A 72,089-nucleotide genomic window follows, 5' to 3' on the forward strand; every position below is an offset into this window, starting at 1 on the left:
CAGTAAGCAACATTGCACTTACAGCAAGCCAGTACTATGGGCTTTGTCAATGGTTGTTAGTTGCATTAGATAAATCAGCAACAACCATGTCTTCGTAGTAAAGCATATTGAAAATGCTTCAGTTCTGTTTGTAAACTGGGGAATGTGGTTTCCTTCTCAGCTAATGTCTGCCGGTAAAATTAATCTACCAAGGTCTCTTGTTCAAGAATGGGAACAGGGACACGTGTGACCCAGAGTGCTGATCTTCGGACAAAGATAAAGTAAAGTGTGTCTGGGATACCTGCTCGCCCCAGTGTTCCGAAACAGAGTCGGTTGCAGAGATGCTAGCAACATAGGTATGTCTATCCTTCAATTAGGCATTACAGCGCAGCTGTAAGGCAGTGGGGCATAGCTGCCAAACTGCGAGGCAGTGCCACACTGTCCAAAATGCGTGAGTGTGAGTAGCTGAGAGTGGGTCCATGCATGAGTTCAGAGCTGTACGAAACCGGAGGCTGTCACCGATGAATGGCTCCATCAGTGTTAGGTCCTTCTTTCAGGCACAACCACAGGGAATGGAGGGACATGGGTCGATATACATACAGACCCAAGAGACAAAGGAGATGCTTCTTGAATGAAAGATGGGGGAGGAGGGGGCTTAGTGAAAAATATGGGCTGTGTCCTTCGTCACTGGGTTTTGGCAAACTGGAGTATGGGTTATAATACGCAGGCAGCTCCTCTCGGTTCCGGTATAAAGTACATACAAGCTATCTTGTGCCTGGAACAAAACTACGGTCTTGGTACATAGGAATTAATATACTTTCGGCCGTTCGAATATGTAATTAATATAATGCGTTATATAAGTGCATGTTACCTTTTTCAGCTCCTTATCTATCGGAGCCCCCATAGGGAGCCTTGTACCGGTTAATTCAAAGAACGATAGCTCCCATCGGACACACAACTGGCTGCTGTGTACCTCTACTGCGACATGCACGCAACATTATGTCTTACGTCATATAAGTTAGTTGCAACGTTAAAAGGAAGCGTCTACTCATAAGAGAAATAACCCTCCGCAACAAGATTTCTTTGCTGTTCGTCGTGTGATTCCCTGAGATGCCTGAATTGTGAAACGTGAGAAAAACTTCAGGGGCATAACCAAGGCCTCTGCAGTGCAGCGTGGGTCCCATACACAGCCTAAGGAATTCAAAGCACTGAATTCCCATTAGTGCTCGCGGCGCCCCTGGCTCGTTTTGATGGCGCACCAGGGTGCCACGGCGCACAGATTGGGAACCGTAGTGCTAAAGGTAAAAGACATTTACATGTTCCCTCTAAGGCTCACTCAACTTGCACAGTAGGAGCTACTGTGACATTCCTAGGGAACATACCCATTGCTGACATTTCCAAAGCAGCAACATGGCCCACACCACACACTTTCACAAAGCATTACTGTGTGGATGTATTAGCACATCAACAATCCTTTGCTGGACAAGCAGTGCTATGTACTCGTTTTTAAGCAACTGCTACCCCCACAGGCTTGCCGCCGCTTTGGGAGAAAGACTGTATTACAGTCAATGCTAAGCATGTGTATAGCTACAGCTACACATGCCTCGAACGGATTATGTTACTTATCCTGTAAGCATCTGTTCTTGGCATGTAGTGCTGTAGATTCACATTCACCTATCCTCCTCCCCGGACACCTGTGCAGGTCTCCGTTTACTTTTATATTTACTTTCATTCACCTTACTTGCATGGACATCACATTACTAACACTTTCTCTAACTCCATTCCCTCCCACCTGTGGCAAAACAATCTAACGATGGAGTCGATGTCCATGCGCAAGATCACCAGGGGGAGGAGTCACACAGCCTTGTGACTCGAAAAAACGTATTAGAACAAAAACAACTTACAATCATCCGAGCCAAGACTCGATGGTGGACTTATGCTAAGCATGTGAATCTACAGCACTACATGCCAAGAAGAGATGCTTACAGGGTAAGTAACTTAATCCTTATTCACAAGTAAGTGTCCCCAGCGGCGGAGTGCGAACCACCCAGAGGAGCAGCTGACCTCCAACTGACTGAGGCTCTAAAGAAAAGCAATTCTACAATATGACTTTGTGGAAAAGACACGAGGCATAACAGAAACAGGAGGAAAAGATTGACTAAAAACACTGCTACTATACTTATACAGCAAACACAAGTATGGGCAATACGTTTGCAGAACTATAGTAATACACATGAAACTCTGAAAATACAACACAGTGATGCCCTCTACTGAACAGAATAGAACATTAGCAGTCTGAGGTTAGCTACACATGCAAAGTTTCTATAATACATGACTAAACTGCCCAGTTATTACATAATTGAAATCAACAATAATTGCATTAAATCTTCTACATAAAGGTTGAATCGGAAAAGTTAGTAGGTACTATACTACCCAACACACAATACGATAGGTCTAAGTTATTTGGTGGACGAAGGCACCATAACCATGAGTCTAGTTGTGAAACACACCTAGTTGATAAGGTACGACCTTATGATTTCCTCAAAGACCTGGAATTATGTGTGTTCACGGTGTGTGATCTTCATAAGATTCATGTTTATTAAAACTTGCAGTTCACCACCTGTCAAAATTAAATAACAAAGCCTTTTTTGTATTATCAAAATATAATCAAAGGGATAAAGTAACCCCTACCGTATATTATAAGGTTATTGCAAGTCACAGAGAAGTTACTTAACCATATAGAGGAACGAAGCAGAAGGCGGAGTTCCTTTATAATGTTATGGAATACAGAGGTGACTGCAATATCCTTATCGTGTACGCCACGGGGTACTTTATCTCGTATAATGCAAGGTCACACCATCACTTTTCCCATAAACCACTGAAAACCTTGATGCGTAGCTCCTTCGCAAGAAAGAGCGAGCATGTGTGCAAACATAAAGAATACAAATAAAACCTCTTGTGCGCGATTAAACACATCAAAAACCTGTTAGAAATTTGTTGTAAACAGATATTAGAAACAGTTCAATACCAGTGAGTTTCTTAAAACAAAAAAGCTGCAGTAGCTCGGAATGTGTAGAAACATTCAGAAAGATTCTAGTTTTTCTCTAGCTAAGGAGTGCAAAAAAATGTTCTCACTGCTTGTCAATGTAAACTATTAAAATAGAGCAGAAGAAAGAAAAGCAAAGTTCTGTTTTTGCTGCTTTAAACTGCTGCTTCAGTTATGTACTTGACCTGTCTTTCACCTAACTGCTGATTATGGCAACAGGCATTGTGACGCCAGAACTCAATTGTAATAACTTCTAATAGTCGAGTTCTGGAATCTTTTCTTTATAATCGGCAACTGGGTACTTCATAAGTCGCTGATTATAAAGAAATTCAAGACTGCTGTTTATACAGAATATTACATGATTCCATGTATTATAGAACCATCACCCAATTATCTATTCTAAAATTGAAATATATTGGCAATTTAAGAAACAGGTCCCACCACAGCGCTATAATTATTGTTTTTAACACATGCAAACTGACCTTTTGTTACAGAAATTGCACAAAGAATGATAAATATTACGCCCAATTTACTAGTGCTAACGTACTCATTCTCAATGTCAGCAAAATGTTAGCCCCTCAAGTGTATGGGTGCCATACGGAATGCCACATGCTTGGCTGGCGTGTGGCACGGAACCTGCCAGTCTGTCATGCCACAACGGTTTGATGCTGTCTGAAATGCCAGAAGGAAGTCAATACAGCAGCTGCGTGTGAAACGAACCAGTGTAAGGGAAGAAAAGAATACCCAGCGCCAGTAAACGTTAGAAATGCCTCATGCCTTCAAAAAATGCCTGCCCCTTTGCGCTCCGTATGCCAGAAGCGCTTGAAGTTGCACCACCAAACCTGCAGGCAGTTGGTAAAGATAGCAAGGACTTTCAGTTTTTTCGCAGCATTAGACAAGCACTGGTTCGAAGTGATATAGGGGGCTAGTGGGCGGTCTGTGCCTAAATCCCCTATATCACTTCGAACCAGTGCTTGAAATGGAAAAATAGAAGTGCCGGTACTCTCCAATTAAAGGTATAGCAATTCTCTACAGAAGTGCCGAGACTTTCCCACTCAGGATAAAACAGTGCCGGTACTCCGTACCGGACAGTACCGGCCCATTTAAAGCACTGCTTCGAACTTCTCACAATCCAAGCCCGGCGAGCCAGACTGGATGGAAGGCAGCTATGGCTGACCGAGTCTGAGGGAGAACTGACGAAACAGAGGCAAGAGCACACTTCACAGCCAATCGGCACCTTTAGAATGTTGTGCTGCGCGCTTCTATTGGCTGACGTGTCCGCCGTTCTCCATCTAGCTCATGCATGTAAAGCAGCACTTCCGATAACTCAGCAAGTGCTTGGGTGAAGACTAGTTGTTATTTGACCCGGAAGAGATAACAATACGGCCCAATGACGTACGTTTAAAGAGCAATAACTGGCTATTAACATCAGTCTGCATTCACGGTCGGTGGATTGAGTATTGAATAGGTGTCCAATTTAGCGTTGACTGGTCTGTATATAAATCTATTGGCTTTAAGACGAAATGCTGAAGTGGAGCTAGCCGGCGTTTCACAGATCGGATCATATTAAGCAGGTTTGATTTGCTAGTATTAGGTGTTTGCTTTTCCTTTATCCCGGGGCTTTCATTATAAGCGTAATGGAATCAGTTTATGTTTACAGGCCTCGGAAGTTAGTCTGCGATTGATAAGCTCTACAAAGTATTATGCAATATATTAAAACATGACTTCGATATCCTCCTTGTTTCACATGCTTCCTTTGCGTTTTTTTGTTTACATTGTCACTGTCTGGAGTATTTTTCCTTAATTTGATCATATATCTGGCAGGTTAATTTCAAGACATTCTAATATCACATCCTAGGTGCAAAAAGGTCGAACGCTTTTTAGATTAATACAACACGAGCAGTGTTTTGCTTTATTGGGGGGCGGGGCGGGTTTACGTATATTGACCTTCTAGTGTATGTAGATGTGATCTGCATTTCTTTGTTTTGGAAGAAGCACCCCTTGGCTTCTTTGTAAAGACTTCCTGTATGATGAAAGTCTGTATGCTTTCATTTTCAGAATGTTTCAGAAAAGCTTCTGTTTTACGCTTCCAGCCATATCTCACATAGGGAATTTTATTACACCGATACCACCCTATCTCACATAGGGAATTTTATTACACCGATACCATCCTTCTTTAATGGCTCAACATTGCATGTAAAGTACCAGGTAAAAGAAGTCCAAGGCAAACTTGTAGTATGTAAGGTCTTTATTTTGAATTAATATTTTCAGATAATAATAACTTCAGCTCCCCCAACCCGTTTCGTTCTCCTCGGAGAACTTCATCAGGGCTAAATTAAGACTTGGTGAAACCTCAATGACACCAAGTAGGTAGGATTCCGAAGTAAGTGCTCCAGTATGTAGTGCTGGACACAAATGGGCTAAGCAGTGCCCAAAGCCAAGGGTCTTGGGTAAAGAAAAAGAGTCCTCAACAGAATATTTCTGTAAGGTCCAGAGTAATCGCTCCAGTGTATTGCGCCTGAGACAAGAGGGAATTCCCTGGGCCAGGTAATGCCAAGAAATATGGGACCGAGGATACGGATCTTGTCTTTCTTGGCATAACCTGGCTCTGGGAATTCCCTCATGTCTCCGGCGCAATACACTGGAGCGATTACTTTGGACCTTACAGACGTGTTCTGTTGAGGACTCTTTTTCTTCACCCAAGACCCTTGGCTTTGGGCACTTCTTAGCCCATTTGTGTCCAGCACTACATACTGGAGCACTTACTTCGGAAACCTACCTACTTACTGTCATCGAGGTATTGTCAAGTCTTAATTTAGCCCTGATGAATTTCTCAGAGGAGAACGAAATGCATTGGTTGAGCTGAAGTTATTATTATTATTATTATTATTTGGAGTTTTGTACCGCGCACGGTTACCCTTGGGCATCCCAGCGCTGTCAATAGATCGGAGCATCGCCCCGCGCACATCATCTCAAACCGGAAACAGGTGAGTTTTTAAAATAAAGACCTTACATACTACAAGATTGCCTTGGACTTCTTTTACCTGCTGCACGCCCACTCGTAATCACACTTTCAGGATCTGTTACACAGAGGTACCACGAAACGGCTGGTGCCGGACTCCAGTGCACAGGACTCCTAATTTGGTGAAACAGGCACGAGGTGCGAAACCAGCAGTCCGCAGTTGAAGCTTTTGTTCCTTAGATTGCATGTAAAGTAGGTCTGTCTTCATTTTGTAAAACCTGACTAAATAGCTTTTCTTATACTGTTTGTAACTGTGTAATGTTATAACACCTCATATAAGACCTCATTACAACCGGACAGCAAATCCGCACGAAATCCTGTTTGTGCCATGTTCAGGGATCGTAGTTTAACAGTAATGAGCATGTATCAGAATTGATGTACTTTTAACAGTGACTTGTTTTGGGTTGTGCCATTTATCTTGGTTCTCACTCCAAATCACAGTATTGATTTAGTGCTTTGCTATGTCCCTTACTCTTATGGTTCAGCTGTTGCATAACCTCGCCAATGTCATTTTTAGAGATGCAATCAGACAATTTTGAAGGAGGGCAATGTCAGCATCTCTCTCTTTCTTACATTTTTTAGCTACCCCTCCCCACACCAAGGGCTGTGTTCTTTGTATACTCTTGTGTTCCTTTATCTTTCCAACGGTTTGGCGCTGTCACCCTCCCTCCTTTCTGTAACTGCATTTTCATTAAAATGCTCTGTCACCAACATTCCTCACCAGAGTTTGCTATATGTTCAGTTGAGTACGTAGTGGTTGGTGGTGCCAGTTTTCCCAATCTTGAATAAGCATATTGGAAATACCGATTCATGTTTATATAGTGGTATCAGGGTGTTGTTTGGTGATATTTGCCAAAAGATTGGTTATGACTTGAAAGTAAAATATCCAGTCATTTGAATTCTTTAAGTCCGATCTTGTCTTTCAGTCACCAAAGAGCAACCCTACTGCATTAATTAACTAAATATGACATGAAGTTTACCTCATTTTACACATTTTCTATTTAATGTGGTTTCTGTATGACTGATTGAGGCTTGGGGAAATTCCACTTGGTGAAATGTTATCGAATTGCAAGAATTTGTTTCCTTTTTTTTTTCTCCAGACTAGGGGTATCTTAGCAGCGACAGTCGTTTACTTCTTTTTGTTCTGTCTTCGTTATGATAAAGTAAGGAAACACTGTCTCTTCTATTAAGTGGTCCCAGTGGAAGAAGAGTCTGTGATAAAGTTCATCTAGGCTCCGTGACTGATAGCTTCGTTGGTATGTTTGTCATGGCCAATTGTCTGCAGAGAACGCTCATTCATAGTGATTTAGATCAAGATAGCGTTGTAGATTGCTCATTCTTCGAATCGATAAAACAACTTGGGCGTAAACTCCTATTTTTATTTATTTGATTATTTTCCTTGAAGATGTTTTATTATTTGAGCATGGATTATCTTTTTTACCAGATTATTTTTAATCAAATTATGGTTCTGTATTTTACTTTGGTCAAGAATTTATCCTGCCTTTTTGTAGAGTATTAGATTTGCACGATTTTGAAATAAGTTAATGTTGGATTTTCTAATTTTCAACCATTGTAGATCCTTTGTTTCACTTAGATTTACTAGTGTGTCAGGCAATGTTTGGTCTAATTTTCTGTGAATTTTTAAAATGTTTTAAATTATCACCAACAGCAGTTCGACCGTTTGCCGATGTTGGAGCCGCATGTCTGTTTTTTCCAGGGCATATTTTTGCCCTTATTGTTTCCGTTTGGCCATCAAGCTTTTTCAAGGTGTCAATACTGAACGCTGTTTTAGGTTACACCGATTGTATTTCTTTGAGAAACCCCTAATATTGTGTAGTAATTTGAATTCTAAGTTTAAAATGGAGAACAAGTTTAGTTTTCTTTGCTGTTGCATTTTAAGTCATTGTGTTAGTGATTTACCTAATATAGGTTTCCGTATCTCTGTTTTGTTTTTAATGGTGCAGTCGACCATTTAGAACAAATCCGTTTATTCAAGTCTCTGTGTCTCTCCTCTTTGGAGTATTCTTGTTGTTAGCTGTACGCTTCTTGTTTATTGGTAAGTTTACTTTCCCAATAGCGACAGTAAATTAATTTTAGGGGTGCGAATGGAAATGGAATGATATCAGCTCTAATGGGAGTGTAGCAAGGGTACGTTTCTTCAGGCCGGAATTTACACTTCTTAGATTCCCATTTGCAGAAATGAATACCATGTGCGAGTACTTTGTGACTATGCAACCATCACAGCTTCCCAGACGTACTTATAGAAATCTTTCCGAATTCCACCAAAGTCAAAGAGTTATTTTAAATGGAAGTGTAAGCTTATGTGAGTACGTTTTGTGAATCAGACCAGAGGGGCTAAGTGGTCCAACTTATTTCTCTGTAAGTACAGCACAGTTTATTTGGGATCATAAAGGTGTTTCTGAGATCTGACAATGAATCTTTTGTCCATGGGTGTCAGATACAATCAATCATTCTTCTCTGAATTGGACTCTTAAATACAAAGTTCCCGCAACAACTCCCTTCTCATCTGAAAATTAAACTTGATAGGCCCAGTGTTTTGAGATATATATATAGCTTTTTTGTGGTTATTGTTTTCTGTCTTATGCCATGGTTTTGTGGGCAGGTATTGTTTTCCTGCATGCGCCTATATGCTTATTTAGGGATGAAGTTAGGCTTTGGTAGTTCTTGTGTTTTAAACTCGCACGCATGAATATATTCTACTTTTATAAGGCAAGAGCTTCATATTCTATTATTTGGACAGTGTTTTGATCACAATGTGAATGTATGTGTGTTTGGGATATAGAAGTTTCATCAATTGATATTTTTGTGGTTATAGTGCTTTAGCGTATAGAGTGACTTGTTGGCAAGTACTGTTTTCCCTTATGTGCTCACATGCATATTTTGGATGAATATTGTATTTGGCAGTTAGCACATTTATGCTGCCACAAATTAGAATATTTCCCATTGATACAACCAGGAGAATTTCCTGCTCTGGTATGTGGAAGGTCTATTGACTATAAAGTGGATGTATATGTGTATGTTTTTTTTATACTCTCAACTATGTACCCTTTGGCGCAGTTGTTTTTTCTTTCAGATTTCGAAACCGTAGACGGCTTGCAACTATTTTAATTGATATTTAGTTAGTTTCTCTCTGAGATTCTGCCGGGGTTCCGTTTCTCAGAGTCTTTCCTTTGAATTTTCTGTGTGTCCAGCTAATGGTTCGTGGGTCTATTCCTGCTTCATAAATGCTACTGTTGTCTTCATTTTATATAGTAGAACAAATAAATACATTATCAGAAGTTGTTTTATTTTTCCACAAACAATTGATGTATACTTTGTGAGTGGCTTGAACCACTAATTGAGGGTGGCAGGAGTGGTTAGGCTTTCCTTGAATTAATAAGCGTGAAATACTGCCGGAGCACTCAGACGGTGTTTTCAGATCACTACATGGACAACCAAACTTGAAGGCGTCAATCAATAGAATTAATATCATAATAAAGACTAACATTTAATATCACAGTAAAGACGTACAAACAAAAATGCATCAATACCATACCCTAGCAACTCTAATAAATGATATACGCAACTGTAGCAGTAAATACAAAACATTACTGTCTGCATCCTAGTGTTTCTGCATTTTCCTTAATGTGTTGAGTATATCGTGGGAGCAGCTGAGGGCATTCTGTTAAACCTTCCATACTGAACAGGGGTGTGGAATTTAACAAAATATCTACTTCTCCATGGGGCAGGTTGCTTCGTAAATCTACTTGTCCAGTAACAAAATCCACTTGTCCCTTTTGTGCCATGTAATGCGGTGACAAATTGTGGCAGCAATCTCATTATCCAAGAGCCCTGAAATGGCCTCTCTGATTATGCCAGGGCTCCTTCCATAGTAGGATTTGAATACTAGCAATTCCCATATGTTGCCATGTTTCCGCAAATCTACATAATGGCACTAAAGGTAATGGTATGCAAAAGTTCCAGGGTTGGATGCCTTTTGAGTCTGTGCAAACCTATTAACTTGAATGTTTTAAGGGTTTTTCGCCAAATCTTCTCTAATCTTTTCCCATACTCAGAAAGGTTGCACATTTACTCCTGACAATGGCAGACATAACACTTCTTCCAGGGTTGGGAAAAAAAGTGGTTGGAGGGAAAGTGAACTTGCAAACACTCAGATTTTTGCATGAGAAAATCTACACCTGCATATTTGCTCATGCTAAAATGCAGTTCACAAATATTTTCTAGGAGTACTATTTCTTGGCCTATTTCTGTAAAGTCTTGTGAATTCATGAAAGTCGTATATCTCCACTTAATGCAAGGACATGAGTGCACTTTTGAGACATTGTTTAATAATTTGGCCCCTAATTAGGTCTGGTGTTAACCATGACCTTTTGTGTTTATTAAAATTCTGTCTTTAGGCTAGCTTCTGTGAGTGACAGCATTCTGTTCTTTCACAAGGAGCATAATCGACACACAGTCGTTTTGTTCAGTGCCAGGAACTCCTGTGAAAATGTGTGCTTTTCAAGTCCAAAACAATTTTTGCTTTTGCCAATGTTTGTTATAATGATGAGGGCCCCACATCTCCCACACCAAAAGGTTTTACAAAAACACATGCCAAAACAAGTCACGCATTGACAAAACCAAAAGGCTGACCAACAGTTTCAGACCTATTGGCTTTACCAATGCTTGTTTATTTTTCTGTTTCCCATAATCTTATTAAAACTGGTTACACTGATTTTCCGTTATGGATATTTTTGGGAAATACTAGCATACATCAACAAATTTTAATAAATGATGCTGCAAAAAAAGAGTACCAAAATGTAACAGTGGTTTAGCAAAATGTTTTTGCATTTTTTTTTGTGAACATTTTATTTTGAAAGCAAAGAATTATCAATTTTGCTTTCAAGTTTCTGCATATATTTGCATCTAATCAGAGAGCATCCTGGGAGCAGTACACATAGCCTCATATTGCTACACATTAAACATGTGTACACAGTTTTATCCTGGAACCACTGTCAATAGTACAGTCTGAGCTTACAATATGTTCTTTTTTCTCTCACCCTAATAATAAAGGTTTTGCATTAATGAACCATAAATACAAGTTTGAACAGCATTAACACATGGACACAAATATTACCTTAACTGCAGGATATGCCTTTCCCCGGTCAATAACGTGATACTGTAAACTGGCAGCCAAAGGGTTTGTGATGTAGGGGGTTGGGCCTACTTGTTCCGAGGACAAAATACACATGAAAACTTGTTGCCCTTGACCCCAAACAATATGTCCCGAGCATAGGGCTATAGGAATTCCACATCCCTGCTGAAATTGGTGCCTTTTCTTATTCCATCTCAACTATATGGTCCGAAACATCTCCACTGCCGGATCTAAAAGAATGGCTTTGGATTGTAAACTGTTTTAGTTTCACTGTGGGCTCCTCAGAAAATGATGAGCAGGAGGTTGTTCTCCTGCAAGCAGGCTGCTTTCCTGTATATTAGATACATTATAATCCCTTTAAGATTAAATCTAGAGGGTTTCAAAATAGGGTTGGTATCTCTAGCTCCTAGTATTAGAATAGAGTGGGATATTGAATGCACCTGATAGATAATTCCAGATGCTGTAAATATTTCCTGTAATTTGCTTCGGGCCTGAAAGTAAGGCATAACATTTAGTTAATTATTATCCCACTAAAATTCACATGTTTTTCCTTCCCCTGGCAAATATTACCCAGTTTTATGTGGAGAAATCTGTTTGGGCAAAACAATATATTATGATAAATATCACACAACTCTAAAGTTGGATCCCTGTGCGAACTCCTATTTGCGTAGAGATCGGAATGTAATTTCCCAGTCATAATCCAGTCTATGCACATGTGGCTATAAACCACTGGATGATCAGCCTTTTTCCCCCTTTCACTTTTTTTGCACAGGTGCATCTTGAGGTGTGAGGGGTGCAATGGCTGTGGACATTTTTAGAAGATAATGGTTGGCCACTAAAGAAACTTGCAACACCGCCTCCTATTGGTAAAGGGTTTGGCCATGCCTGTCTGCTGGATGGATGCTTGGAAGCTCACGCGGAAGACTACGCGGTCTCAAGGCTTTGGGGTTCTTCCCTACTTCTTCTGGTGTACAGTGTTCATCGTGTCCATTTTTGGTGTGAGGTAAGGCAGAAAAACAATTTTCAATAGGACCTCTCATGTTGACTGATTTCCTACAGGCAGTATTCAATAGCTGCAAGAAAGAAAGTTTTAACTTTCAAGGGGTGTGGAAAGGAGGTCTCTCCCCTGTGAGAGGTGGGATTTGCAGCGTTTCGCCTGGGCCATGAACGTAATTGTGTGCAACGTTGATTCTAATGTTAGACGTTCAGAAATGCAGGGGCTCTGCTAATGTTTCAGCAATTTGCTAGCTGTCAAGAAATTGCCAGCTTGTCCTCGTTCAGCCACTGCAGCATAGCTTAACTCATGAATTGCCAGTATGCCCCACATATGTTTAGATGGGGATTTGCTACTACCTCACTTACTAATAAGAAATTGCTTAATAGCAGCATGTGCAGATCACGGCAGCAGGCATTTTAAAGACTCGATATCAACTAAGAAAGCTTGTATTTTATTTGGAATCTTCGTGCTCTGGTAGGATGATTTTTGATGGTGTTAATAGTTTAAGTGTGACGAGCAAAGGTTGTGTGGCACATTTAATTGTCTTGTCATTGGACTCTCCCTTTTATGCAGACTTTACAAAACGTTTTTGTTCTTTTTCATTGAAATGTGAAAGGAACACCACCGTAGAATTATATTTATATTTGCTTAGCCAAAACAACGGATGCTGTGATCGTTACAAGTGCCAATCTGTCATATATTCCATCTCTTTACCTCTATCCCAATTTTCCCTATACTTTCCCACTCTTTTCTCCCATGTCCCCCATTTATATTCCCACTCATTCACCTTTTCTCTTCTCCCACTCTTCCCATTATTATTCTTGTGCTGCCTTCTGTTGGAACTTGAAAATAACCTTCTCCTCTACCTTGTGACCCCCTCATTACGTCTTCATCCTTCTCTACTTCACTCTTCCGGGTCTCCAAGTTCTGAAGTGCTTGGAAAATAACATGTTGGAGTTGCATACAATACATGAATGTTGAATCCATGATGATGGGTGCCAAGTGCCAAGTTGGCCTTTCTTTTCTGTTTGGCTCATTTGGCACAAGCTGCCAACCTGTGAAAGATGATCAAATACAAAAGATTGGGCCATGAAACACCCTGCCGCATCACAGCTTCCTCCCCCAACAGATATATGTGAGAGCAAAGCAATTAATCTAAATGTGGAAAGGACTGGAAGGGGTTCCTGGGAAGTGACGAAAGCTAGGATTTGCAACCGGCAAAGGCAAATAAGGGGTCGGTACAGAGAAATATATACGTACATAAATATAACACAAAATATAAGAAAACATTCTAACACAGCATATTCCCGGCACTGACCTAAAGTGAAGTCTGTATAATGTACTCATTATTATCCAGAGGGGGCCATTGTTTATCCCACTTTTGAGGCGCTAATGGGAACCCTGAGCCCACCAGAGATTTCCCTTTTTCAAAGGTCCATTTATTTCTGCAAGTCTGAGGAAGTGCATCTTACCCTTGCATCCTGTTTGTGTTTGCTCTTTTGCAAGTGAAAGTCTTAATTTAGACGGGTTACGTTGATTGGATTGAAATGGGTGCAGACACTGCACGCTAACACCAGCAACACAAGAAAAGGTGGGAGTTTCACTTGATCGGAGTGGGTACCTATTCCCCAACGGAGAGGGGAGGAACCATCCAACATCCCGCAGGTAACTCCAATTAAGCGCGGCATCCCATAAAAGGAAAGGAGCAGGCTGTCCTCTCCATGTGGACAGGAGCATCCCACAGGGTGAGCACCATGGATGAATGTCTTTTATATAGCGCACAGCTACTCGGAGAGTGTCCCGGCGCTCAGCATAGAAGAACAGGTGAAAAGGGGCTGAGCCCTTAAAAGTTTACCAAATCCCAAAGCTTAAAAAGATGTGTCTTCAGGACCTTCTTAATAAAGGCTTCCTTGGGTATTAATCTCACATGATCAGGCAGCTGGTTCCACATACTTGCTGCTCTGACCACAAAGGAGGACCCCCCCTCTTCAATCTTTTCAGAAATGGGGGGGTTGTTAGGAGGCCAGCGCTACTAGATCGTAGCAGTCTTCCTGGTCTGCACTCCTTGATCCTGTCATTTAAGTAAGCAGGACCTCTATTCTAGAGGGCTTGGTGGACCATAGTCATAGTTTGGAACATTATACGCTTGTGCACTGGAAGCCAATGAAGTTTCTCACAGAAATGAGATACCAAGGCATATTTGAGTAGCCTGAAAATAAGGTGTATTGCCATATTCTGTATTACCTGTAGACGCATGACTAAATAGTCAGGAAGACCCAGATGCTGAACGTTGACATAATCCAATCGGGACAAGATCAACGTCCTACCCGCAGTAATTTGAAATTCGTGAGGGAGAAGATACAGAAATGTCCTGAGCATGGGTAGAGCCTTCCTAGTGCAGTCATGCTTACATTCTCTCCAATGGACATCACACACTTTACACATACATACTACAAATTAGGATGAGTAAGGGCTCCGGTTATGTGGCTCTGGGCAGTGCGATATGTTTCAGCGCTCCTCTTAGTTCGCAGGACCCCTCCTTCTGTTCTGAGTGTACAACTGCATACAGGCCAGACAGCCTGTTAAAGTGATAAAAGCATTAAACATTTAGAATAGGATTCAGTAGGTGGTGGGGTGACTGTTAGGAGTAGTATGGAATAAGTTACAGGGGTGAGAAATTAATTGTGTCACTGAAAGAGAAGAGGGCAGCGTTGGATAATGTTGCCCTGTCAACATTTTAAGGTTGTGATGGAAGTGGTTGCAGGGAAGATTTTTGTTAACCATGCTTTGGAAGAGTGGCAGTATCAAAATGGAGCTGGTGGGTGACGTAATTGGTTGGATGAAAGAGTCTTGGCAAATTATATCTTAGAAAGGAAAGTGTTCTGGAGTGTTGCATTGCAGTAGTGCCTGGAGTGGGAAGCTGTACATCTGAGGAAGGTATTGTAGGCGAGTTCAGTTATTGTGGATGAGGAGTCTCTTGTTGGTGGGAGGGCAGGGTTGGTAAGCCCTAGGTGTGATTGTAAGTGCACCCATAGGAGTCTAATGATTTAATGAAGACTTGTTTTTTACAATACCATTTTTATTGTGACACTGAACAGGAACAATCCTTTCGTATTGTAGTCAGTATCCATGGCTGAATCAGTCTCCTTTACATCAAAATGTGTGATGATTTAATATAATGTTTTGGGCTTATTGCGCATTTTTCCCTTCTAATTCTCTTGCAGATCAGCAGATGGCTTTATTTCCAAGGCCGAGAAGTATCCCGGTAAGTATGTGATCAGACTGGGGGTTCACATGAGACTGGTAGGGCATGATGCTATGCATGAGGCCACCATTCCCTCGTGGTCTCCAATATCTTGTTTTGTTGAATCTGCCTGGTGTGAGCCAGCTTTTTATGCCTACGGAGCCTGAGAGTGGGGTGATCACATCCCAGTAAAGGTTATTGTGAAACATCCATAACAATGTTAGCAACCATGGTCTGGCTAGAGTAAGGCGTTGTATCACATTTAAAGGGCCCTGGGAATGACCAATACCATTTACTATGTAATATTCACTTTAAAAGTGTTGCCACAGTAAATATATGGGAACCAGGACGTTTTATTTAACGCGTAGTCACTTTTGGTAGTATGCCTTTTCTAGTATCTCCCATTAGATGAAGTAGAGTTTTGCTCACAGAGAAATTATTTCCTGTGCATAACTTTGGGATTTGGATGACCCGAATATTTGCTGGTGTAGTGCATTAGGAAAACCTCCATTAGTCTCTTTTCCCAGAGAAGATTATTTTGATTAATATTGGCCACTTCACTTCTTTGAAGTAGGAACGTTTTTTTTTTTGCTCTGCCGTAGTTTAAGAATTCATTTTACTTGGGGTTTCTGGAACAGCTAGATGTAGTGAGTTAGAGTAGAGAGCCTGAGTGGTTGGTTCTTAAAGTGTGTTTATTTTCAGTAACATTTAATTTTCAGCTGTCCAAGGCCTACACCAGAGTGCTTTTCATAAGAGTAACATTATTTATACGAATCCAAATAGTTGTGATCAACAACAAGGAATGGAGAGAGAGAAAAGAGGTGTTCTTTAGGAAAGACATAGGAGGGAGCTTAAAGTAAGAAAGTTGCAAATGGATTAGATCTCATCATACCAACGTTTTGGGTCTAAGAATAGAAAAAACAGAAAGAGGATTGAGCCACAGGAAAGCGAAAGAGGACATGGGGCTAGGAATGCAATCAAAAGTAAAGATGGTAGCTAGCATGTGGCCGACCCGTTGGTACAGATATAGCAAACTACAGAGAAAGCAGGATTTCATTTTGGTTAGAAAGGTAGCTAGTCAGAGCACACTTTATTCGGCCATTAGGTCACAAAAGTAATTAAATATACATACATAAAACGTCTTGGATATTAAGCATTTAAATCCTTTACAAATTGCTAAAAAAAAAACTAGAAAAAACAGACTGAGTCTTGTATTGCACCAACTAATACATTTTCTGGTATTACCTAAAACACAATCGCGTAAAACGTAAAGAAAAAGGGGCACATTAGCAGAGATGCGCCAAGTTCAAAAGATTCTTGAGTACAGTATAATCATAGTGCAAACATTTCAAATCTTTTCCTTAGTTCAAAAGCCTTACTGATCAGGTTTAGTAAGGCATTGCCTATCTCTGGGGTAGCTAGTCATGTAGATTTTGTTTAGTTTTACATTTTTTATATTATTAAAAACATATTGTTTATTTTTTTTCCTGTTGAAAAAATTAACAAAAATGTATAACCTAAAGCTATGTTTTCATTGGCTATTATGTTGCTCAAGACAATGCTGTTCTAAGTGTATTAAAACCAAACCACTATGATGAACGTCTTACACTTTATGAAGACAACAACTAACACATTAATTGCACTTCATGGCAGATTTGAGTAAATCTAAATGTGCTCTCAGTTGTAGTAGATAGGAGAGCTCAAGTGCAAGATGGCGTTATTTGCCCAGTAGCAAACCTAGTGGTAAAGTGCCTTAACTGAGACATAGCCTACATTGGCTGGATTTGTATTTGACAATCATTAGACTAAGTTTCTCCCACAAAGGTTTACTAGAGCCACTGCGATAAAGAGTCCCTCTCTGAAAACTACGTGCAGGCACAACCGCTTGCACACTTATAACGTTGTAGCATGCCTTTGAACAGGGCAGATCCGGTTATCTTAATAATGCGTTACTGTTTTAGACCCTATCAAATGCTTCAAAGTTCTGTCGGATAGAGGGAAGGAAGCCTAGAGCTCTGAAATAATTCGCTCAATATCACACAGTGCGTCAAGTGCAGCAGCATTTCAACCCAATGCTCCCAAATCACCAGTTCGTAATTCGCCCTCCCGTATTGGGTGTCGCTAACATACCTTTTCCGTTTCTCTGATATACGCACTTTGGAAGCTATAATCGAACAAAGCCAGAAACTTTGGCATCCAGGAGTACAGCTGGAGAACTAGCTAAGAAAAAGAACTGGCTAAGCCAATAGGTTCAGCCTAGGCAAGCTGGTGCAGTTGTTATTTTTTTAAAGTGTTCTTTTTGTAGTACACATATATGCCAAATGAAAATAATTATAAAAAAAAAAGCAAAAATGCTGCCACATGAAAATAGCAACCATATGCTTAAAATAAATATTTTACATTAAATAATTAGGCACTGCATTTAATTTTGATAGGACAACAGGGTACTTCTTGCCTGGCAGGTGAATCTTAACAGGCATAGAAGCACTTTTTAGTTCTACTTAAGAAAATATAATTCATAGAGGAACTAAGGAAATGTACTACTGGCTTTGAATTGCAGTATCTTGAAGATCTATTCTAACCACAATGCTTAATAGAATAAATTAAAATAGAAATGGAAAGAAACAAAAGCATTGCTAAAGTATAGTATTGGCTTACCAGCCCTTGCACTGCAGGACACTTCTGTTTTAGAAGCTTCTGACCATGCAAAATGTAATCCATGGCGATGCAAGAGAGCCAGTAACTGAACTGGTCTGACCAGCTGCCCCTTGCTGTATGCTGTGCTAAGCGTAAGAAAAATGTGAACGAGCACCGAACCGACCAGGGTTTATAGAATACTAACCCCAAACCCCTCTCTGTCGATTTATGAATATTATTTTTTGTTACATGAGGCAGCAGAGACAGCTAAACTTTGGTGCACATTTTCACTTTTTGGAGATAAGTCTCAAGCCTCGAGGTGTTATCTCTTTCAGTGGGTGTGACTCGCGTGTTGGAGCAGTCACTCATTGAGTATGAGTGTTGTAGGAAGCTGGCTCTTTATATAGTGGACCAAAAAGAGGTACACTGTGTAGAGTCCAGGCAAACCCCACAAATGATAATCCAAATGCTCTCTTTTGTGGTAGTGTGGGTGAGCAGTTGGGCTTATCAGAGGGTAGTGCTAAGTATTTGTTGACAAACACTCAGAGGCAATAAATGAGACACAAAATAATAAATCCATGACCAATTTAGAAAAATAAGTTGTATTTTTATATACATTTTGATACCAAGAGCTTCGTTATCAACGAAGTACTTTTTAAAGTATCGACTTTAGCCGGTAAGTAAAATGTTCAATTAAATGCGTCTTTATGCACAATGCTTTCCTATAGAAGAAAAGGCATGCCTGGCATATAGTTATTTGTGTTCGGTTTCGGGGGATTGCTTTGTCTTTGAGTCGTTAGAGTCCCGACTAGACATGCGTTCTCTGCTTTCTGCACGGGTTCCTGTACCCTGGGTAGTGGTCCTGTGTGGCTCCAGTTGGTCTTAGTGTCCTCTCACTTCATGGAGGGACAGATCTGACGGTCAGGAGCACAGAGCCCATTTCCTGGGGGTCTGCTGCGTTTGGCTGTCCTGGGAGCCGCAACTCGGTAGACTGTACTTTGCATTTCGGTGTCTGCAGACTGCATAGAAGTAGCTCCTCTACTCCAAGGAAGATTCCTTGGCAATGTACAAAGTGCTGGCAATCCACCGGAGTTCTTGACAGGAGTTCAGCTGCAGGATGAGTCGCGATTGTCAAAACTTTGAGTTGCAGGCCGGGTTTGGCACCAAAAGTCCACAGCCATCTTCAGTTCTCACTTTTTCTTGCAGCTCTTGGTCTCTTTGGCTTCTTGATTCATTGAATCTACATTTCTTGTGTCAGGAGTGCCACCTAAATACTCAATTTAGGGGCGACAAGGGGGGTGACAGGTAGTAGCCAATGGGCTACGTACATATAGGGTGTCTACACCCTCTATATGCCCACTCCCTTTGGGAAGTGGGCATAACCCTGACCCAGAGAGCCTAATTCAGCCAAAACTAAGATGGTGGAATTTTTGAAAGTTGTGTCTACATCAGGTAGCCCACCTTAGGGTGGGTGGTACCAGCCTGACTAGCTATATTCCCCCCTGTTGTAATGCTAAATGGGGCATGGGGTGACATTTCCCTGGTCTGGGGATGCCCTGACTCACATATCAAAGGCAGCAGAGGCCTTTGACGCCTCCTGCTGTAATATGCTGATCACTTAGCCATCCTGCTTGGAGGAGGTGACAACACCTCCGGCTGGAGCAGACATTGTTTCTGCCCTTTGAGAGCGCGGGCTTTCACATGCAGGGTTGAGAAATCTGTCTGTGGTGGCAGGCTGGTCTACACAAGTCAGCCAGAGCACCAATCATCAGTAGGATGTCAATGGGGCACTTCTAAGGTGCCCTCTGAGTGCTTGTGTTACTGGAATCAGTGTGGGCTTATTAATAGGAGATGTTTGAACCTGACTTATTCAGCAGGTAATTCAGCTCCCGGTCCCCCGAGGAAGCCTAATGTGGAATGTACAAGTTACAGGTACCACTGACCGGTAACAAATGAGAAGTGAGCAACTAGCCGCACACTGGTCCTGAAGAAAGCCCCCCCCCCGACCCAACTGGGCGATAGAAGGGCTGAAACATGTCGACCATTCACATGGACTCACAGGTGTTATAGATAAGTAATATTTCTATATATGCACCACTCTGATTTTAACCTTGCCCCATCTCCAACTGAATAAATTCTCTTTGTTGAGGGATGTAGGTAATTTTAAATTCTCTTCACTCGCATTCACTCGATTACTGGTCACTACTGTAATCACCAGTTTGTCTACCTCCGGGTGGAGGAAAGCATATTTTAATAAAAGACACAATGATGATGCTATCACGTGATCTGAGAAGGGCATAATCAAGATATACCGCTCCACCACTCCTATACGTGATTGAGGGTTTTTTAAGACGGCCAATATACCAGACCCTAGTTGTAATACAGGACTAGTGATGAATTCTCCTCTGATTATCTATCCTTGCTTGGAAGCCAAATGGATCTCAGCTTCTCTCTCCCTCCTTTGATTAAATAGCATCTCCAAACATGCCAGCTCCTGGTCTGCTAGGACTGGGGTCTTCAGATCCAACTACTGAAAAATACCGTATCAAAGTCATATTTTTGCAGGAGTGTGTGCGTATCCCCTTGAGGCCATGACCCCTCACACTGTAATACAAGAAGGTTATCTTAATATTCGGGGACATTATTACACAGCGTTGCGTATTTACTCTTCGTCAATGACACGTACGTTTGTTAATAAAAAAAAAAATAATAAAAAATATATATATATATATATATATAGGACAGTTGCAAGAGAAAACATACATCCAATGTATAAGTATATAGACCTTCATCCACTTTGTAAGGATCTAGTCTAAAGGGGAGCAGGGTTACTGGGGAGCAGTGGACGTGAGACATGTGGTTAGTGGCTGGAAGTAGCATTAACATGCATGTAATCGAGAGAGGATGAGAACAGTGTGGGAAAGGTATTCTGTTGCTGCATCACTACAACGTAGTTTTAATTTTGAGATGGGTACTAAAGTAGTGAGCTCAAAGTTTTTTGTACTTTTTGCAAAGTTTGCCTTAATATCACAGTATCATTTCTAGGAATTACAGTAGTTGTACATTGTTCTGTCACCAGTGACTAGTATGCTTCTGAATAGCTTTGTTTGTCTTCCTTTAGATGACACTCTAGTGACAACACCTTGCTGGCATGTGGAGGAGTTTGTGGTATCTGATGAATGTAAACCCTGCGATGAGCTACAGTCGGTAGGTAACAGGTCATTTTATCAGGGCTGCAAGGAACCATAGAGGTTTGAAAGCACAATGACCTTTGCTAAACTTGTAACTTCCAACTTTATACACAAGCTGCAAAAATATATATATTCAGACTTGTTATCCCTCAGGAAACAATTTACACCTTAATGAAAAGGCCTTCCAAAGTGAAATCCTAGACTGTATTAGAGGAGTACAGTGCTGCCTCGGATGTGACCTGGGAGGCATGGGGTGCACATTGGACCGGGCGGTGCATGGGTTGGCATTGTGATGGCAGATACTCTCTTTACACCCTCATTTATATTTTTTGATCAGTGTTTCCACAGCACAAATGTTAAAGGATATGTTCAGATGAAACACTGTTTTGACCGTTGTTAAATCCATCTGTTTTTCTTTACAGAAAATCAGGCCTGAGTGCATGCCCACAGGGTCTGTGGAGAAAGTGAACTGTCCAAGGTCTAAGAGAGAGGAGTATAAGAGGTAAGGGATGCTAAACACCAGCCACCCATACCAGCTTTTTAACCACTCCATGTCATCAGTGAACCCATCTTAGACTTACAGGTTATCAGACATTGTCCATGATGCTTGAAGTCTTTGAGAACTCTCTGCAATGCAGTGAAAATGTGATCTCCTGTGTCTCCTTGACTCTGTTGCAGGTTTGTTGAGCAATGGTGGCCTACCTTAATGGAGTGGTATGAAGCATAAGACCCAACATAACGTGTATTTGTAAAGCGCATGTTCGCCCAAGGGTATCTTGGTGCTGAATAATAGATGTTTATGGATATGGAACCAGTGGAGCTTTCTGAGGAACAGTTTGAAGTGCGTTTGGCGCGGGAGTTTGAGGACAAGTGTGACAACAGCGTTATGGATGGTTTTCAGCCTGTGAAGAAGATGGATTGAGATGCTGGCATAGAGTGCGTTGCAGTAGTCCAATCTGCTTGTGATTAAGGCCTGCGTGATGGTATGTCTGGTGTCCAGTGGGAGGCCACTTGAAGATTTTACGTAAAATGCTGAGGATGTGGAAGCGTGAGGAGGGGATGGCATTGATCTGGTACTTAGTGGTGAGGCTAGTGTCCAGGATGAGGTCTAGGTTCATAGCTTGGTGGGTTGGTTGGTGGGGGTGGTCGTGGGTCCAAGTTCGGCGGGCCACCAGGTGGAGTATCAAGGTAACCAATATAATTGTTTTAATTCAACTTAATTCTTTAGTTGACCATACATAGGCCATTAAAGACACAAATTAAGATAGAAAATGTAATCTAAATATCCCACATCTTGTAAGAACAAAGAATAAATAGAGATACAATTTAACAAGACCTCCAATTTGATATTAAAAACCCATCACATAAATAGAAGAAAAAAACCAGATCATAGTTATTAGGCATATTAACAAGCATTTGTAATGCAATAGGTCTCGCATTTACGCGACTTTGAGCTATTGGCATTGTAAATGATAATGCCTTTGAAACTCGTGTAAATGTGAGACCTATTGCATTGCAAAAACTTGTTAGATTAGTGAGTAGAAATGCTCCGTTTCGGCCCACGCGTCAAATTAATTAAATAAACCAGCACGTCAGCTAAAGTGAAAGCGGACCACGCTGCCAATAAAAAAAATAGTGCTTACCGACTTACGAAGGAGACCTTGTAAATGTAAATTGATACTTGTATAGCACACTACTCACCCGCAATGGTCTCAAGGCGCTTGTACGAATACCGATTTTGTAACTCCACAAGTAAAAGATCCAGTCCTCATGGGAGGTAACAAATTGCGACAGGGCGGTAACAAGGAGGGACTAACAAGCCTCATTATGAATCGGAAACCAGCATTTACCAAGGACAATGACACCAGCCAATCAAAAATATGGACGGAGAGAAGCTTCCACAGCATACTCCACTACTGCATGCCTCGCAAAGCGGACATCGCATGGGCGCTGCTGCTTGTCTCGACCTAAAAAGTACTCCTCGACTGGACTCACTCGGTCGGTGCGACCAACGCTACCTACCCTGCTCCACTGCCAGCGGCACAGATCACACCGGCGGGCTGTCACAGAGAGCTACGCAAGGCTCTGCTGTCAGTAGTGGCGGCGCTGGTTGCTGAAAGTAATTTGCTTATGTTTGACGACCGGTCCGTCACCACTGACCAGAGTCACCTGACCTTCACCGTGTGGCCCAAAACGAGTGGTAGTAAGACTTCAATTAAGTTGCGCGGCTCCTGAAAAGTACTGTACACCACAGACAGACGAGATTGTGTGTGAACTTCAGCTGTAACACACAGGGCAAGCAGCTGATGACCGCGCTAAAACTGCTATTTAATAATTTATTGTAAACTAACCTAACTTTTATTAGCAGAGACTAGAGTGAGAGATTATATACATTCCAGAGCACTGACACACTATCACAGTGGAGCAATTTTACCGCTGTTCGGGCAACCTAGCTGAGTGCGAATATACAGATAGCATTAGAGTGGTATCCCTAAGAAGCTAAAGCGTTCTCAAAGGCAGGATTGAGAAGACCCAGCAGGTCATACTATTCTTGAGGAAATTTGGTTCACATTTTTTTCTGGCCCCTGAAGAACGGACCGTGAGTTTGAAACCGTAGTGCACCGAAAAAGTTCTATTGTGGACTGCACAGATGAAGATACTAGCATTGTCATTAACAAGGCATGTTTTTCTGAAATGAAGCTGTCTAGCTTTATTTTGATTTTGTTATAACTGTTTGAGATCATGTTAAAAAATATATACATGTATAATCTCTAAAATTTTGTAGTTTGAAAACTGATTTTGATGTTGAATACATTTCTGAAAAGGATTATACAATGATGTTTTAAATCGTTGATTACACTTGAAGTTACATACATTTAGCAATGCACACCGGTCTTTTTGGCAAATGTTGTCCAGATTATTCTCTGAACTTCAACTGTAACACACAGGGCAAGCAGCTGATGACCGCGCTAAAACCGCTGTTTAATAATTTATTGTAAACCAACCAAAGATTATTAGCAGAGACTAGAGTGAGAGATTATATACACTCCAGAGCACTGACACTTTGCGAGGTGAGCAGAGAGACAATTTGGTTAAGGGCCGCCTTGTGGCTGCAACGACTCCTGCAACAAACACGCCGCCCGCAACTTCTCATCATGAATTGCAGCCACCCACTTGCGCCACCGTGTGAGGCAGCATGACCTCTGCCTATTAATGTCTCTGTGTCACAAGTCGGTCCAGTGACCAGTGACCTGGGTGATGTCTCTGTAGTAGCCATTCAGCACTGCCTATCCTGACGTCAGTGAATATAGTTACTACGGCATTGGGAATCCAGGCTAATATTGTTACAATGTAGCTAGCAGCTCAGCTCAACCAGCTCCCATAAGCCTGCCGGGGGCAGCGAGCATGCCACAGCGCGCTGTCACTCCACCAGTTAAAGTTTCAGCCAGCACTGGTAATTAAATAGCAGTGCTACGGCTTGAGACAGCCGAGGCATATGCTATGCCTATTATGCATGACTTTGCATTTCAGTGAGGCGATGTGGAACACCACACTGAAATGCGTTTGTCTAACGCCTGATGCGTGGTACTTGTCAGGGCTGGTCAAATCAGTTAATCTCCCAGTGCCTAACAAATGAATCTGACCTTGTAAAATGTAACTGGTGCTCATGTAAAGTGCTTCCAATACCTTCGGTTGGAGTTCGAGCTATATACAACTACAAAAGAAAAAAAACAACGAAACAAGACATATGGAAAATGATGCTGGATGTGCTGTTCGTACTGTTTCACTTTACATTGCGCAGTACACCAAACAAAAGGTTTCACAACACAAGATTAATCGTGGCTTTGGAATTTTGGCTAGGTATATTCCTAACAGCTGTAGAGCAGAAGTAGAGTAGAGCTGTTGCTCATGAACAGTGATAGTCATAACTCACTCATCTTTCACATTCTGACAGCAAATTACCGCAGGCTGCAACAAGATGCTGCTGCCTAAAGCAGACTGCTTCATCCACTCTACTACCTACAGCATTTGCTGAGTGAATCGGCACCAAAACAATGAAAACATGAATGTGCAGGGGCAATGCTGGCATATCTGCAATGAATCTGCCCCCTACTGTGCTGTTTCATCCTACGTTGATTCACTTGTGTCATTTCATCAGATAAGATGCCGCCGGATTATTAGGTCTTGCCAGCCTCATGTTCTCTATAAAAAATCATACCAAAAATACATATGTATATATTTACATACGGAGGCTTTCGGCAAGCAGTCTTCATCCGCTGGTCTGTTTAAGAATCATTTTGCTTCCGGTCACTTTGAGTTAGTCTACTTCATCCATTGTCTGTCTTAACTTATGAGTGGAAGAATTTCACCTCGTCACATGCGCTTTGATACTTAAAAAGGAGTGGCAGGCCTGGTGTGTATGGGCTGTTAGGCAACTCATTTATTTTAATATTTTTGTCCACAATTTTATTTTTACCTACAGCATTTTTGTAAAAATAAAATGCAGGCTTGCCAAGGCCAGCCAGACCTATTGGCCTTTTACATGTAGGGTTCATCTCTAGCAGGAGAAGCCCTCCCACAGAAGACACTGACTGCCGAAGTTGGCTTAGCTTGTAGGGTGTATTGTACAGGAGACCAAACTGAAATGTGAAAGAAAATAAGGGCAGGAGTGCGCTGTATTTAAAAGAATACAGTGCATTTCTGCCTTTTCTCCTACGCTGGCGCCGTTTGGCTGGGGGACTTTGCAAATGGTGCAAGGGTGCCTGCATTCAACGCAGGCACCCTTGCACCGTTTGCAAAGTCCCCTGTTTTTTTTTTTTTATACCAGAAGGTTAATTCAACAGGATCTTTCTTGGTTTATTCCAACCCAGGCTGATTATAAGACAAGGCGCAGAGACACCAAGGTCAAATTCAGTACGAAAGAAATTGAAGTGCTTGGCCTGAGAATTTTAGATTGGCGATTCCACCCTGGTCAACTTCCGGCATGGGCCTATCACTTGTCAAGTACATGCGCTACTATTGACTTCACAATGGCATCCTTGCCCCTCTTTGCTTTAAAAACTATATTTTGAGTTGAAGATAAGCTGGAAAGTGACCACCGTCCACCGGTTATTGAGCTCAACATTAAGTGTTCCCCACATAAGCCACAAATAATCTACCTGGCAATTTGGAGTCCATCAACCTCAAGAGGATCCGATGGACCAAGAAAACAATCAACTCAATCGAAGTACTGTGGTATGAATTATACAATGGTCACTCAGTTATGATCTATACCCTTCTAGATTCTTCTTCATCGCGCAGGCGCCCCAAGCAGTATAGGCCTGTAGTCTCTTCTCTAGCCTGCAAAAAATATATTTTCCTCTCTACAACTGCTAGAGCCGCTAAAAAGAAGCTGAATAGAGAGACACCTGAACGTATTGAGACAAGACCAAAATGACCAAGGTAGGCTAGAAACATTGCGACCATAAAAAAAAAAAAATTTAAAAAAAATTATTTAAAAAACTCATGTGGTAGAAAAGATGTTAGTCAGAACAGGCCTTTTGGGCCAAGGCTCTTTTCCTTAGTAGGAAATCAAATTCTAGGGAAGTCAGGAGAATGGTAAATGGCTTTAATAGAGCTCCAAATGTGATAAACAACTCATCTATTTCAGAATCAAGTTGGGCACTTTATTTAAACATGTTTTTTTGTGTCCTACAACAGGCAATAACCTAATTCTAGCAACAGGAAGAGGAACAATGGCAGGGGCACCTTCCTATGCATTTATAAGTTCTAAAGCTTCAGAACCTGCCGTTTCAGACGACTGGTTACCTTTCACTCAAAAGCAAGTCCTATAGCATCCTTCAGGCACCGTACGAAGTTAACCCCACTCCTTTGGGCAAAGCAATGATCTCAGTTCTCAACAGTGTCATGTTGCTCCTAGCAATCTTTGTTTCCTGGAGAGGATCTGTGAATACCCCTAACTACAAAGGAGGAGACCGGCAGCAACCAGAAAACTACAGACTAATTGCCATCCTTGATAACAAGGCCAAGAACTTTGCTGGGTTGGTTCTGTAGGAGCTAATTGAATGGGCTGCAGGAGAAAATAATATACCACAGATTTAAACCTGTTTCACCTGTGGAGTAGAGACCACAACAAATATCCTGGCACTCGCTCTCCTAATTGATAAAATAAAACTGAATCAAATATCACTTCATCTCTGCTTTGTTGATTTTAGGTCTGCATTTGACTGCGTTCGACGCAACCTTCTTTGAGCAAAATCTTTGTCTTGGGTCTTACTAAAAGCAATACAACTGCTCTACTTGGGTACATGAGTAAGGATAAAAATTGGTGACTGCTTCACTTTGTTGAGGAAGATCTACATCGAAGAGGGTTTGAAACAAGGACGTGTTTTGGCCCCTTACCTATTTAACTTTTTCTGGCTGACGAGTCAGAGGCACTTGACACAGTCCATTGTCTCCCGTCAAAATTAGGATGTCTACCAATCTCAAATCTTATCAGTCAAACAAAAGTCTGCCTACAGCGCCTTATTGGTGAACTCTCAAGATACACAATAGTGTGGTAATTAATCGGAAAAAACCCAAGATCATGGTCATAAAAAACAGCAGGCGGAACAACTCTTGTGGGTACCTGCACAACCAACAGCTGGAATATGCAAAGGAGTAACATGATGACAGAGAAACCTTCCTTCCGTACAGTGGAAGTTACAGCAAAAAAGTGTGTCTTAATAGTTGCCTTTCAAAACTAAAAAAATACGTTGGTCGGCCCTAGCTTTGACCCATTATTAAAGATTGTTGCTTCCAAACTGCTACCAGCATTAACATATGGCAGAAAAGTCCTCCCCGGGAAGGATGCAGCCATTCTTGATACATTAATTTCGAAAGCCTATAGGTATCTCTTCAGCTTACGCCTCCCCCGCCCGAATTTGTTTGGAGTTCGGACTGACCAATTCGTCAACTGTAAGGATGAGGCTTATCTTAAAACTTGGCAGAAATTAAGATCATTCCCTGATGACACCTTAAGTAAAACCTTATGGCTAGAGTTATCCAGAAACCAAAGTGGTTTGGCTGTATCTAGAATCTGCCATTAACACTCTGGTGGCATGACCGCTGTGGAACCTTAACATTGCTCCTGCACTTAAAAAAAAAAAAAAAGCAGTACATTTCTAATAAGGAAGCAGTCGGCAACTGACGATAAGCCCATATTAGCAAAAAGATACCACGGGTGGATGTATTTAAATGATTATAAAACCCTTAAACCACAGAGCTACTTTACTGGAGATTGGAGTCTGCATCTAAAGAGTACATTTATGGGATTCTGCTGTGGCATCTACTTGCAATGTTGCACACTTTACCCTGGCTTCAGCAAGAGGCCACAAGCTCCTGTTGACTATGTGAGACTGGTGTTGAAGATTTGATTCGCCTTTTATGTATTTCCCCCAAACATCTAAGTAAAAGAAGGGCCCCTCTAAGAATGTCTTTTAACAACAGTGGCATCCGCTAATGGAGTCAAGCAGTCTTAGCTTGCTTTAACTCCCTGGACATACCTCTAAACTGCCAATTAACCAAATTCCTAATAAAAGTGGACCAAAAACTCAAGGTGACGGAAGAAAACCCTACCTCTGGATCCATTTTTAATGTACAATGATATTGTATTTTATATTGTGGTTTGTTTAATAGACAGTTTTTGAAAAATCACTTTTATTGATTCTTGCAATAGAAAAATGTGTTCTTTTTTATATAAGCAAATATTTTAATTAATTATGCTTAATAAAATATATAACATTCTATACCAAAAGGACAGCCTTCCTAGCTGAACACATCTTTCTGCTATTTTATATTTGTTTACAATTTAATGGCCTGACGTATCAAAGGATTTTACCCATTCTGTGTCTATGGCGAAAGACGTCAATACCGAAAGGACCTTAGTGTCTAGTGCAAGCGTAATTCTTATTTAAAGAGTGCTATGCTGATTAGAAGACTGCGTAGAAATTCAGGCTCCTGCTTATTTGACTGGTTTACTTAAAGAGTTCAGTCTGCTTTTACAGGCAGTCAGCAGACTAGGGCACAACTCGGCTAAGCAGGACTTCATTGTCAAGCAGGTGGACAAAGTCCTCTGCCCTTTTAGGACGGGCCAGGACATTCGGTATTCGCTGAGATCTAAGCGGTGTTATTCTCCAGATAAACAAATACTTGTACCTCCAGAAAGCAAATGCAAGCACGTTTGGGATGATGCAATGTTGCTGAGCAGAAGGACAAGCAAGACGGACTTTGTTTCTCTATAACGCAGGCTGAAGTTCATGCTCCAGTTCCAGCATGATCGACACCTTCCCTGGGACTTCATATGTCTTCCAGCATTTAGGACTCAAAGCAGACAAATGGCATGCTTCTCCTTTAAAACCAATCGAGGACAGACCGATGGACTGTCAGGCATTCTGTGTTACAATATACTTAGCTTTGGTTTATGAAGAATGCCGTCTAAGTGCAGGAACTAAGATGGACACAGAAAACCAGTATTGGTTTTAGTGTTGCAGAAAAAAAGAAAACCAAGTCCTAATCACTTATTATGGGGGACGCAAATTAGAGAGGTGCCAACACAAATGAAAAAAGTCAGCGTTTGTACGCTAGTGTATGTTCATGCATCTCTTCTCTCCTTAACCCAGGCATCAGCAAAGACTTATCGGTCCTAGGTGTTGAAAAGAGACTTGGCGTATCATGTACACATTTCATATGTTCATTTGTCACAAGTACCTTGCTTCTCTGAGAGTTCGGGGCTTCCTGTAAAGGATTCGAAGGCGATCAAGGCAGGTCTGTACATAGCATGCATCATGTGGATGTCATATGATGGTGCACATGCTAACCCGCTGTCTCTCTGAATCCTGTGATGGATGAATCTGGATAGCAGACTGGGTAAGCATGTGCTGTATTGCACACGCGTTGCACACATATCCGCCCCTGTTTCCTGTGAATTTGAAGCTTTCTCTTAGACCCGGGTGTTGAAGGAGGAAGGGTCTGTGAACACAAGGCATGTGTATGATAGTTTGCATCCTCACATGAGCTGCTAATCAAATACCAGGTTTGGAGAAGTTGAGTGAAATTGTGCGCTATCGTCCACATGTCGCCTAGCCACTAGCCCCTGTCTAGTTTGAGGTTGGTGCAATGTGTAATCCCAGTACCATAATGGAAATGGGGGCATTGCAGGGTTCCTTGTGCACCAACCTCTCCGTCATTGATCGCTAACATGTTATGAAGGCACCAGCCGCTCTCATTCAGCACCCCCAAATCTAAGCAGATGTGTTGGGGCACAAAAAGCATGCACACCAGCAATGCAGCTTACCTCTAGCTTCTGCTCAGATGCCTGCAATGCTGAGGACTTTAACTAGAGCTCCACCTTGCCTTGCAGGCCATGGGCCTGCCCCCTCGGTTGCAGCAGCCATGCAAGCGGGAAGATATTTTTTTCGTATTCAACATAGCGGTACATTGTTTTTACTTTGGCAACGTGATGGATCAGTTGTTCCCCTTGCCAAAGCTGCTGCTTATGAAACCATTGTGTCTTTGAACACTGGCCATAAATTAGGTGGTATTTCTTGTTGATTCAGTGGATATAAGTGACTCTAAATATGGGTGGGCACTTGCCCCACACAAAAAGCGAATAAATGTTCTCCGGATACTGGCTTCTAGGGCACCAATGCACCAACTTGTGTAATTAAATTTTTGATGTACACTGAGGTTTTAGAAGGCGTTTCCACTGCTCCCAAGCGTGCATAGTCTTGGAGGACTGTGAACGCTTTTACATTTGCCAATCCCAAGTGTGTGGGCGTGCATGTTTGTTTCCACTCTTGAGCAATGCTCTTTTTTTTTATATCTTTACAACACTGTTGTAGGAACACTTTCTGGGCAAAATGCCCCATCCTACCCAGTGCATGTGTGTTAGACTTTAGGAATCAGATCACCTGAACCCAGTGCTTAATTTGTAAAAAAAATGAAGTGCCGGGGCTCAAAATTTTGCTCAGAAGCCGCCAGTGCTGCAGAAAGTCATGGTGCCAAATACCAAGGCTGGATAGGTTTGACCACCCTTCATGCATTAACACATCACCAAATACTCTCTGTCCCTCTATTTCACTCCTGCACATTCTTTGTCGTCTTTGCTTCCTCCCTTTGTCATTGTTCCATCTTGCTCTTCATCCTCCTTTCACCCTTTTGTGTTTTTCACCCTTTTGTGTTTTTCACCCTTTTGTGTTTTTCACCCTTTTGTGTTTTTCTCTCTTTTGCTCTGGGTCAAAGTGTGATGAGCAAAAATAAGTGCTAGTGCCCCACAATAAGTGCTGGTAGCTCCACCTCCAACCACCAGCTCAAAGTGAGCACTGGGAGAAACAGTAATATGCTACAAGAGAGCCAAGGGCAGTCCAGAGTGGTAACGATGAGCCCAGAACTGGTCAATGTCTGCTCTGTAAAATGTTTGCCTTTGCGAACATCCTCTTATCAACCACTAGTGGTTAAATGTTCCACTTACAAGTCAAAATCCTCTGATCAGAAAAACAGTGCTCTTAGCATCTCCATAAGCGGGTGGTTTTACGGAGGGTGGGCTGCAAGCAATGTGAGCTATCATCTGGAAAGTAAAGGATGCAAAACTTTTTAATTGGAGGCCAAGAAAAGTTTGGGGTTGTCTGCGGATGGGTGGTGCAGTGTGCAAAGGTTCTTGTGTGAATGTTTTAAAGAGCCTTCAAATTTAGAAGAAACTCATCTTCATATAGACCTGTTTTAACTGTCATTTAAAACAAGCACAGATACAGTCAGATTTCTCCTACACACACTCGCCACACACACAAAGACTGACTTGAAAGCGCGCGCACGTCAGTATAGATTGACTTGCAAGCACGCTTGCACACACACAGTTCTACTTACTAATGGTGGATCCTAAAATAGCTTTCAAAACGTTTGGTCAGAAAGAATGAATCTAAAATAACTTCTCTTAAACTGCATGAACGCTCTTAAAATATCACTCACATTGATGTTTCTAAAAACTGACTGAAGCCTTTCTAATATACCATGAAATAATTGAATTCACAGTGTGAATCCTCCTGTAGGAGTTATTTTTAACTATCGGTTAAAACAATGTATATGGAAAAAATGACAAAGGAAATGATTGTAAAGAAAAATGTTCCCATACTTTGCCGGTTTACGCTACTTTGAAGGGCTATACATCATACTAAAAGCTTTGATGATGCAGTCGCCTGGCAAGATATCACCCATTTCCCAAGACACTTCCGTTTCCGATAGTTGGATCAGGTGTGCTTGTGTTTTCAGTGTATGAGACATTTACTGCCTCCTTGGATTGTCGTGGCGATCGCATGTACTGCCTCTGGTCATTGTGGCAGCAGAGAGGAACACTTCCCGGCCTGTCAGGTGAACCCAACCTTTAACCTAATGTGTGTGGGGAGATCGTGGGGCAACTGGGTCTACACTCACCACTCTTATAGCGGTGCCAAGTCAGTCTCAGAAGCCTCGGGTACGGGGTGGAAGAAGTGTAGGACAGAAAGTCACAGGTATTGTAGACAGCACTCGGACGTGACAAGCATCGGGACCCGGCAGGGCAGGAGCGAGCCTAGCACTGGGAAGGAGCATTCAGGGAGGTGAAGATGATGGGGTTATGATGAAAGTACGGCTCGGGTGACTCTTGGCAAGAGGATGCCAGCAGGCTGCTGCGTGAGCTGGAATACAGCCATTCAGAAGCCTGCACACTTACCTACAGCGATCCGGTTCTCACGGCTCACTGGGGTCTTGAGGCTGGCTTCGGGCAGGGCTCACTGGGATGGACAAGCAGGTGAAGACATTTATAGTCCCGGCCCTGTGCAATAGGTGCCGGTGCTGAGCACCAGAAAGCACCGGCACAAATTAAGCACTGCCTGAACCTGTTTTTGTGTCTGTGATGGCAAGAAAAACAATTCTTTATAGGGATTTATTTAGTACAGTTTTACTTCTTACTTGTGCCTCACAGCTTTTGTAAAGGTCCATCGACATGTAAATCAACGTTACAGTGCAACGAGGTGCTTAGAGACTGCTTTCATTGTTTTGCCTGCTTCATATATTAAAAAATCATAAATAAAAATACATACTAATCAATTCATAAATAAAATGTACATACATACCTGCAGTCCCTGGGGTAACCCCTTCATCGAATGGTCTGCTCGGCTGTTAATCCGTTTTGCTTCCAAAAACCATAGCATACAGCATGGGTCAGCCCACTTTAGCGACTGACTGTCTTGCACAGTGACTGGTTGCATTTTTCCTCGCCACATGAGTAGATTTCTCTTAAAAGAGGTGCATATCCTTGCCACTGATAGTAAGCCAATATTTTACTTTGTCAATGCCTTTATTTCTCTTCTTTATTTATTTTTTGTCACCCGTGTGTGTTTAAACTATGTTTTCAGGTTAGTCATTCAAAGCCACTAGTAATTATTCCTTACCCGTATTCAATTTAATATTTCCCAGAGAATGCTTGCTTGCCTCCTAGGAAGCACCTGTACTCCTTTATTAGATTTTATGTGGAGGTTGCGTATCTTAATTTTTAAAATCTTTACTTCAAGCACATGGTCACCAAGGTTAGGCGGAAGTATGTTTTTGTTTTCTTTGATTTATTTCTGTGGCATATACTTCTTCAGGTCAAAGCCTACCAAACAGTGCAGCTATCTGGTTTGCTAACGACATCTTGGGGACATTCGGAAAGCTTCCCTGGTAATTCATTCCACCCATTGTGTACCATTTGGCAGGTCCTCGTGCCAGCTTCCCCTGTGACCGTTCTTCTGTCCAGCTTGCCCGCTCCCATCAGCTGCCTGTCTACCTGCTGCCCTCTGTCTGTGCTTCCTCTGCTCATTTCTAGCTCTGTTTTGATTTTCTGCTCATTTTTTACCCTCTGTTTTGCCTTTTTTGCTCGTTTCTCTGTCCTCGGTTTGGCATACTCTGCTAGTTTTTCTGCCCTGTGTTTTGCCCTCTTCTGCTCTGTTTGCCCTTTCCTGCTTGTTTTTCTGTCCTCTGCTTTGCCTTTTCTGCTCACTCGTTTTTCTGCCCTCTGTTTTGTGTTTTTCTGCTCATTTCTTCCCTGTCCCCACCGTTTGCTCAAGAGCTGGCTTTTCGGCAGAGGCCTTGCACCCTAGTGCCCGGATACCCCCAGGGGTGAAGTGGGGTGGAAACAAATATGTTGATACAATCAAATCTATACACTAGGGGATGACATTTCCACATATTATCTTTTATGCAATGTAACTTTTTTAGTAAATCTGTATGTCTGTGCAAATGTAATGGTCTTTTTTAATGAAGAAGTGTTGTTTGTAATGGCAGTGCGTTTTCACATTAGCATACTCCACTTTACCCTACTCCACTGTACTCTGCACCACTCCACTCCACGACACTGAACTCTACTGTGCACCACTCCGCTCCTCGCCACTGAACTCTACTGTGCACCACTTAACACTGCACGCTACTCTTCACCACTCCACTCTATGCTAATGCTCTCCACACCCCTCTTCTCTGAACGATTGCACTCTACACCACTCTAGTGTATGCCACTCTCCACTCAGGATCTCTCCACTCCGCTCTACTCAGCAGCACTGCACTCTAAGCCAATGCACTTTACTCTGTACCACTGCACTCTACGCCCTTTCACTCTGCCACTTTATTCTAGTCTGCACTACTGCACTCTATGCCACTGCATTCTACTCCATTGCTATACGTTTTGCACCACTCTACTCTGCACCACTCTACTTTATACCACTGCGCTCTGTACCACTCTACTCTAACCACTGCACTCTACCTAACTGCACGCTACACTTTACTCAATTGCACTGTATGCCACTCTATTCTGCTCTGCACCACTGGACTGTACATCAATGCTGTCTGCGCCACTCCAGGCCAATGCACTCTACACCACTGTACTCTGCATCACTTCACTCTACACCACTGTACTCTGCATCACTTCACTCTACATCACTGCACAACACTGTATTCTCCGCCCCTGAACTCTAGGCCACTCTACTCTATGCAACTGCACTCTACGCCACCACTCTGAATCACTCCACTGTATGCTACTACACTCTGCAACACTGCAGTCTCCGCCACTGAACTCTTCGCCACTCTACTCTATGCCACTGCACTCTGCGTCCCATTACTCAAAACAAGCATTTACAATGCAATGGTCTCGGCATTGGTAAAGTTAGAGCTATTGGCATTGCTCATGACATTATTTTTGTTTATGTTTTTGTTTTTAAAACATTTAACCCCTTGTGTGCCCATGACGAGCTGGACTCGTCATGGGCCGCGGTTGCGCTATGCCCATGACGAGTCCAGCTCGTCATGAACCCCGCCCGCTAATGCAACGCCCGGCACAGGGCGGGGAAAGGGCGTGGCACACAAGGGGTTAAAGAAACGGCATTGTTATTTACAATGTCAATAGCTTAATCACTCTCCAATGCGAGACCTATTGCATTTGCACCCACACACAGATTAAGCTATTGACATTGTAAATAACAATGCCGTTTCTTTACATGTTTTAAAAACATAAACAAAAATAATGTCATGAGCAATTCCAATAGCTCTAACTTTAACAATGCCGAGACCATTGCATTGTAAATGCTTGTTATAATGATCCCCACAATGCAGAGAAAAAAACTTGGGTTGGAACAGTTCATCATGCATGCATGGGAAGCTTTGCAGGGCAGAGGGAATTGACCCTGTTCTGTACCAGTGATTTGGGCAGTTTCTGTGTACACATAATCCCTGTATTTACAAAACTGTAACATGGTTTTTATGCGTGTCATGTCCTCTGCTATGAACTGTCATTAAGGGTGCAAGGCTGTTGTCCTGGGTTTGCATTTAAAAACTTTTGAATTGCATTCTGGGAGTTTTAGTCCTAGATCAGTTCACTGGATACAAGTGACTGCACAAACTTGGAAACGGTGATTTGTAAAAGAAAAGCCCTGGACTGCAGCAGCACGCCCTTGAATATACCCAGTCGCTCGGTATCCTTAATTTCCACATCTTTCCCGCTGGCCCCATGTCCGGTGTGTGACTTTCAGCCATCCCGCGCTTTTCACTTCAGGCATTACAAAGAAGCATGCGTTGGTGCAGTTGTGTACCAGAACGGAAGTGACTGATGGACACCATGTGAAGGGGGTGGCGGGGTGGGGACAGTGGTGCTGGAATAATCTTTAGAGTGCCTGTGCTGTCATCAATGTTATGTCAATCTGGGTAAATCATTTAATCTCCCCAAGCCCATTGACGGTGCATGGATACCCTCACGGGTGACAAGCCGCACTATATAAATCCACAAATGAATTATTTATTGAAATTACATGGTTTGTGGTAAAAACAAAATGCTGCATGAAGGAGAGGTGTAGTAAAAGAACCACGTTCATTCAGCAGGAGAACGGTAGGGTAAAAATAGGCGTCCGGTGATGCTTCTCACACTGTCCCAATTTCGATTGAAATGCCCTCTTAGTATGCACAATCAATGTGGTCAAGTATGCAGTTTTACTTCTCATCCTAGGGGCAGTTGGCGACTGCCAGCCCTACCCTCGTATGCTGCCTCTGCCCTGTTCCAAGATGTGTTCTCCTTCCCCTGTGGCCCACCAAAGCCCTCCCTACCCTGCCACACCGCCCTCCCCATGCCACCCACAGGAAGAACCCTCGCCACACCGCCCTCCCCATGCCACCCACAGCAAGAACAGCCTCAGCCTACCCAGTCACTTTTAATGCTGTGCCTTCACAGTCTCAGCTGTTGGTTTCGTAACCAGTTCTGTGGGGTCTGTAAGAGAGCATCGCGGGCTCGCACCCTCCCTTCACCCGCTCCCCCGTGTGCGCCCCCCGCCCTCCCGTCTCAGACGTGTATTCTCAGAATGCCTCGGTGCTGCCATTTCTGAGAAGAGCCGTCCTGCGGCGTGTGTTAATATGCGGCTGTGCTTGTGTGGGAAATCTCGGCGCGCCTCGCGTCCTCTGTCTCTTGGTCTGCACACTTGTGCTCGTGGCAGCTAACTAACAACCATTGACAAAGCCAATAGTCCTAACTTGTTCAAAATGAGGCCAGAAAAAAGGCTCTCCCCGTGTCTTCAGCTCCGACCTTATACCCGGGAACTAGAAAACGCAGCTTTTTCCAAGCACTTTTTGGAAGATTCATGAAGAGACAATCCTGTAGGGTCAAAGCGGTGAAATGTTTACTGTTCCCTCGAGGCAGAGCCATTTTTTCCCCCAAAGTGTTGCAATTGCCAAGTTTTGGTTTTGATATTTATTTCATGTTAGAGGTGAAGGGCTGCCCTGGTACATTCCCGCCGGATGTTACCGCACACGGTGGAAGGCTGGAGTAAAATGCTGAGTAGTGAATTTCACCAGCTGCAAGATGTAGTCTCTCTCCTACTGATTTAAAAAAAGAGGAGGGTTATGTGTGTATTTTCCTACTGTATTATGTTTTAGGATTACAGAGCTGAAGGTACAAGCAGTTCTGTTCTTTTCATTACAAAGCTCACTGGTAAACAATCGGGTTGACCTGTTGATGCCTGTTTGACTGGGGAGGAAGATGCAGCGTTGAAGCATGTTAGAAATATCAACCCATCTGGGAACCGTGTAAACTAATTTGTATATGCGTGTGGAGAGCAAAACAGTTTACCATAGATTCAAATCATTGAAGTGAGGATCCGAAACAAGCCGCGCACCGGAGCCAAGACCAGTGCGAGTCCTAAAAAAAACGAGGGCACCGGAAGACACCACCGCCTTTCTCCGAGGCAGAGCAGAAATGCCTCGGAGAAAGGCAGCGTCGTTTTCGGATTCGGGGGCGTGTTTTGCTGTTGTCTCCTCCTTGAGACTTCTTGCAAAAAACACGCCCCCCGATCCGAAAAGGACGGGGCCTAATCTGAATGACTGACCTCTTCTCCAATGGCTGGCCAGCATTCAAGAGGCCAGCCAATGGAGAACAGGGGAGAAGAGGGGCGGGTTCAAGCCCCTCTTCTCCAAGTCATTAAATCTCGGAGCGAGACTGCGCAAGCGCAGCCTTCGCAGCCGAGACCTAACCAGTGCATTCTGCGTCACGCAACACCATTGCACTTCATGCCACTCTATCCTACTCTGCATAAGTGTACTCTGCGTCCTCTATTCTACACCACTGTACTGTAAGCAATGTATTCTATGCAACTCTTCTATACACCACTGCACTCTCTGCCACTGAACTCTGCTCTGCTCACACCACTTTACGCTACTTCGCTCTACTCTGAAACAATCTACTCTATGCCTCTGCACTCCATGCCACTCCACTTGACACTAGTGCAGTCTGTGCTGCACTACGCCACTCTACCCCACTCTACTGTACGCCATTGCACTCTACCCAACTTTACTCAAAACTACTGCGCTCTACTCCCCTTTACTCAAAACCTATGCACTCTATGCCAATCTACTCCACACCACTACACTCTACTCTAAGTCACTCTTTACACCAGTGCACTTTACGTCACTGCACTCCGACACTCTATTCTACTCTGCACCAATGTACTTATGTCTCTGATCTATGCCACTCTACACCACTACACTCTACAACACTCTACTCTGCACTGCTGCACTCTGCTACCGCACTCTACCCTGCACCACTCAACTCTACACCACTACACTCTACACCACTCCACTGAACTCTATGCAATCCACTCTAGTCCAGTCTGCACCACTGCAATCTGCCACTGGACTCTACCCTGCACTTCCCCACTCTACACCACTTCACTCTACTCTGAAACAATCTACTCTATGCTACTGCACTCTACGCCACTCCACTCTGTTACTGCACTCCACACCAGTGTACTCTATGCTAAGCTATTCTAAACCACTGCACTCTACCCCAATGCACTCTACGCCACTGCACTCTATGCCAATCTACTCTACACAACTATATTCTATACCAGTTCACTCTAGACCACTCTGACACTCTACTGCATTAAACTCTACTCCACTCTATGGCACTCTGTGATGCTCCACGCAACTCCCTCTACGCCACTCTGTGCCACTTTACTCTACTCTATTTTGACACACTACTCCTCTTTGCCACTCCTCTCTATGCCACTCCACTCTACATCACTCCACTTTGACAATCTGCAAAACTCTACTCTACTCGACTACGTTACTCCACTCTATGCCACTTCACTCTACGACAATCTATTCTGCTGTACACCACTCCAAGTTACTTTAACACACTCAACTGAACATCACTCCGCCACACTATGCCACTCTACTTCACTGCCACTCTACAACACTCTACTCCACTCCCTTCCACTCTACTCCCTCCACACCACTCCACTCCACTGTATGCGACTCTACACCACCCTCATTTGTGCCACTAATGTTTAGCCATGCTGAACAGAACGAATGTAGGTGTAGTTAATGTCTAAAACACATTGGCAATACCAATAGCTCTTGAATAGGTGAGACCTATTGGCTTTACCCATGCTTGTTAAAATTAACCATTACATGCACTTGCCAAGGTTAGACCTACTGGTTTGTTCAAGGCTTGTTTTAACTTCAAAAACGGGAGTATATATTCAGCGAGTGTGGGAATAGTCAGCAACACTCGACAAACATTATTTCAACAGTAATGGAGGAAAGGTTACCAGACTATAAATCTCCTCGCAATGCATACATTGGTCAAAATGGTAAAGTGGATGCTTGGGGTAAAGGTATACACTATTTTTTAGCTAAAGAAAACCCAGATCTTGTGGTGCTTCTGGTCGTCAAAGGAGAAGACCTATTAGGCCAGAGTAAAGCACCATTGGATTGATTTTACAACCAGGAAATGAGCAAAAACCATACAAAGAGCAAGCACAGTGCTTGCAAACTGCATGGGTTCGAAGGAGAATTCTGCTTCTTCTGCAGTTATCTGTAACTATTGAACAAGTCAAGATGAAGACACGTTTGAGTGACTTTGTTTACTGCTCGCCTAAGTTGTCTGTGGATAAATTGTATTCCTTTGGCTGTTTTGTTATGGCAGTGTTGTTGGTGATGGTGATGCTTGTGGACGATGAGTGTAGGTAAAAAGCAGGTCCCTGTTCTATTGTATGCGGATGACGCAGCGCTGATCGCCCACACAGCAAAGGGGCTCCAGATATCCCTGGATCTCACGAGTTCACGAGGGACCTCGATCTTCAAGTTAATTACACAAACTCTTTCATAATGATGTGTAGTCGCCCGAGCACCAAGTATAAGAAAGTTAGCATGGGGTGGTCATACTTTGGTAAAGGTTAAAGATTTTGATTACTTGGGTATTCTTTTAACAATTATCTCAGCTGGGTGCCCCTTTTAACCTCAAGGCTGCAGCTTTTTAATAGGAACATTGAAGCTTTATTTAGATTTGCCAGAAAACTACAGAATAAACCAATACCAGAAATGCTGTGCCTTTACAGGTCCAAGTGCCCCTCGGTTGATTTATATGGTGCCAGGCTGTGGGGTCTAAGCAAAGCTGGAATTCGTCGAACAGCTTAAAACCGTTTCACTCGAAGACTGCTTTCTATTCCAGGCAACACAGCCATTTTAACTTGTCATGAGGAACTAGGGCTGACATAGCTGAAAGACCTCATTAGCCTTGCTTCCCTATTACTCTGGATTGAAATGTGGGTTACACCTGAGAAGGCTTTGATCAGAAGGTGCCTGGTTGAGTGCCTTTTCATTCGATGAAGCTTCCCAGATACCATGGCTTTCCTAGATAAAAAAAACATATTTAAGGCATTAGGCCGCGGGGACCTGTTTGACAATCCCTTCTTGCTTGGACTCAAACATACATTGTCAAACAATTTTACCTGAATCACTGTATGAACATTCGTGTGGAAGGTGCCCAGGCCATGGATTCTGTTATTGGGTATGCTGGTGTTTCTACAACACGCAGCATTGAGCCCTATCTAGGGTGGATTAAGAATCCCACATAGCGACACTGGTTAACTACTGTAAGATTGGGCACTCTGTATTTAAAATTTGCCTTTTCGTCTCCAGGGTTCATGAAAGGGTAGCTTTCGCCATGAGGGTACGACAGGTTCTCTTTACTGATCACTTGCCACTTTACCTTATTTTGCACTTTATACACTAGATGCTCCTATTTAGTACTAATTTTACACATGTCAAATTTTAGAAACCACGAAGACGGTCTCATATTCTTGCAATTTTTGGGCTCCAGGGATCCGTGCTTTTCATTACATTTTATAAAATGCGCTTTTTACATCTGGAAACGTTAAGGAACATAAGGTATTATTTCAATAGATGCTTTTAGTATGCCTGAGTTTTTAATTGCTTTTTTATCATTAAGGTACCTAATGTTAAAAATTATTTTTATTTTTTAGGACTGAATACCTATGAGCACCGAGTTTGGACAACCTTATGTTTTATCGTAGCTTTTGCGCTTTGCAATTATCTTTTGTAACTGTATTGACTGACCCCGAGTAATAGAACAGGGTTTATCTAGGTGAAGCCGAGATGTTGAGCATAAACGAAACCATTGATGGGAGCACATAGCGAAGCCTAAATGAGGTTTTTTACCTCCTGTGCTTTGTTTTCCTCTTTCTCTTTGAGCTCCACTTTTATAGGCTATCTAATCCTAATGTTTTTGGCCAGTCGCTTGTTGTATTGAAATAGAATCTACTCCTGCTCCAGGTGATTTTCAACTTGCTTTTAAATTGTTTTTAGCTTTAATATGCCTTGGCTATTTGAAAATGTGTTTCACAACTTATATCCTTAGGCTGCCTGCACTTTGTTGTCTGGGGGCCAGGTTGAATATGCTCATCTGGGATCCTTTTGTTCTTGCTTTAATTTATTACAACGTTAACACAATCTGTAACGTTCCCATCGAGCTGCTGAATGATGTATATTTCTTGTTAAGCTGTGTATGTGTTTTTATGTTTTACTTTTATGGCCTTTCGACCGAATAATGTTGATTGACTGACTGTGTAGACTTATTGTGTCATCGCCTTCATTCACAAACTGCATTGTAATACTCTTTCTTTGTCTTATCCCTTGTTTTTTCTCTCTCCTCTATTCCACAACTATCACCAGCTGTCGATCCATAGAGATGGAGAAGACAATCTTTTGGAAGTTTGTTGGTGGAATGATGGGGTCCTCGGTTGTCTTTGCCCTGGTGGTGCTCTACCGTCAGCGGACCTTGGATGGGCGGGCCCTGGAGAAGGTGCGCAAGCAGATAGAATCCATTTAGGACTGGTTTGGTTTCCAAATCCCAGATGCTGCCGGTCGAACTCTGTGGTCCTGATGGTGCTGCTCTTGCCCCGTCAGTGCTCCTTTGGGAGTGTTCACATGGAACGGAAAAAAGCCAATCGGAAAGTGCTAACTCACATGGAATGCTTTGAGCCCCTTCTCAGAAGTTCTCCCACCTGTTATCTTTTAAATTTTGTTTGAACTGATTACCTTGGATATGGACTTTGAAAGCATCAACATACAAAGCAGACAACTAGTTCTCTGACTCACTTGTTTCTAGGCTTTTGAGCCACCGTCCCTACTGTGCAGTGACATAATGGAGACCTTGTCCAACATTTAAACCTTCTCCACCCCTACGCATCTTGAAGACGTTGGGTTTAAGACCCAATAGTTCTGAAATCCTCACCAGTTTCTTCCAAGCCTTTGTGAACTCTCCCTTCCTGTTCTAAATGGACCAAGTCTCTATGAACTGCTGTGCATCTGTCTTGCTCGCCATTTCAAAGAAGGTTTTGCACAGTAAAGCTGGTAAAGTAATAAATATGTGAAGAAAGGAATTGGTAGAATGTACTTCATTTGGGTGAATGATATATAGAGTAGCTTGTCCAGGACACATTCTATACATTTGTCTCCTGACCATGATTGCTGTGGTTTTTGTTTTTTTTGTTTTCATTTACTATATGTCTGAGTCGTAGTTACATATGTGCTGCAAGCCAGATCGGTCAATTTAGTTCTGGTCGATTGACTAATGTTTGCACAAAAACAAACCCCGCTTTATCCCCAGCCATATTATCACTAGCTGGGCACCAGGTTTTTTAGAGCCACAGGCAAAAACTTTTTTTGCAATTCTGATGCGCCTCGTACTTCCAGCAACAAGGTATTTTCTGTGCCGGTTCGTTTTAACCTGGTGCCCCATTGTGGCGTCCCCATAAAGAACCTGGCTTCAGAGTCATTAATTTCGCACTGGTCCAGATTATCCCTCTATTTTCTGAAAGTTTTGTGCAAGGAGGACGTCGACAGGAAATGAACATATGGGGTAATTAGTAATGTTCCAAGAATGACAATCCATTATTATGGTTTCCATATGTGGAGTATTTAGTGTGGTTAACATGGAAAAATATTTCTGCAACCCTTGGTTGGGACCGTTCATTGATGAAAACCCACCGATATAACTCCAGTGTTTTTATTCTTTTTTTTTTTTTTCAACAATAAAGCAATTTATCTAGTCAATGGCGCTGAAACAGGAAAGTCAGGATGTGGAGGAATATCACGGCCATTTGCGCCTGCAGTCCCCTGCCCTAAAACCCAGAAAACACCACGGAAATTGTGGCACACATGAAAACGCAGCGATTAACAACGAAGGAGTTTTACCATGCTGATCCCAGAAAAGAAGGACAAAGAAGAATAAGAGAAGAAAAAGGAGGCCATGGAAAAAAAGGGTTAAAGACTAAAGGATCCCCTCCCCCAACCCCCCACCCTGCACCTCTGCAGATGAGTACGCCCCCCCCCCCCCCAGCAGTGTGCCTGTCGCCCCGGAACCAGACCCGAAATATAGAAGAAACAGAGAAAGAGGAGTAAGAAAAGAAACCCCACCAGACGGGGGGGTAGAGAGAATATTAATAAACTGGAGGAGGGCCTTCAAAACATGCCCCCGGCTTCTCCCTCCCGCACAGTATGTTTTCCCCCAAAGCAAACAATAAGCAACACAGAATCGACCATGTCAAAGAAGAATGGGGAGCATTATGCGCCTATTACACTACCAGTTATGCCGTGAGAGCACGCAACCCCTGAGCCCGCCCGCTTATTAGATGACCACCTCTGAAGGATCAACCTTATCCTTGGCCACTCTTTGCGAATCTACCCATGCATACCCATCGACCCAGTACCATGTCCAATGTTACAAAGAAGAGGAGCGTCCAAAAAAGAGCAGGAAGCGACACACACAGGCAGGGTGGAAGTCTCTGAATACCAACACAGTCAGCAGTATGGAGAGTCGTCTTTCCCAGTGCTGCCCCAGGATCTGCACTGCACACAAGGTCCAAGAAGGCGAGATCAGCCAGAACAGGCGACCGTTGCTTGAATATTGCCTGGGTCGCCGGAGGCCGCGCACGGGACAAGGCCACCACCCCCCACTCAGGTCCAAGACCTCCGGAACAGACCAGACCCACAGCCTGCCGATCACACGTTAATATACTGTCCGGAGTTTCCAGCTGGTCACTATCCACAGGGCCGGCCACGACACTGTCCTCCTGTGTGCAGTGTAGGAAGTCCCCGTGTACCTGGGGACAGGCAGGCAGCAACTGTTCCGATGCTGATGCCACCCCATCAAGCTTACTCCCCAATACCCAGGCGCCGTGAACCAAGGCGGAATGAAGGGCACCGAGAGCCTCGAGAAGATCACCATACCCCAGCACAGCTCTCGGCGCTCGCTCCGCTACGCTCCTCATAGTCGCACACTTTCAATCGTGCTGCGACCCAGTGTACAGGATGGTAGACTTCGTCCTGTCAAGATGGCCGCCGGGTAAGTCCAACCCAGATTGGGACCAGGACTCAGGGACAAGCGCCGCAGGTTCCATGTCACTGGAATCAGGGTTTCGGGGGCAGGCAAAAAATATATCCGGTATGTGGTCACAGGCAACAGTCATCCCCACCACGGACCTGCGCCCGCGAAAATCCGGGAGCAGGCCGCAAGAATCAAGGCGAGTTACGGGCGGCGGCCGGGCAGCTCACCGGCGAAGGCTGAGGCAATCACCGGGGAATCTTGGATTAGCCACCTCGGGCCTGCACTCGTTCCGCTACGCTTAGTGGTAGGAACGGTCACGGCGAAATGTAGGCCGATATTCGCACCGCTTCGGTTAGTCCGACTCCACCCAGTCACCAAAGGCCGCTGTTGTTTAACTGCCGCCCGGCCATGTTATCCACTCGAGGTCCCGGTTCCAGGGTTGCACAGGCCGCAATCTTCAAACGGACATTTCTCCGGCGATACCGCCGCCAGAAACTTCAGAGTCACACGATCGGTTGCCGCTCTCATTCACCAACACGGGCATATAGCGCAGGCGAAGGATCTCATACAGGATATCTGTGCGGGATGCGGAGGTTCACGGAGCCGGGAGCCTACGCTGCCGTCCCGGTCGCCATCTTGGCTCCTCCCCACAGTGTTTTTATTCTTGTTCCGGGTAAGAGACCTGTATTAATATGTACACCACGCCTGAAAGGAGTCTTGATCAGACGTATGCTAATCAGTTGGAATCTATCCTGATGTTGTGCATTCTAGTTAATGCCCACTCAGTGGGTGATTAATGTGCCCATATTATGTGGAGGGGTTTGCAAATTTAATTTGGTCTAATGTGATCTGTAAAGGTTTTAGGCCAACATGCTGTTTCCATCAGCGGCGGCTCCTCCGCTGTGGCGGAGGAGCGTCGCCCACTGCTGAAACGCAGCAGGCAGAAGAAAAATAAAATGACAATAAAACTATTTTATTGTCTTTTTATTTTTGACTGCCAATCCACAAGTCTAGGGTGGGCGGGGCCTTGTCGCATCATCAGCATGGGGAGGGGGAGGAGTAGTGTTAGGCACTGAAAGTGTGCATGACGGTTTGGTCAGCCAAACCGACATGCCCACTTGGATATTGCCATGCTATTCCTTGGAGATATTCCTGGTGCTCAAGGCACAAGCTCCCACTCCTTGGCGCGTAGGAGCGGCCCGCTGACCAAACCGGCATGCCCACTTGGATATCTCCATGCTGTTCCTTGTGTTGAATTCAGGGATAGTCGATGTCCCCCAATGGGCTAGGATTGTTTAACGTGCTGCTAAAAGCGCCAGTGCAATTTGCCTGCCCTTCAAGGAGCGAAGAGAAAAGGTTAGGGGATTAGAAAGCTTAATATGGTGTAGGCCGGGAATCTAGGGATAGAAGTATCAAAAGCCTTATCAATATTATCTAGGACCTCTGTCCAATACCGCAGCAATTTGGAACTGTGCCATAGTAAATGCACTAAGGGACCTGTCATCCCACACCCCCTCCAGCATAGATCGGGTTTGCTCTTATCCCACCTGTGTATTCGTGCTGGTGTATAATACCAATACGAAAAAACCATAAAGGCGGACTCCGCCCTCGCTGTGTTGTGCGCTGTGTGGTGTGTGTAATAGATTGTTATCCCATTCTTTGGCCAAGAGTGCTCTCTCTAACTCCGCTTCCCATCGGATTTGGGCCTTTGTGCGATGCCTTGAGTGGCTTGTCGTAAGCATGGATTATAGCTCAGAGATAAGGCGCCGGTCATCTTTTTTTACAAACCAACCATTTTTCAAATGTTGTAAGTGGTCGGGTAGGAGCATGATGTGACCCAGTGACGGAGTTGGTGATATGCAAACTCATCGGACGATAGGAGGCCGTAGTCTCGCTTCAGCTGGTCAAATGGGATCAGCCCTTTCGTATCAAAGAGAGATCCAAGTCTCTTGCATCCCTCTTCTCTCCATCGTTGGAACACTGTCGAGTCCCGACCCGGTGGAAAGTCCGGGTTATCCACTATCGGGGTCATCTGGGAAGAAAAAGTCACTTTTGCCAGCCACCATGACCCATACCTTCATCGTTGGGGACGTGATTGGGGAAGAATACAGACCCCCAAGCCCTATGTTTATGGTGTAGCCATATCTCACGCCAGATGTTAACCCCAGCTACCGCTTGATCCATAAAATTCCAGTGTTTACCAGACAGTGGCCTGTTCCACTCCACGACATACCGGAGGGATGACGCTTGGTAGTACCGGTGGATCAAAGGAAGCCCTACTCCATCTTTTTTCAGGAGTGCCATTTAGGATAATGATATGCGAGGATTCTCCCCCCCCCCCTCCCCCCCTCCCCCCCCAAAACAAACTTATTTATTAGTGACTGTAGTTAGCCTAATGCTTTTGGCGGCGGAGGGTATTGTTTGGAATAGGTACAGGATGCAGGGGAGGCCTGTCATTTTAACAGCCGCAATTCTCCCGAACCAGGCTAGCAGTAGTCGCGCCCAACTGTCCAGCACTTTAGCGGTGTGTTCAAGCAAGGACGCATAATTTATGGCCACAGTTTGTGAGAAGGTCGAGCGAGCCGAATGCCCAGGTACGATATGTCTTGTTGGGTCCTGGAAATGGGAACTGGTGCCGGATACTTCTACTACAGCTTGAGGGATCGACAAGTGCAGGATGTGTGACTTAGTCAAATTTACTTTGAAACCTGCCGCATCGCCAAATTTGTTTAGTTCTATGAGTAAAGCAGGCAGGGTGGTTAGAAGGTTAGTGAGCGAGAGAACACTGACCTTGTGAGTATCCTTCCCAAACGTCAGACCTTCAATTTGTGGGTTTTCCCTCAGGCGTTGAGCTAAAGGCTTGTAAACCATAAAGATCCACCCTCAGAACAGATTTATGAAGAATATCTTAATGTCCTCCCAGGTAATGTGTGTTTCCTACAATGGTGGGAAAAGAACACACATTGTAGTTAAAATACCCCTCACACACCAAAAGGGCCCTTGGTGTCATGCTTCATCATAGGGGTCTTCCCGCCCCTCTACGGGATGGGGCATGCTACAACCTACGATTACGTGGGAGCACCTTTTGGTTGTAAAAACGACTATGTGTTTTGTAGGGAAGTGAGTGCTAGGGTCAGGAGTGAATGAGTGGGTGAGGTTAAAAAATACCTGGCTCGTCGGTTTAAAAAACTCTTTAATATACCTGTGAGCTGGTATTATTAAAAATAAGGGGGTGGAGGTAGATATGCCTCAATGAGCTGTGCCTCCTAGGTGTGTCAATATGATTCGAAGCTCCCCAAGCTTCTTCGTCAGGACTGGAATGATCCCTATCTACACTCACGAATTATGTGTACTACAAAATTATGCTAATAGTCACAAGGATATACGTGCATGTCGATTCCCAATGCACTATGCTGGATACCTGATTAAGTATCATGAGTGAATTCATCTGAAAGAAAGAAAGAAGGTACAAGTGTCTTAATGTCTTAATGCGCGACATAATGTATAGCCAGCCATGGTGAATGTGTAATATACCTGCAACAAAGAGGTGAAAGGAGTGACCATATATCTCATTATCATTAATCTAGGTGCCTGTCTTCACAATCTAGAGAAAGAAAAATGGTGATATGCAAAGGTATCAGTACCGGTAAGGGACACTTCGGCATACTACCATGTCGACTGAGCACCAAAGAGGGTCAGTGTGCCGTACTCACTGTTACTGGGTCACTGCCCCGCTGTGTCTGGGCTCCCCGCGGCTCCACTGGACAAAGGAGCTCAGTGGGCGGGGGTTTAAATAGGATTGCTAATTAAAGTTCCCGCTATGGCGGGAGTCGTGGATTGAAAACACCTGTAGAAATCAAAGGGTTTTTGAAGCTGGAATGCTAACCCGTAGTGACACCCAAAGCGGTTCAGGTTATTCAATCCTCCGGATGTGGAGCACGCTTCTGTACGCGTGAGAGGTGAAACGCGGCGTGCGCAGTGCTGTATGCCCCGAGCAGGTGCACACGTAATGACGTGTGCGCCGGCTAAAGCGGCTGGGGCGTTCGGCTAAAAACACTAATGAAAGTTAAATAAGTGGAAAACGAGGCATAAACAAAAGGAGGGGGGAGAAAAAAGGGGGAAGATGGGGGTAGCCTATCAGTATCAGGATGGGGCGTTGGACTTAATCCACTATGAGGGATAGATAAAAAGGCATAAAAAGTGGGAGATTTCCCATCGGTGTTAAAGCAGAAAAAAGAGAGGGGCGGGGGAAAAAGAAAAATGCCAAAATAACAAGGGTTATCAAACCACTCTAGATGATTGGGGAAGAGGGACGCTTGTTACGTTAGGAGCCATATCAAGTTGAGCTAAAGGCTCCATGTACAAGGTGAATAAAAGGGGGGACAGAGGGCATCCTTGCCTTGTCCCATGGGAAAACGGAAATGCAGCGGACTTTGTCCCATTTACCCGAACAAACGCCCTTGGTGCCCTATAGGTGCAGTTGATCCATTTAATATCGTTCTCTCCAAACCCGAAATGCCATAGAGTCTCAAACAGGAAGGCCCAGCTCACTCTATCAAAGGCATTTTCGGCGTCGATAGATAAAACAATGCTTGTTTGTGTGATCTCTGCACACTGTCCATAAGGTGGAAAAGGCGCTTGGTATTGTCTCCCCACTGTCTGGTTGGGATAAAACCTGCCTGATCAGGATCTATTAAGTCTGCCATTAGTGGATTAAGGCACGCTGCTAAGACACTGGCAAATATTTTCCCATCAATATTTAGTGACAAGATGGGTCTGTATGACCCACACTCCATAGGATCCTTGGAGGGTTTTAAAATAACAGAGATAGCCGCCTCTGACATGGAGTCTGTCACCGCTCCCGACTCCAGGAATGAGTTAAATAATTTCGTCAAGGAGGGAGCCAGCTCCTGACAGTAGGACTGATAGAACAGGGCTGAAAAGACATCTGGGCCCAGTGACTTTCCCAGTTTTAGGCAGGAGATTGCTGAGATTACCTCTTCTATGCGTATGCGTTGGTCAAGCTGCTCCGCCGGGGCTTTCGTCAAGGGGGGGATGTACAGTGTTCCAAATGAGAGAGAGGGTCTGTCACCGGCGGATCCTGACCTGTATAGAGAGTCTGATAAAAAGCTCTAAAGGCATCTACTATATGCGAATCCTCTTTGACCTCCTCCCCCGACGGCCCTTTAAATGCCTGAATCATTGATGTCTGTGATTTCGCCCTTAACCGTTGTGCCAGAAGCTTTCTGCATTTATCACTGCTAAGGTAGAATTGATGGCGTAGTCTGAGAAGTGCATGCTCTGCCCTATCGAGGTCTAATCGCTTCAATACCAGCTTTTTCTTTTTCAGTTCTCTCCATACCCTCGGTATCCCTGTTCTTTTATGTATCGACTCCATCTCTGCCACCCCCTGTTCTAGCTCTTGTCGTTTTTCTTTCCATGCCTTGTTCTCCGCTGCCGAGGTTGCCATAAATTCTCCTCTCATTACCAGTTTTAAGGCTTCCCAAACTGCCGACAGGGACGCAGACCCCACATCATTGATCCGCAGATACTCTACTAATTTACATTTTGATCACTGCCACAGTTTCTGGGGAACACAGGAGGCTCTCCCTCAGTCACCAACCAGGGGGAGTTATCTGGACCAGTTGTGCGTGTATGCTAACAGTAATTACTGCATGATCAGATAAAGACCGCGGCTCAATAGAAGCATCTATGAGCCGGCGGGCCAATGAATTGGAGGCAAGAAAGTGGTCTATCCTCGTATACGATTTGTGGGCCGCAGAGTAGTAAGTATAATCTTTCACTCCGGGATGGTGAGTTTGCCATACATCCTGCATCCCGTTTTCCACCAACCACCCCAGTCCCTGGAAAGAAAAGGCCCCCACTTGAACCGACCTCTGCCCTGACCTGTCTATATCTGAATCCATCGCCAAATTAAAATCCTCTCCCACCAATACAGCTGCATTTGGGGACGTCAGTACCTCCGTTAGGGCTTTGATAATAAATGTAATGTATGTGCCTTCCCAAAGTATCCTAATTGCTAACAGGCGCCCCTTTATTTCTGTGTGTGTAGCTACAACCTTACCAGGAAAGTGTGCTCGGAGTAAGATTGCCACCCCATTTTTCTTGTCTGAGCCAGAGAACCAAAATTACTGCAGGAAGCGTCTTGTGCACATGCATATCATGTCTTTCGAGAGGAGGTGGGTCTCTTGTAGGAAACAAATGTTCCCACCCAAAGTCTCTAGCAGGGAGCGGATGACCGATCTCTGTACTGGGTTATTCAATCCTCGAACATTGAGGCTTACTACCGTTAGGTTCCTACCCATAATGGAGGGGTGAAGACGCTACAGCAGTCAACGCACTGCCCCCCTTCTCAGGCTTCCCAGGGCACTGTGAGCAGATGCTTTCGGGCGGGAGTAGGCCGGAAGAACTATAGAGACTGGAGCGGAGACCCCAAAAAGGAAAACCCACAACATTAAAAAACAACAAAATACCCCAAACCGGTGTAACCTAGAAAGACAAAAGTTTGTCTGCGTAGGGAGAACCATGGAGGTTGTGGCACAGCTGATGAAGCGTATAACAATGTACCTGCTCATAGCCACTCATCTGGATTACATCTTCCGGAAGGAATCGTGGACTGTCTTCACATGCCCCCCTGGCTGCACTTCAAGTAGCCCACACCAGAGCTTCATACCCGGTTATATCAAAGGGAGAGCGGTCGTTCCAAGGGCTGGGATAGTGAAGTGAGTACCACCTCTCTTTCTTTGGCCATCGTCTCTGGGTCCGGTCTGAGCTTCCATGCAGGCCTGCCTACCTGCTGCCAACAAGAGAACTTCCACGCAGAGCGCTCTTGAGGCCCCTCTTCATGTTCCGCCATCGGGGGACTCTCCAGCCCCAGCACTTCAAGCACTTCTTTGAGGGAGCGAAGTTGCCTCAGTTGTCCCTGGTACTTAACGATGATGCGGCAGGGATGGCCCCAGGAGTACGAGATTCCTTTGTCACGGAGGTGAGAGGTCACTGCTCTGAATTCTCGCCGCTTGAACAATGTAGACGCTGCTAGGTCCTGAAAGAGTACAGGAGTATGACCTCAGAATTGTATGGGCTGAGATTCTCGGGCCTTGCGAATTCGTTGTTCCTTCCGCTGGAAATCGTGAACACATACAAGGATATCCGGCGGCGGAGCCTTACCCCCTCTGGCCAGGCCCACCCTGTGTACCCGATCCATCTGTACTTCCTTTGTGTCTTCTCCGCCTAGGACATGTCGAAAGAGGGCTAGCACATAGGCCCTGAGATCGTCCTCCTCTGCTCGCCAAGGCACTCCCCGAATCCGTACATTGTTTGTGCTCGAGCGGTTCTCGAGATCCTCAGAGTTCGAGGCATGTGGGCTGCTGAATTCATATCTGTGCATAGATCGCCGCCTAGTGTTGGGTCCGGATGATTGCACATTGTTGTCCTGGAAGAGTCTTCGAAGCATCCTGAGATGGGTGACTCCTCCCCTGGACCACAGTGCGCATGGGCATCCTCTCCATCCCCAGATTGTTTTTTTCCGCCATTGGGTTCGGATGCAACTATCTTAGCTCAACTTCGGAATACTTAGTTTAGGCCAAAAGGCCTATAGTTTTCGTCGGTACAGTTACCGTTCGGTGTCGACTACTAGTCCTAGTGCTCCACACCCTTTTTCAAACTTTCGATTCGACTTGGTCAAAACTTCGACGCTCCATCGACGATGGAATCGAGAACTCCGTTCAAGAGGTGTCTGTTGTGCCACGCCAAGTACCTTCACATCGACGTCCACCCGGTCTGTAACAAATGTCTCTCGCCGGATCACGACGAATCAAAATGCATGGCCTGCGCACGGTTCCGATCCAAGAAAACTCGACGGAACCGACGGGCAGCGAGGCTCGAGGCGCAGCAGGCAGCGCCGGCACCCACCAACATATTCAGCACCGAGGACGAGGACGCCGAGAGCGTGGAAGAAATACTATCTAGCCCCGCTTCGGAGCATGGTTCCCGATCGGACGACTATGACGAAGAGCTCTTTCGACGTGAAGAAGCCGTCGACGAGGTAGGGGACATCGACGAAGCCTATGGGGCTGAAGAAGACAGCTCTCCCGCGGAGTTAGGCCAATCCGTCGAAACGGAGGCCGAAATTAGTCGTCAGGCTCCGGTCGAGGGATCGCCTTCGGGCCTTACCCAAGACCTAATCCATGGTTCCTCGGCCCCGCCTTCCGGCCCGGCACTGAACACTATGCAAGAGCCAATATTACCCAAGACGACCGGGTCGTTAAACCCAAAAACATCCATCGCTCCAGTCCCTTCAAAATCGAAAGCGAAACTGGTGGTGGTCGGATCAATGGCGTCGAAACAGTCTGCTGGCCCGGCACCGACGCCGAAAAAAGTCGTCGGCTCCGAACGCGTACAGAAAGACTTCGGCGCCGAGCTCACCGCAGCAGACGCGGTCGACGCTCAGAAAAGGCGCGCCCTTGTGCACCACAAGGCACCGACACCTTCGGCGCCGACACCGAAGCCCGTCGCCTCCGCAGTCAAAATGGCCGCCTCGGCAACGTCGACGCCTAAAGCACCGATGCCGAAGAAGTCTTTGACTACGTCGACTATCGATGCATCCCTTCAAGCCAGTGACCCCCTTCCGACAAAAAAGTCGGGGTCGGCCTCCACACCTACTACCAAGATGCCCACCAAACCACCATCTCAGTTTGCTGTGCAGCAGGTCTCTGCCTCTCTTCAACGTATCCGGGACCAGGTAGCCCTCCACTCTACCTCGGGTCCCCACACTACCTCACCCGGTACAGTGCACTCGGAGCCCACCAACATCACCTTTGGGCTGCCACCGACATCAGCACCGAAACTTTTTCAAATTCGGACACGTGTCCTCCACACACAGTCCACCGCCTCTGGCCTAACGGAACACAACCCTTCAGGGCCACAGTTTATTGACGCCAACACTGGCAGGCTCATGATCCACAAGCGCAAGATCACGCCAGTCAGGGAAGAGGTGCCATACAAAATTCCTCTCAAACGCAAGCTACCGGCGGAGCAGGAACCAGTGTTGCAAGAACACTTCCATCCCCTCCCACTAGCTCCGCAGTCCTTTTCTCCTACCCCTTCTGAATCGGACACAATGCAGGAATATGGTGGGGACGATACCATCTACCCCGGGGACGCAGATCCCGATGACACACAGGATCCTGATCAGGCATGGGATGACCCCACAGACCCAAGTGTCACGCCACATGCTCAGGATGCGCAACTCTACAATATTAAACTTCTCCTACAGAGGACACGGCCGCATTTAATGCCCTTATCGAACGGGCAGCTGCTCATCATGGGGTGGAACTGCACTCTGACGCCATTGAGGAGGACTTCCTGCTTGACACTTTCGCATCTTCGGAAAGAACTGTCAAGACTCTGCCCATGCTTAAAGGGGTTCTGAAGCCTGCCAAAGACATTTTCAAGGACACCACAAGAGCCCGTGTGTTAAACCCAAGGATTGAAAAGAAATATAAGCCTGCACCTGGTGACCCTAAATACATTAGGGGTCAGTTGCCATTAGACTCTATGGTGGTTGCCAACGCTCGCAAAAGAGCCCACTCACAGACAACTGGTGATGCTCCTCCCCCCGACAAAGAGTCAAAGGTCCTTGAAACATCGGGCAAACGTGTGGCAGCGCAAGCAGCCAATATCCTGCGCATCGCAAATACACAAGCACTCCTGGCACGTTATGACAGGTCACATTATGACACCCTAGAGTCACTGCTCCAACACCTACCAGAGGAGTATAAAGAGTCAGCAGAGCTCCTCATTAGAGAAGGACAACTCCTCACTAATGCGTCCATCAAATGCGCCCTAGACGCAGCTGACACGGCGGCCAGGGCAATAAACACAAGTGTCATGTTACGACGCCATGCCTGGTTACGCATCTCAGGCTTCAAACCCGAGATCCAAAACAATATCCTCAACTTACCGGTTAACACAGAATTTTTATTTGGCCCAGACGTTGACACTACCCTAGAGAAAATAAAAAAAGACAGATACTGCCAAATCTATGGGGGCGCTACAAAACCAACAATTTCGTAGTGGCTCCTTTCGTCGCACTGGAAATAGGGGAACGTCAAGGGGCCAGGGGTCACAACAACAGTATGCTAAAGGTAGCACACAGACCACCTACGACAAAAACAACAGGGGTGGATATCGTGGATCCAGCGCCAAGGGTAGGGGACGTGGATATGGCAACACCAGGTCCTCCCCCAAAAAACAAACAGTGACGCCTTCTCCTTACCCCCCGACCACTTAACACCTGTCGGGGGACGACTCCAGCTGTTCCTGCCCACATGGAAGAACATCACCACGGACAGGTGGGTCAGGGACATCATTCAACATGGGTACTGTCTGGAACTAACTTCCACTCCACCCAACATACCACCAAAGCACCGTCCTATGTCAGCCGAACACTTAGATTTACTCCAGCAAGAAGTGCTTGCTATGCTCGCAAAAGGGGCCATAGAAGTAGTGCCCACCGCCCAGCAGGGCACAGGAGTGTACTCTCTGTACTTCTTGATCCCAAAAAAGGACAGCTCGCTCAGACCTATCCTAGACCTGCGACCCCTAAACCTATATATACTGTTGGAGCATTTCCATATGCTCACCCTCCAACAGGTTCTCCCACTACTCACTCAGGGGGATTTCCTAGCTACACTAGACCTGAAGGATGCATACTTCCACATACCAATACACCCTTCACACAGGAAATACCTCAGATTCACCATTCAAGGGAATCACTATCAGTTCAAAGTTCTCCCCTTCGGAGTAACAACAGCACCCAGGGTCTTTACCAAGTGCCTGGCGACAGTGGCCGCACATCTGCGAAGACAAAATATTCACGTCTTCCCTTATTTGGACGACTGGCTAGTTCAGGCCAAATCAGCACAACAATGTGCCGCCCACATGTCCCACACCATTCACCTTCTTCACGATCTGGGATTCTCACTAAATTACCCAAAGTCAAGTCTCCAACCTGCGCACGTACAACAGTACTTAGGCGCTACAATCAACACTCTGGCTGCCACAGCTCAGCCAACTTTAGTGAGAATCAACAGCATGCAACTGCTGATCTCAAAATTCAAACCTCAACACTCCCTGCCGGCGCGAGTGTTCATGCAGTTGATAGGCATGATGGCCTCCTGCATCTTCATAGTCCCACACGCGAGACTACATATGCGCCCGCTTCAGGAGTGCTTAGCACGTCAGTGGAATCAGGCTCAAGGACAGTTGAAAGACCTAGTGTTGGTGAGCGGTCGGGCATACAACTCTCTGCATTGGTGGAATCCACAAAACATTTGCAAGGGCCGACCGTTCCAAGAGCCTGTCCCACAAATAATACTGACAGCGGACGCATCTCTCCAAGGATGGGGAGCTCATGTACTCAATTACACAGTGCAGGGACTATGGACTACACAACAAAAGAAGATGCACATCAACCTTCTGGAACTGATGGAAATCTTCCTGGCAATTAAAGCATTCAAAGTACACCTGTGCAACAAGGTCGTGTTGATCCGGACGGACAACATGACTGCCATGTACTACATACAGAAGCAGGGAGGAACACACTCTCCACAGTTGTCTCATCTGGCTCAGAGCATGTGGAAGTGGGCCATTCAGAGGAACATATTCCTCATGGCGGAACACCTCCCAGGCAAAGACAACCAGATGGCGGATCTGCTCAGCAGACACAGCCACCAGATGCACGAGTGGGAGTTACACCCATCAGTGCGCCAACCGTACTTCCAGCAGTGGGGTCATCCAGAGATAGACCTATTCGCCACAAGGGAAAAGGCAAAATGCCAAAGCTTTGCCGCCAGGTTCCCACATCCACAGTCGCAGGGCAATGCGATATGGATGAACTGGTCCGGCAGATTTGCGTACGCTTTTCCCCCAGCGCCATTGATACCTCTAGTGGCACGCAAACTGCGACAGCACTCTCTGACACTCATCCTGGTTGCTCCAACATGGGCACGCCAGCCATGGTACACCACCTTTCTGGAACTTTCCGTGGTGCCGCATCAAAGGCTGCAGATCAAACCCGCGCTTTTAACGCAGAACCGTGGAGAAATTCAACACGCAGATCCGCAACAGCTGAACCTGGCAATCTGGCTCCTGAAGTCTTAGAGTTTGGCTACCTAAACCTGCCACCTGACTGTATGGAGATCATTAAGGAAGCTAGGAGACCCACTACCAGAGCTTGCTATGCAGCCAAATGGAAGAGGTTTGTCATTTATTGCAACAACAACCACATTAACCCGCTAGACGCATCTATTCAGAACATAATCTGCTATCTATTACACCTATACCGATGCAATCTGGCATACACCTCAATACGTGTCCATTTAACAGCAATAGCAGCCTACCTCCAAAACAGGCAGCACCTCTCTTTATTCAGAGTGCCTGCCATCAAAGCCTTCTTGGAAGGACTTAAACGGGTGATTCCCCCAAGGCACCCCCCGGCACCGGTGTGGAACCTCAACTTGGTCCTCACCAGACTAATGGGTCCACCCTTTGAACCTCTCCATTCTTGTGAGATTCAATTCCTCACCTGGAAAGTGGCTTTCCTGGTTGCCATCACTTCCTTAACCCCTTCCATGCGGGGCGGATTCCCCCGCTGTGCTGACCGTTACCTGCGCGGGCGTGGTCATGACGGAACGGTTCCGTCATGAGCACAGCTCAACCGACGCTCATGACGGAACCGTTCCGTCATGAGCGTCGAAGGGGTTAAGAAGAGTTAGTGAACTCCAGGCACTAACCATTCAGGAGCCATTTATACAAGTTCACGCAAACCGGGTCATACTACGTACCAACCCCAAGTTCATGCCTAAAGTAATATCGCAGTTCCACATGAACCAAACCATTGAACTGCCGGTTTTCTTCCAAAACCCACAAAATGTCGCTGAGAGGATGCTCCACACACTAGATGTCAAAAGGGCCCTCATGTACTATATTGACAGAACTAAAAACTTTAGAAAGACTAAACAACTCTTTGTTGCCTTCTCTCCACAACACAAAGGCAACGCCATTTCCAAAGCAGGTATAGCCAGATGGATCGTTAAATGTATCCAAATTTGTTATAAAAAAGCTAAACGCACATTAACGATTCCTCCACGAGCCCACTCAACACGGAAGTTAGGGGCGTCCATGGCTTTCCTGGGAAACATTCCTTTACAAGAAATATGTAGAGCAGCCACATGGTCCACTATACATACATTTACCAAACACTACTGTGTAGATGTACACTCAAAACAGCAGGCTGCTGTAGGACAGGCTGTTCTCAAAACTCTTTTTCAGACTGCTGCAGCTGGCACGGGTGGCCGACGCTAATAGGAGGTACTGCTGTGTATTCTATGCACAGATATGAATTCAGCAGCCCACATGCCTCGAACTGAATATGCTACTTACCAGTATGCATCTGTTCTTGGCATGTAGGGCTGCTGACATTCATATCGCCCACCCTCCTCCCCGGCGCCTGTCGCAGCTGCAGCTCTCGGAATTACTGTATAGCATGGTCATCACTTCCTGTATCTACTCCATCACTGCCACAATGGCGAAAAACAATCTGGGGATGGAGAGGATGCCCATGCGCACTGTGGTCCAGGGGAGGAGTCACCCATCTCAGGATGCTTCGAAGACTCTTCCAGGACAACAATGTGCAATCATCCGGACCCAACACTAGGCGGCGATCTATGCACAGATATGAATGTCAGCAGCCCTACATGCCAAGAACAGATGCATACTGGTGAGTAGCATAATCAATACGCTTGCAAGTCCAGATACTGCTCCTGCATACGGATTAGGTATTGCTGCATCATGTGGATTTCTTCTTCCCTGCTCGTGTCGTGTTCTTCTAGGGTGGCCACCCGTTTGCCCACCTCCTCGCTATCACGTCTGACCTCCTTCAGATTGGCGGAGAGTTGACCCTTCAGCTCTTGAATATTTTCTTTGAGGGAGGAAAACAGCTTCGACATAAAGGCCTTGGTGGCCGGTCCATCGCCCCCCTCAGCCTCTTCCGATGGGCCTTCTTCTGTGTGCGTGCTGCTCGTTGAACTGGAGGTTCCAGTTTGCTTTAGTAGCATTTCTTTCAAAGATCTGTACTTCTTCGAGCGTGCCGCTGCCATTGTGCTGCTTTATTGCTTGTCAGGTGACCCCTCTGTTGGCAGGTCCTGTGGCAGGCTGAAGGCCGTCTCGTGCTCCGTCCTTGTTTCCCTCTCCCGGAACTTTCAGGCTGGTAATGGCAGTGCTTGGGGCCCCTTTGTATACTCCTATGCTGTGGTCTGACGAGGGGCCCTAGTCGAGCCGACGTAGCAGGTGTGAAAGTGCGGCATCCGAGAGATCCAACCTAGTAAGCATGAGGTATCGGGCACAGAGCCAGCCCCTTGCTAGCACCAACAGTAGTATAAGTAAACCCCTATGCCTTTACATAGGTTGCCTGTAGCCCGCTGTAGCCCCGATCCAGGCTGTGAGATTCTGTGGAAGGGGTCGGTGGTCAGACAGCCTGCACATGGTTCAAGGCCGCTTTGGATCGCGCTCTTCTCCTGCGCCACAAGTGAGTGACCCCCAGGCCATGGGTCTCCTCTTCCTCCGCTTGCAGATCCTACCCCTCATGGATGGCCGCCGTGTAGAAGCACCGAGCCTTCCACTGATTGCTGCGTGCGCAGGGTGCCTCTGCCTATCCGGGGTCTAGGAGCGCAGCAGGTAGTCACCTCAAGGGCCGATAGCTCTGCATCCCGTGTCTGGGTGTCTGCCGTGTCCGCCTCACCACCAGCCTCCCTCCGGTCGCTACGGGTCTATTAACAGCGACTGTGCCCCGCTGCCAGGCCTTTCAGCCTTACTCACAGTTGTCGGCAGCTTCCTCAAACCAGATGGCTCGTTCTGGCTCCTTATACTACCGCCATTCACCAGCCTAGCCTCTGCGAGTGGTCCAGTACCGGGGTCCACCGAACGCCACAGCCAGTGTGCGCTCAGGTCGCCTGGACGTCACCTCCCCTCTGGGGGACCCTCAAGGCCCGTCGCTGCTTCCACCGGCTGCAGGGCCAAGATGGCCGCTCACCTCCATCACAGTGTGCCGCCGTGCCCCAGCGCTTCACTCTCCAACCTCGCGGTATCGGCTCTCCTGGAACTGCCCCGTGGATATGCAGGTGTCCTCAACTCGCCGGGGGCCTGCGACACAAGGGAGATGCTGTTTTCCCCGCTGCAGTTACCGCATCAGCGCCACCGGCAGTCAAAATGGCGGGTACAGTATCGTTCCCGTTCGTAACGACAGGCCGTTCTCCCGGATATCACCGCCAGCCAGGTGAGTCTCGTTGTGTATGTAGCGGCCGCACGGCTTCGGCGAGCTGTGAGGACATGCCACTCAGTTGGACCGAACTCTGCCGAAGTCCAGAGTCCCGCCTGCAGCTTGTCCGGCCTGAGTGCTGCACCTGATGTCTGGTAGCCTGTGCTAGCGAACTCGAGAACACCGCTAATTGGGCTCATCCCTGGTATGCCTCTGTTCCTCGCTAGTGCTGTGATCTCCTAAATTAAGCTTTAGGACCGGACATGGGCCGCAATACAAAGCTTCAGAGTGGCGATGCCGGAGGGACACGATTATGCGGCCTATCCAGCCGCCATCTTGGCCACGCCCTCTCAAGCATGAATTCAGAAGCATTAATTCCTCCCTCTATCCTGACAGCGTCAACAGTGAACTAAAGCGGCAAGTTTGTTCTTATGTGCACTTTTAGGGTGGCCTGGCTCCCTATTATACATGAAAAACATTGTAGTTTATTAAGTTACACAGGAGAAGGTTTTGTGCTGCGCATACCCTGAAATCATGTATTTCGGAGTCCTTTTTTTATGCGATAATGAAGAAAAAGGAGGGAAGCATGAAATTAAACAATTGCCTAGGCTCACACAATTTGGAAAAGCTAGTATTAATCCCAGGTTTTTTGGTTGCACGCTGTTCAATTCAGCCACTAGATGTATATCCTTCAGTTCGCCTACAGCTACCTTGCCGCTAACCGCTCACCCGACCGCCATCCCACTGGTATCAGTGCAGCCCTTGAGCACATCACAGATCAAACTTCTTGGCCCTTGCAGATATATGGCATGCCGGCCCAGAAAGTATCGAGTAGACCGCTATAGAAGAAGAAGAAGAAGAAAACTTTATTTGAATTGTTAAAATCATAAAAGGGTGGAACATACCACCAACTTTATTTGAATTGTTAAAATCATAAAAGGGTGGAACATACCACCATGTGGTAAACAACAACATATTGAATAAAATAAAACATGCCCCTGTGTCCTGGGCGACATTACACAGATATACATGATGAGTAAAAACAGGGAGAGAGTAGACCGCTATAGGGCACTGGCTCATTGCATAAAATTATGCGGGTAACATTGAGATATGGTTAGGTGGAAGTTCAGAGTTGTTGTAACTACTCAGTAGCTGGGGAGATTGGGTCCCCCCAGATCGGATAATTTACGAAGTCATGAATTGCCTTGTGTAGGCTGGCGGTAGGTTCAAGTCCCAGCTGCTCGCCAAGCCAGTAGCTTAAGGTTACCTCGAAAAAAGCCAGGTTTTCATTGCTTGTCTGACGTCCATGAGCTCTGTAATACTTTTATGTAAAGGGATGGGGGAGGTTCTATCATTTGCTTTCAGGTGTTGGTTCTGTGAATCTCCCACAGCGCCACGAAGCCTTGCAGATGTTCTGCTAAATAAATGGACGTGACGTAATGCAAGGCTCGTCATATCTGTAGTATGTAATATCCGCTCCTTTCCCTCGCCTTAACCCCTCCGCTGGTACTAGGAGGCGGGCAGTGAGTGTTCAGCGCCTCCAGACTTGTTTCCCTGTAACTTCCCTGGGTGACGCCCACGCAACCTTCGTAAATCTGACAAAATGTGCTACTTTATAAGCAAAATCCCTGGAATTGTGCAGCAATGGAGGGCCAAATTATACGGCTGGGACGGCTAAATTATGCAGCCCGTGGAGCTAATTATGCACCGCATTCTGTAGCGGAATTACCTGTTTTGTCATTTTAACACACAACACTATATGGGTAAAAGTGTCTCATTAGCTCCCGTGTGACCATGAGGCGCGCAACGCCCATTGGGCTCAAAGGGCTTCAGCCCCGCCCCCACACCCCCGTCGTGTGTGTCAGCCCGGGCTGAGACAGCTTCCCGGGCACACACACAGCCGCACTCCAGTACTTCACAGGTCTTTAAAAGACCATTTACTTGTTAACGAGACTTTGTTGTTTTTCACCTCTTGTTAGAGCCCCTGCATCTCCACTCCGCCTATTGCTGAAAGAATCACCCCCCCCCAAATTTTTGTGTAGCCCCGCCCCCTCCGAAATTTGTCTCTAGTTGCGCCTCTGGCAGTAGCAACTCATGTTGGGAGTGCTGTGGGGCAGGGCGGGGCGGAGCAGGTTGGGGGGTAGTAAACTACGGAATATGGCCGAACGGAGGTAAGTAAACAAAACAAATTTTGTTGCGCGCGCTGCATCGCATTTGGCAATGCAGTGCGCGATGAAATTCGTTTTATTTATTTATTTGTTTACTTACCTCTCTTCGGCCGCATGCCGTAGTTTACTACACCCCCCCCCCCCACCCTGCTCCTCCCCGCCCTGCCGCCCTCCCACCAGGAGCTGCTACTGGCCTCTAGTGACCATTAACGTAATTTAGGGATCTCCAGAGTTCGCAGCTGCAACTCCTGGCCTGACCCCCCCTTGCGACTCCTGGCCTGTCCCCTTGCTGCCCACTGGCCTGTCCCCTTGCGGCCCCCTGGCGGCCCCCTGGCCTGCCCCTTGCTACTCCTGGCCTGCCCCCTTGCGACTTCTGGCCTGCCCCCTTGCGACTTCTGGCCTGCCCCCTTGCGACTCCTGGCCTGCCCCCTTGTGGCCCCCTGGCCTGCCCCCTTGCTTCCTTGGGACTCCTGGCCTGCCGCCCTGGGGCTCCTGGCCTGCCCCCTTGGGGCTCCTGGCCTGCCCCCTTGCGGCCCCCTGGCCTGCCCCCTTGTGGCCCCATGGCCTGCCCCCTTGCGGCCCCCTGGCCTGCCTCCTTGCGGCCCCCTGGCCTGCCTCCTTGCGGCCCCCTGGCCTGCCTCCTTGCGACTCCTGGCCTGCCCCCTTGCAGCCCCTGGCCTGCCCCCTTGCAGCCCCTGGCCTGCCCCTGCCTCCTTGCGACTCCTGGCCTGCCCCCTTGCGACTCCTGGCCTGCCCCCTTGCAACTCCTGGCCTGCCCCCTTGTGGCCCCTGGCCTCAGAGTGGCAACATCAGTGCCAGGAACACAGGTTGCTCTTATGGAGGTCAGTTGGGGCTCTATTCTCTTTGTTTTCCATACCTTTTTGTATTACACTAATAGTGAATACTATAATATTATTCACTATTGGTGTGATAAAAAATGGAGTACAGTTAGGTGGAATCTGACATTCCCTTGCAGCTGAGGTAAGTACAAAAAAAAAATAATATATATAATTATGTTGTGTGCGTGCTTGCGTGTCAGAGAGTTATTATATGAGAGATAAAGTGTGTGTGTGAGAGAAAGTGAAGGGCAAAGGGCGTTCCTATACCCCCGGCATTTTGGTGAATTGACATCCATGAGTTTGACATCCACAGCACACGAAAGGTGATGAGTTAGCATTTACTCATCGCTAGCATGTGCAGAACTTTTTTTCGTAACTTTTAATCTGTTTCACTTACAAACTATTTTTGTTGAAATCTGCAAATTCCGCAGCAGATTGTGTGTTCTTTTATGGTAAGTGTGTTAACTCTTTAGTAATGCAGAAAACGTCCCAGCCGCAAAACCTCATAATTCCATTGGCTCAGAATAAACGAATTCATGTGCGTACAGAGATGTTATCTTTCCGAATTGTATAATCCTCATAGCTCTTTTAGGTTTCATATGACGTACCGTCGAGCCCGCTTGAGTGAAGTGCGCCAATATAAAAAGAAGTGTTCATAAATGCATGTCGTCCAGACTAGGGCAGTGTTGGTGCACGATGTTTGCTGCGTCTGTCTGTATTTTATTGAATCCACGTCTGGTCTTTGTATTTCTGTATAAGGCCGGTTGTTTGCTTTAGGTTTGCCACAAATCAGCATTTCGGCTTATGGCTGATTAAACTGACAATGCTGGTTTGCCGATGGCCAGAAAGCGGACCGATGCAAACGAACCGGTCTCGCGCCGATGAATTAAACTTGCCACTGGAGGGCGCTGCTAAAACACGAATTGAAGAAATCCCTGCGAGGAGAATGCCCATGTTTTCTAGCTGTGTGCTCCTGTAGGTTGAGAAAGGTGGTGGTCAGTTTACTCAGAGCTGTCAGTAAGTTGAGAGTATTCTGTCGACCAGGGCCACGGCCCTTTGTGCTCCTCGGGTTGGCTAGCTCAATGTAGTGGAGGTTTAAGCAGGGCTTTAAGTGGGATCAAAAAACTGAGGGGGGAGGGGTCTCTCAAAGGGGCGTGGCCAAAGTAATTAAGGGCGTGGCTTAAAAACAACTAAACTAATAATTTGTGCTTAGCACAGTGTGCCTCTCGACTTGTATTTTGCTGTTTCTGTCAGTGCATCCAGATATATGATACAAGTAACATCATACCTATAACAAGTCAGGATTATTGGCTTTGTCAATGGTTGTTCGTTGCATACGATAAATAGGCAGCAACTATGGCTTGTATATAATATTGAAAAAGCTCCCACTTAAAGCCCCGGTGACACCACGACAATGTTGCTGCTCCTGAGTTTCAAAAAGATAAGGGAAATCCAGAGAGAAAATGTCTCTCTTTAAAGGATTTCCCTTCCCCTACAACGCTCACCTGGCATGACGCCATGGCATAACTTCTCCACTAGTGAGAAGTGAGCAGTGTGAGCAGAGCACAAGTGCCTGTTGTCACTGAGTCGGGGGAAAAAAAACAGACTGCCTGTGCCAGGGCATAAAACAGAGCCCGATAGAGACCCGTTTCGAGCCCCCTTTTAAAAAACTGACGGTACTCAGCACCGGTGAGACCAGGCCCACTTAAAGCCCTGGATTTAAGTATGCCCTGGCTTGCTCCCTGTATCTGAATGTCGTACCGGGCTCGTGTCGTGACTCGTCTAATTCTCTAGTCTACGGACACGAAGCGCTCCTTGCACAAAGCTGAGCTCTCACTTTTATTATTCGTCAACTGAGGCACGTCAAGGCTCAGTGCCTGGATGGGCACGCACACACTTTTACACTCCTCCTGTCCACCTAAGCACTGTCAAAGCGCCGTACCACTGACCCCCCCATACTTTCACACTGTGCACCGGCCCACTGTCAACACACTACCACTGTGACAGGCTAAGCTCAAATAGACTCACACTGCTCTGGGTCACTACCAAACCTCTACATCCTGGTGTTGAGCGGAGTCCCTGTGGCCTCGCACTGCTCCAGTGCACCACTGGCTCTGGCAAAGGCCACTGCCCCCGTCGTGGGCTAGTGCCCCTAGCCTCATGCTGCTCCAGTCCGGGCCGGCCTTAGGGCAGTGTGGCAGCACTGGGCTCTGACCTGTAGTGGGGGCGCCAACCTCATGGGGGGTGTGCTGTGTTTAGCAATAACTTATGATTGGAGAGATGAGTGGCAATCTTGCCCTGGTGGTAGTGAGAGAATCAGAGGAGGCAGTCATGGGGGGGGCAGGGGGGCGCAGTGCTTAATTTGTAAAATAATAAGTGCCAGTGTCCCGACCAGGAGGCCGCTGCAGCTTGCACCACCCATCGCCCCGGTCATCGCTGCCAAAATAACTTCTAACCATCTCTCTCGCCTGCAAGTGCGACAGTTCAGATTATTCCAGGTCCCCAAAGCTAAAGGAATGTCAGGGGAGACGCATATTAGTAATATTTAATGTATATTGTATTAATAAACAACTGTTGTTCTGCTCATCTCAAATTTTGATGAGCGGCGCCACCATGTGGCAGACTGTCCTAAGTGCGGTGTTGACAATTACGTTCAATTGCCGAGAACCAGAAACCAATTAAGTGCCGGTGCTGAGTACCAGAAACCACCGGCTCAAATTAAGCACTAGAAGCAGGGCACAAGTCCTAAAAAGGCAGTGGGGGGGACTAACCTAGTTAATCAGTATGCAAGTGACACCACAGCGTGTGACATCACAGCGCGTGGCATCATGGCGCGTGACATCACAGGAAGTGACATCATAAGAAGTGACACCAGATCTTAAGCCCTCACATATATATTTAAAATGTCTATCATGAAAACATTGGAGCACATTTCGAGTAAACATGCAAACCCTTCTGATTCAGGCAGAAGATTCACACTTTTGTAAGCTACACATACGACAATGGTGCTTTTTGTCAGCATAAACTTCCTCTACCCATAGTGCTTTACAAGGTAAAATAGTGATATATAAATTATTACGCCTCCTCCGGGGTAGCAAGCACTATATAAATGCTATTTATTTTGTATAAATACTGGGAAAGATCAACACATCTGACATTCTTACAGTGCAACAATATCTCCTAAACAGGGACTGAACAAAGTGAAAAGCTGCCTCTTTTGTATGTGTGAAGTGCTAACAGGGTGCGAGCCTTTGTTTCCCCTTCCCTTCAATTGCATCAGGTGTGAGGCTCCTGACTGCTCTCAGCCAGGAGACTTAAACAAAAGGAGGCCTGATGACGCCCATATTCAGCCTTTGTCATAGGCCCAGCAGGAGTCTGGACTAGGAAAGCCCCGTCCTGTCCCCGCCTGCAGATAACAACGTGTAGGAGCTTCTGAAAGTGTCCTGGTGCTTGGAAATTACACCAGGACGAAAATCAGCATCTTTTTCAATGGGGCCCAACTTCTTAGCAGGGTGGACGGCGTCCACCCTGTGTAAATTGTGGGTGAACGTCGTCCACCTGCGTGTACCCCCGACTTGTGCCCTGACTGGGAGAAAACCCAAAAAGATTGCTGCACCGATCACCACCAGCGCTAAAGCCGGCCATGGCTCCAGTGTACCATTTGCTCTTGTAAAGGCCACTGTCCCCGTCATTGGCTAGCTCCCCTAGACTCGCACTGCTCCAGTGCACCATTTACCTTTGCAGATGCCAATGCCCCGTCAATGGCTATCTCCCATAGCCTCAATCTGCTCCAGCGCACCATTGGCTGTGGCAAAGGTCACTGCCCCAGTATTGGCTATCTCACATAGCCTCAATCTGCTCCAGCGCACCATTGGCTGTGGCAAAGGCCACTGCCCCGTCATTGGCTATCTCCCATAGCATCAATCTGCTCCAGCATACCATTGGCTGTGGCGAAGGCCACTGCCCCATTATTGGCTATCTCACTTAGCCTCAATCTGCTCCAGTGCACCATTGGCTGTGGCAAAGGCCACTGCCCCAGTCATTGGCTATCTCCCATAGCCTCACGCTGCTCCAGTGCACCAGTGACACTTCCAGGCTGGTCCACCTGTGAAAAGGATGAGCCTTGCACTGCTTAAGTGTACTATGCGCACTGCAAAAGCTCTGCTCCCCCTTTTTTCAAACTGCACTTCAGTTGTCCGACACTGGTTCAGTGCACCAAAGCATAATGTGCAACCATTTAGGTGACAGCATATTTCCCTTATTCCTTTTCATTTTTATGGCACATGCTTGCAATTTATCACACCAGCTTGCCAAGGCCAGACCTACTGGCTTTGCCAATGCTTGTTTCTTCTTCTTCTTAAAAGCCTTATGCCACTGTAATAAGCACTAAGCACCAGTTTTACTATTACACAGCGTTACTCATTTTATCAACGGCACAATAATCAAATGGTAAGTGAACCAAGCAGGATTCTAACCTATGACCATCAGGTTCCACACACATCTCCGCAGTGGACGCCTTAGCATAGACTAGGGAACCAGATATTTCCATTGTCACCAAAGATTCCCACCATGATCTTTCCTTTTACTAATCATTGTTTTCAGGCGCGCTACTCAAATTGATTCGGTTAAAATGAACCAAGACTACAGCTCTCAAAATGTATTATAAGGTTGTTAAACTGGAAAATAGTGTGTCTGATGACATGGAGTCGTCTGTTAACCATAATAGCCCACTAGCTGTTGCTCGTCGACTGATGCAATTGCCCTTTAGTTCTTTAAAAACTGCACGTTCCTACATAGCATCCCTACTATTGTTAAGAGAGTAGTGTATAGCCTGGTGAGCCAGAGATACCTCTTCTAGAGATAGTTTAGGAAGCCCTTTGATAGTCAGAAGATGCCTTCATCAGAGAGTCAAGTAAACTTTATAACAACAGTAGACGCTTATCTACAAATACTCTAGAGAGCCGGAAGATTCCTTCTCTGGAGAGGCTCTTAGGAACACTTTATGGATCCAGAAGACTCCCCCTCTAAGGGGTAGTTGATATCTTATGAGGCCAGAATATCTCTTCTGGACAAATATGTTCAGAGGCCTTTAGTTCATCTCTATAGAGAGTGGTGGATACCTTATGGAGATAGAAGATTGCTCTGTAAAGATACCTTAGGGCCCGAGAAGGTCTCTTCATTAGAGAGTTGTGGAGACCTTAGGAAGGCAGAAGATCCCTTCCCTACTGATATTTTAGGCAGCCTTTTCAGGAGTCAGAATATTCTTTTTGCAGAGATTATTTGATACTACCTGGCGGCAGGAGGTCCATCCTCTAGAGATGCTTCGTGAAGTCAGTAGATCCATCTTTTAACCGCTTGCATGCTCATGACGAGCCCAGCTCGTCATAACGGCTGCGCTCCGCCCAAGCGCGATTGATTCCCCGCCTGTGCGGGAGAATCAATCAGTGGGCGGGGTCGTGACGAGCTCAGCTAGTCATGAGCACAGCTCCACTGTGCCTCATGACAAGCTGAGCTCGTCACGAGCGCCGCGGCGCCGCGCGCCCCCCCCCATGCCGTGGGGGAATTAACCCCGCGGCGAAGGGGTTAAAGTGTACTGGATCTTTTCGGGAGCCACAAGATCTCTGATGTAGAGATACTCTGTAGATCTCTTCCACAGAGAGCAGTGGATACCTTAGAGCCAGACAATTCCTTATCTAAAAATAGTTTAGGGACCTAAAAAATATTTTCACTGGAGAGTAATGGATATATTAGGTCAATAGAAGATCCCAGTTTGGACCCAGCCATATGCAAATCAGTCTTGACCCTGTGCCTCATGGGAACAGTCCAGCCCAAAATGATGAGCCAGGTCCTCCCTGAACCGGAAACAAGCATCCTAGGACCGGTTTCGGGGCATTAGCTCTCATCAGCCAGGCTAGCTTGAATCCAGTGGCACAGTGAGCCCGGTATCCACGTCTGGGCATACCCGGTGCACTTAGGGCCACTAAAGCAAAAGAAACAAATGATGGACGGAATGCTGAACAATGCAAACATTCGCTCCCAGTCACAAGCATCTGGGTTTAATCCATCGTTTATTTGCTCATCACTGTTGTGTTTGATGGATCACAAGCCAGCAGATTGCATCTCTAGGGCCGGAGTACTGTATTCCCTACAGATGGCCAGAGTGTCTCATTGCTGTCATGAGTGAATACATTGGTGTGTCTGAGCGGACCCGTTTGCTAGGAATAGTGATTGCATTCAGGAGTCAGGGATCCTTCTTGAGAGAAGCGCATACCTTAGAAGAAAACAGAAGATCCATTCTCGGGAACAATTATGGATCCTTAACCGCAACATTTCTTTTCTAAAGAGATGCAGATACCTTAAGCAGATGAAAGATTCATTTCAGTGAGGGGCAATGGGCATCCTCTGAAGCAGGAAGACCCACTTTCCAGGGAGAGTAGGGCACACCCTTGACACCAAAAATATCCCTTCCTTAAAAAAAAGTTATTGGGCCAATAGGGAGCCGGAAATCCCTTCCCTAAGAGCTTTAGGTGCTGAGAGATTGCCATCAGTAACGGGTATTGGGCATCCTATGGAGGGAGAAGCCCCCATTTCTTGGGAGAGTAGGGGAGGGACACCCTAAGGATCCAAAAATCACTTCCTTCTGGAGTAATGGACAACTTAGAGGGTCAGACGGCTCCTTCTCTAAAGGATCGTGGATATCTCCGGGAGCTGGAAGATCCTTCCGTAAGGAGTCCTGGACATGCTGTGGAGCACGAAGATCTCCTTTCTAGAACGTGTAACGGACGCCCTAGGGGGCCAGAATATCCCCTCCTTAAAGAGTATCAAACACCTTAGGGGGTCCGAAAACCCCTTCTCTACAGAGCTGTGGTTACCATCAGGAGCCGGAAGATCCTTCAGTAGGGCGTAACGGGCATCTAATGGAGTATCAAGATCTCCTTCCCAGGGAGAGTCGCGGACACCGCGTGGAGCCCAAAGACCCCTTCCTTAAAGAGGATTGGACACCTTAGAGAGGCAGACCACCTCTCCTCTAAAGAAAAGGGAGTTCCTTTATAGGCTGGATGATACCTTGTGTGTGGGATGGGACAAAAGGGGGAGTGATCAAAGGAATAAAGGCTGTAATGGTGGGGAAAAAGCAGTGTCTGCTCTGATGGTAATCACCGACTAAATGGGGCTTAATTTGTACATATCAAACAGCACACCTATGGATTTGAATACATGACAACTTCTGTCTGATCTATATGCTTTTATCATGACCTACATTTATCGCAAAAATGATTAAATGCAACAGTGAGCGAAAAGCAGACACATGTATATAAGATCTGTTGTCGGGCCACATTTTTGGCAGTTAGCTGCAGGTTTCAGGGGGAAAAAAATAGAAAACGTATAGTCTAAATATCATCTATTAATAAAGTTCAGGGGGGCAAAACTCGGAAATTGGGGGAAAAGCTGGGGAAAGAGGAGACAACAGGGTTTAGTGTGAGGGAGGCATAGAAAAGGGAAGTAGTAGAAGTATAAAAGGATGAAGACTGAAGAAGGGAGACAGAGAATCTTTTAGCGCCCAACCCAATCACTAACAAACATCGGTGTATTAGGGCGCGTTTATGCATGCCACACAAAATCTACACATTGTACAACCCAAGAACATTAGATGGGCTTAAGACCAAATACAGAAAAAGAAGAAGAAAAATATGAAAGTCTTTTGGTACAAAAAAAGCTGCCATTGCCTCGAATAAAGCGTTAATGACAATGGAATTAAAATAGTATTTTTAAATAGACCTCTTATTCATTGGACTAGTTGGCAATACGTTTCAGCACCATAAACAATCTGGGACTTCATCATGACATGCAACATATTTGTCACAAGAATCCTTAGATGCTATAACAAGTGAAAAACAGGCACACATTTAGTTTAAACAGGTTATGTGTCAGGTCAAATTGATACCTTTTTCAGAGGCGATCCTGAAAATAAACAACAAAAGAGAAACTGCATAGGCAAACTATTCTCTTTTAACAGTGTCGGGGAAAATACTGGAGTATGTGGAAAATACAGCAGGGGTTGGAAAGTGGTGGGGAGGAGGAGGCAGACAGACAAGATCCAGGGTGAAGAGAAAGTATGAGGACGGGAAGGTTGTGAGTCGGACACTAGACAGAAGAAGGAGGGATCACCTCAATCTACTGATCCTCAACACTGCCCATTTTATTAATAATTTATTCAAGAAAGGTAAACACATCCTAAACGTTCTAGTTCCAATCAGGGTCCATTGTTAGCTGCATTTTGAAGAAAAAAACTTTTTCCATCTAACTTCCCAAAAATAAACATGTAATATAAAAAAAATCTATTTTCTCAGCTCAGGGTTTTGGTGACATTTACACGTCACTCCACATTCAGCCTCATGTTCTATGATGTCACTAGAACCCCTGTTGGTAAAACTGGGCCATATAACACAGTTGCCCAAATGTCCTTCTCTGGAGCTGGCTTCGCCATCAGGCTAGCCCTAACTTCGAAGGAGGCGATACAAAAATTTCTTTCACCTTTTTCCAATAAAAGTTGAAATCTTCGCTTTTGCTTTTATTTCCTTTCTATTTAATAATACATTTCACTGCTGCCTTTGACATTTGTTCTGCTCTGTTCTCTTTCTCAACAGCAGCGACCTCAAAGCGCGAGATGAGGTATGCGACGGTAGCTCGCGCGGAGCTTCTCAGGGGACGACGTAATCAAAGGAGTGGAGTCCTTTGAAATGAAAGGGAACAGGTGAGCCTGTGG

At 45.4% G+C, this 72,089-nt stretch overlaps 1 protein-coding gene across 1 annotated transcript; it reads left to right on the forward strand.

Moving 5' to 3' along the window:
* Positions 1-4,408: 4,408 nt before the first annotated feature.
* JTB (jumping translocation breakpoint) lies at positions 4,409-43,031 on the forward strand. The gene is made up of 6 exons (XM_085637669.1): positions 4,409-4,599; positions 11,975-12,205; positions 15,424-15,464; positions 21,202-21,287; positions 21,694-21,773; positions 42,326-43,031. The coding sequence occupies exons 2-6, from the start codon at positions 12,084-12,086 to the stop codon at positions 42,480-42,482; spliced, it is 486 nt and encodes a 161-aa protein (XP_085493795.1). The 5' UTR covers positions 4,409-4,599; positions 11,975-12,083; the 3' UTR covers positions 42,483-43,031.
* Positions 43,032-72,089: the final 29,058 nt, after the last annotated feature.

This window comes from Triturus cristatus, chromosome 12 (genome assembly GCF_964204655.1).
Source record: "Triturus cristatus chromosome 12, aTriCri1.1, whole genome shotgun sequence".
In the NCBI taxonomy this organism is placed as follows: domain Eukaryota; kingdom Metazoa; phylum Chordata; class Amphibia; order Caudata; family Salamandridae; genus Triturus; species Triturus cristatus.

Bases quoted from the DNA above. Each gene is read 5' to 3' on its own strand.
- JTB (XM_085637669.1), top strand. From the start codon at position 12,084: ATGCCTGTCTGCTGGATGGATGCTTGGAAGCTCACGCGGAAGACTACG. The intron at 12,206-15,423 runs GTAAGGCAGAAA...ATTCTCTTGCAG, and splicing joins GTGTCCATTTTTGGTGTGAG to ATCAGCAGATGGCTTTATTT. The intron at 15,465-21,201 runs GTAAGTATGTGA...GTCTTCCTTTAG, and splicing joins CAAGGCCGAGAAGTATCCCG to ATGACACTCTAGTGACAACA.